This window comes from Lepidothrix coronata, unplaced genomic scaffold (genome assembly GCF_001604755.1).
Source record: "Lepidothrix coronata isolate B3197 unplaced genomic scaffold, Lepidothrix_coronata-1.0 Scaffold78, whole genome shotgun sequence".
In the NCBI taxonomy this organism is placed as follows: Eukaryota; Metazoa; Chordata; class Aves; order Passeriformes; family Pipridae; genus Lepidothrix; species Lepidothrix coronata.
The window spans coordinates 2902541-2965859 of NW_016690258.1; the positions used below are offsets into that span (position 1 = coordinate 2902541).

Below are 63319 nucleotides of genomic sequence, written 5' to 3' on the forward strand. Positions count from 1 at the left end.
GCAGAGCCCCAGGCTGGGCAGAATGTTGCTGATGCCTCCATGTCAGGAGGTCAAGTCCAAGGCCACCTGACCTCATGTCTTATCCAAAACAATACCAGACACTTCCCACACCCAGAGGTGTGAGAATCCCAGACTGCCTGCACAGGACTCAACCTGCCTTCTTATACCTCAGGACTGGTTTATGTCTGGACAGTAACACCCTTATTCCCTCAGGAAAGCATCACCATTCATTGCAATGCCAGGTTGCCTTGCTTCCCATTTAAGAACCTGAGCTGGACATTTCATCTTACTAAATTTATTACCTCACCAGCTTCTGAAGACAATGAGACACACATAAGTAAACTCAGTTAACCAGTCGTTAAAATTATTTTCTCACAGCCTAATCATCCATTACTTAAGTTCCACAATTTCATGACAAGTCACAGATAGGTCAGAGATGCTGGAAACAAGACGTTCTCCCCAGCTACCACACAATACATATAATTCCTGGGTAGCTACTTGTTGCCACCAGTCGTGCTGAGAACAGGACTGTGCCCTGTGACACAGTGGATTCAATTTATAACAAAACCAAAAAGAGAAAAAAATAGGTCAGCCCTGACAAGATCTGCTTGACTCATCCTTTCTGCTGTATTTAATATTGTTGGAGAATTGCTCCATGCAGGGAGCAATTTAGAAAAAGCTTGATGAGGAAAAGCTTGTGATGAGGAAAGCTCATCTGCTTTCCTTTAGAGCAGCTGCCTGCCTGCCCAGGACAGATGCACTTGTCACGTACGTGGAGATGGCTCATGCACACTGAAGGAGCAGCTCATTCGACAACCACACATTTATGAGACAGTTTCTAATCAAACCCTTCCTCCAAGCACAGATAACAGGCCATCCTCCACGCTCTCACCACAAGTACATGACAGCTCCAGCACTCTGCTGTCTCCAGCACACAGCAGCCTCATTGTGCAAGGACCCACCAAGCCAATGTGACAATCCCAGCCTCAGGGAACCATCCCCTGCTAACTCAGAAAATCTTGTGCTAGCAATGTACCCTAATCCTACATCTTGACTAAGACTTCCAAGCTGTGGCAGATCACATGGCAGTGCCTCCAGCTAAGACACATGCCTGCTTGCCTGCTTCCTTAATGGTCTGCTCCGTGTGAGTGCACAAAGCATGGGAGAAGTCCTTTTACTGTAGGTGAAAAAGTGTCATTCTGTTCAAAATTTCATTGCTGTGTTGCTTCCTGCATTGACTTCTCTCCAGACAACTGTGCTGTGATGAGACAAGGAATGCCTACCCTTGGGTTAGACAGCAGAACTGGGATCCACAGAGAGCTCTGCAGATATTAAATAGAAACCACCGAGATCAAGATGCTAAAGAGGAAGGACAGTTCAGTCACAGACAAATTTGCTTTATCTAGTCAGCACAGTACATGCTGGTATAAAGTGAGGAGCAAAGGCTGCAGGAGGCTGCATGTGAAATAGAGCAAGCAGCTCTACAAGAACCTGTGTTCTGGGAAAAGGTCAATGCACCTTCAAGCACAAGAGTCTGTGCCAAGAGCCTCCAGCAACTGGAGAGGCTTCAAGCACTCAGCTTTAGCCTGGGTGAATGGGCAGTGGACCCAGTAAACAGCAGAGGCAGGCAGAGCCCTCTGCTCACTGCACAACCCACCTCCCCATATGCCTTTTCATTGCCAAAAATCAGCATACTGAAACCTCATTTTCTAAGGTAACAATTATGAGATTGTGTTGCCTCATTTAGATACTAGTGAAGTTTGTGAGTGATTTTTTGTTTCTCCTGTCAAGACTGGCTGTCTCAAAATGAGCACTTCTACACATTTTGAAGGAAAAGAGAAATCCCTCAGTGAGTAGGCAGAGAGGGGAGCTACATTCCTGCTTCTGCCAAGGAAGGGCTGCAGCTCTCTACCTGCCTGCTGGCTGGGCAGCAGGCACACACACATACACACACTCTCCCAACTGGGAAGTAGCCAGGGCACAGGATATCTCCTGCCCAGCTGCTATTTATTAGAGGATTTGGGAGAGAAGTGAGGATACTAAGGGATATTAAGAGTCACTGCATCAGAGGCAAGTATGTGTGAAGCTGGACTTCACCAAACCTCTTGTGCACAGAGCAATTTGTCCCCTGCTTAGGTTACAGGAGTCAAGAGTTTATGCTAAGTGCTTTCTTTTTGCTCAGTGGGTATCACAAGGTGTCAGCTCTGCTACAAGCACAGTGAGGCAGCCCCAGGGTAATGGCACTGGCACGACACTGAGATGAATTTTGGTTCAGGTCCCAGTTTTACTTTTGGCATTCAGAGGCGTTTGCTTGTTCTGTGTCCCCTTTTCACCCTGGCAGGACAGCTGTCTCCCAGCAGGGACTGCTCCTCCAGCAACATGGCACTGGACTGGGCTGTGCAGACACAGGTAAAGACCAGCAGAAACCACTTCCTCTTTTACAAAACAAAGCTTACAGCTGCCCTGCCCAGGGTGGGTGGAAGAGGAACAGGCCATGCTACCTGCCACCTCCCCCAGGACAACTCTCCCTGCTTTTCCAGAAAGAACTGCTCAGTGGAGGAACCCTGCTATATTTCTCCTACTTTTGAAATTGTTTTTCTTTTCCAGTTGATGCTGACCTACATAATAAGCAGGTCACTGGAACAAAAGAGATGTTTTTCAAGGCAGAGGAGAAAAGCCGAGCAGTTCTCCCTCCACACGGGCTTCTGAGGACAAAGTGAAGTGCTGTTTCCCAGGGGTCCCACTGAACAGCCTCCTTTGTGCTCCTCCGTCCAAAATCAGCAGGAACTGCTGGGATCCCACTGAGGACGTGATCAGACCCTGAGCAGAGCATCAGGTTAGTTAAGGAACAGATCCATGGGGCACTGAGCTTCGGGAACATACCTTTCTCATGTGAACAGTAAATGTGCCATGTGCAGCCCTGGTGCACGAGGCTGTGAGCTCGTGCAATGGCCCAGCTGCACAGGACTCCATCCAGTGGGCAAGGCAAGCTCCCATTAAACCAGCAGCAAAGGGAGGGAAGGAGAGAGCAGGAAGATGCAGCGGGACAAGTCCCCACCATGATCCCTGTGGTGCATCCCATCCCCAGCTGAAGAAGGATTGGGTTGTAGCAGGTCTGCAGACCACAGGAATACAGGACTGAGACTGACACTGTTCTCAGCTAGAACAGTGCTCTGTCTGAAAATTTGGCAGGCAAGAAGCAGGGTTAGAAGAGCTTGAATCAATTTACTTCTTGAGCTCTAGTCACTTCTGCTCCTTTATGGGAAGCATCCCTAAAGGCTTACTACAATAAAGCACGAACTGGAAATGAGAAAGATTTGAGCAGCCAAAAGAAGAGAGACCCTGGGATAACCTTTCAGCATTCTTACGGTTTAAGGCATGGCAGTATGGAACTGAGCTATGAAGATGTTGTGTCCAGCATCATCATCCCTAATCTTGCAGCTGATCTTTCCCCTTGCTCCCAAAAGGGAGACAACCCTGTGACAGATGTGTGCCAGCATTTCTCATCCACACACCAAGTGGTGCACTGCAAGCAGGAAGCAGCCAGTTACCTACCCACAGGTAAAGCAGGGATCTATTAGAGAAATTAATGTAATGTGATCCTTCCTGGGGCTCAGAGTCAGTCCCAGGAGGATGTATGGAGCGAGTAACCAGAGCAGGCAAGGGTAAGAAGCGCTCTCAAACAGCAAAGAGCTCCAGTAACAATAGTGCAAGTCTGGTAACTAGGTCACAGTTATGATCCTTAATTAATCCTGAAGAGACCCCATCTGCCATGGGGACCATGACAGATAAGGTAGCTCATTAAGCACAGAAGCAGGCCATGGGTAATGCCAGACCCCAGTCCAGCAGCAGCTGCTTTGCCCAGCCTGCTCTCTGCCAAGCTTTTAGCCAGCAGACACATCAGGCTCTTCCCATCTCCCCCGAGGAAGCAACAGCAGCCTGGAGCCTGTTCACAAACCACTGCCCAAACCACACTGACATAATCCACGACACAGGAGAGAGATGAGATTGCAAACAGACCAGAGCAGGCAGATATGAGGCTCCAGCCAAGGAGCTGTACCAAATCCTGACAGACAGCTGAACCCTGGCTCCCCACGCTGTGCTTCACCTGCAGCCCTGCCCTTCTCCCCCACACCTCCCTGTGCTGGGCTGTGCTATTCCAAGTCACTTCTTCCCCTGACTCCTCTAGGAGAAGCTAAGGGGCATCAACTTCTACACTGGTGCTGCCTCAGCTTGCACAGAGGCAGCCACAGCCCTGAGACAAAGTGCTGCAAAGGCCAGTGGAAAAAAGGGCCTGACACTGCAGCTGAAGTTAGGAGTGGTCATGTGCTGGCAGAGCCAGGTTGTTCACTTGGCCCTGACCACGACAGCGCAGAGCCCATCTGCCAGCAGGGAGGCAGAGACTGACCGCAGGCAAGGCCACGGGCTGACACCTGGGAGGGCAGTGTAGGGGCATGTCATCTGCCCTGGCCTCTGCAGCTGGCTGTGTTTTGCACCTACACATGATGCCTATGAATGTCTTGATCTGCTTAAATCCACTGGTGACAGGGAGATAAGCTGAGATAATGTTGATTGAGTTTTCAAGCCCTGCTTCTGTTACATGAGCAATTAAAAAGCAGCCACTGTCAGCAAAGATGGCAAAACCTCACAGGGCTTCTGAGGACCCAGCACAGAGCATTAAAAATAGTTGTTTCAAAGGAGGGATGGGTGACTAATAAGCCCTAAACTGACAGCTGTTGGGAGATGGGGGCAGCTTAGTACTAAAACCATGTCTCTGGGGACCCTTATTGAGGTGTCACTTGTGCTCACTAACACCCTCAAGGGCATTGTATTCCACAACATGCACAACTGACAGCACACCAGGGAACAGACACAACTCCACACAATTAAACCAGGACAAGTAGAAAGGAGAAAAGCTGCCAAGTAAACATAAACCAGTATTTTTACCCAAGGAAACTCTAAGTAGCAGAGCAATCAAATTCACAGTACATGCACCATCACCATACACACACACACACACTGTTCTTCCTCACCCAAGTGCAACTGGGTGAGGGACTACTGTGAGATCACTCTATGAAAACTAGGTCACTGGCTATCAAACACAAGAGATAGTGCAAGGACTTCGGGAAGGACGTACTGGAATCACTTCTTCCAATTAAAACATGAGCTTAGGAAGCATCTCTAGTTTATTGGCTCTTGTAATTGGAGCTTTAAATCTCAATTACTCGCTCAAAATCTCATTGTCCTTCAGGGTAAATGAAGCTGAAGTAAACACAGGAAAGGTTACTACCTTTTCAAGACAGAAGTACAGAGAGCTCAGGCAGGACAGAGCAATCTGTGGTGCCAAAGGCTCACAAGGGAACCCAGAGCTTGCCCCCATCACTCACCCACCAAAGAACAGCTCAGTTGTCTGCTGTGCCGAGCACCAGCCTCCTCTCTCCCTCCTCCAACTTAAGTGCAAGACCAGGTGCCATGCAAGCCCTGAAGACCCTCCTGGATTTCACCACAAGGACCCAGAGGGTTTGCACACCTTCACACATTGGAGTTGTTGGCTCCTGTTTGTAGCTGAAATGGTGGCTGCTCCCTTCCCAGGCACCCCACCCTCCACTACAAGGTCTCATTCTTGCTGCAGGTTGGACAGGGTTAACATCTGCTCCATATCACAGGGCCTGGCCTAGTTAGTGTGTGTTGCCCAGCATGGCATCTCTCCCCAAAACTACTTCTTCCAATTGTTGCCTCAAAAAATTCAGCTTGGCAAAAAAAACCTCCTACCTCATATACACCTGGACACAGAGATTGCTCAGCACACTCCATCAGAGGCAGAAGAATTAACCTTTAAGTAGTGAAGGGGCTGGGGGAAAACATTGCAAGGCAACCCAGCCAGCCCTCTACTTATTAAACACAAATAACACGTCATCTCTGCTGTATTTGCAGGCTTCAAAGTGCCAAACAACAGAAACACAGAACTGTCATCAGGGCTTTTGAGGAAACAGCTCAGCCACTGCCAGTAATAGCCTTGTGCAATGGAGCTAATCTGAAAGTTTGCTGGTGATACTGATGGCTGGAGAGAATCAGCTACCCCTCACCCCAAATCACCTCTCCACACAGAGCCACCACACCTCACTCTCACAGGGCTTGGTACTTCCTCCCTACGTGGTCAATCATCCTTATCAATGCCTAGAGGGAGTGTCTCAATTCAATGGCCTAACACTGAATTATTTTTTATTAATTAATGCATTATCAAGTTTCACGGTGGAAACAAGATGCATCTCTTTGAGAACATGAATTCTGAATTGCTTTTTCAAGTTAAACTTTGAAGCAGAGACTTGTCAAGGCTAGAAGTCTTTAAAAATAAAGATAAGGAAGTACAAAACCAAATCATCACAACTACACTCTAGGTTTTCTAAAAGCGTGTGGGATGGCTGCAGGAATTTTTGGGCTGCAATTTGCAAGTCTGAAGAGACAAGATTTTCTAATATTTATAAAAGCTCCATAAGATGAGCAGACTTCTCTATAAAACCACAAACCACAGGTCAATCACATGATCCATCACTAGTGCTAAGCCAGCAACAACCCTCCACTCTCCCTTGGTTTGCTCTTACAGTCCATGTGACATGAGAAACTGGGCACAGAAGAAAATTACTTAACTCCAGGTTTGTGTTTTTGCCATTTCGGTCTTAATTTCTCAGCAGATCCCTTTCAACTTTTTAAATATGCAACATTTGCACTTCCATCTCCTTCTAGGACATTCCCTAGAATCAGTTTTTATCTTCTTTGCCCAGGGCTGGGACAATATGCATTTCCAAGAGAAAGCACTTGCATCTCTGCTGATTAAGCAGAGGGATTCCTGAAAAGAAGACTTTAGAGGCTCCAGGTTCTTTACCACATCTCCTGAATATACAAGAGCAAAACATTTTCCAACCATTACCTCTCCCCCAAGCCAACACAACATGACTAGGTTTGCTTGCACAGCTCCAGCTGGAATGGTGTTCAAAGCAGCTGCAAAACCATCACGTCAAATAAAGCACATGCAGACAAGGCTGCCAGCAGGGTCACAGTGCCCCAAATAACCTCCCACTCCAGCTGTCCTGGCATCCTCGCTCACACCCCTCCTGGTACTGCCTGTGCTGCTTGGCAGGCAGAGCGGCCCGGGAGCCTTGGAAGTAGAGCCCAGAGCTTTCCATGACTGAGGCTGTTTGTAAGACAGTGCACACAGAGCACTTGCCAGCTTTCTGAAGAGCTCAGTACAAAAGGCAAACAAGGAACGGAAACGTCATCTACTCCAACAATCTCAATACGTCACAAAGTTCCTCTGATCTGCAGCTCCCAAGTGCAGATTTGGAGATATGATTGCCCTCCCTTAATATTTCAGCACAGGCCCCTTCTTCCCTATTGCTGACGCTCTTCTCGTTTTCAGACCTTATCACCACCCTCTAACTTTATCTATAATCTTTGGAGCACAAGGAGGGATAGTATGTCTTGCACCCCAAAGGTTAAGCAATGAGAGCTATTGCAAAACAGCACAGCAAACCCCGTGGGGAGAATGCACCAACACTTGCATTGGGAGGTGGAAACATTTGGAGCTGGACCCCAAGAAGGCTGTATGCTCATCCTTCCAGTTTTCTGCTGTGCACACAGGCTGTGGTGTTACACAGACTCTCCCACTCACAGGAGTGGGTTGGGTCCCGTGATGTTTCATACCCTGTTACCACACACTTTCATGCTATTTTCATGTCTGGAACATCTCCACTTAAATGTCAGGCATCCTTCTGCTCCACTGCTTGGCCACTTCCATCCCTTTGGATTGCTTCTTTCGGAGAGCTAATTCTGATTATACAACTACAGCAACTAATACTAACTATAACAACTAATTCTAAATGTATAAAGTTTCCCTGACCATTGAGGGAAACAATGAAAGATCAAAACTGCTTTACACTTTCCTCTGTTTATTGCTTGCTTTCCCCAAGACAATTCTTAAAACTGTCTCAAGACCAGCAATATCTAATGCTATGGAATACCTGGACGAGAAGGGAAACCACTCAGGTAAGAGAGTTGTGTTGCCTCACTGGGTGCTCATTCACAGGATAATACCCACATGGGAACGCCCAGCTTGGGTCTAGTCAGGAAGGGGATTTTCCCCACCTTCTCACGTCACCAGCAGGTATTTCACTATGAAATGCTTCTCCTTCTCCTTACTTAACTGAATTATGGATCCTTGCTGAAGAAATTACATTACCAGATGAATAAAAGAAGAAGAAGCCTTTGCTGAAACAAACCACAGTAACCAGCCTTACCAGTAGGTGTACTGTGCCTACAATAGACATTTTAAGGTGACAGCCTTAAAATCACATCATTTCACTCACCTAAAAGAGATCAGAGACTATTAGGACTTCACTGGATGCTTTTATCCCTATCTCCAGGCTGAAAAGGCAATCTTACTTGTACTGCTACACTTGGGAACAGAAAGGCAGCATGTACAGCTGCAGGAAATAGCACTGATTAAAAACTGCCTAGTCAGAGAACCTCCATTTTGGCAAACAAAACTACATCAACTTATACAAAGGATTTAACTTACTGTGTCAAACTGAGTCTGGGGTAACTGGGGAGGAGTGAGGGCACTTTTAATATGCTACTGCCTCATCAGGTGTCCATGGTGGGCCCATGTAACAGGTAGACAAGTTAGAGAGATGATTTTCTAGTCACAGTTTAATTCCAGCAGGCAGCAAATCCCCACACAGCCCCTCACTCACTCCTCTGCTGTAGGATGGGAGAGATAATCACAGGAGTGAAAGTGTAAAAGTCTGTGGTTTGAGATAAAGATGATTTAATAACCAAAAAAGAGGACAAAAACAACAGGCAGAGAAGACTAAAAAAACAAACAAACAAACAAACAAAAAAACCCCAACCAAAACCAAACCAAACCCCAGAAAAACAAATGATGCAAAGAAAACAATTGCTCACCATGAACTGACCAACGCCCAGCCAGTCCCTGAGCTATGGAAGCCCCAGCCAACCTCCACCCTCACAGTTTTATTGCTGAGCTTGATGTCATATGGTGTGGAATATGCCTTTGCTCAGTTGGGGTCAGCCCCTTCCAACTTCTTGTGTACCCCCAGCCTACTTGCTGGCAGGGCAGTGTGAGAAACAGAAAAGCCCTTGACACTGCACAAGCACTGTTCAGCAATGATGAAAACATCCCTGTGCTCTCATCACTGTTTTCATCACAAATCCAAAGCACAGCCCCATACAAGCTGCTATGAAGGGAACTAACTCTATCCCAGCCAAAACCAGCAGAGAACAAGGTATGCCCTTGATTTCCAGCTGCTCAACAGAAAACTCCTAACACTGCCATTGCTCTAAGAGAGATGCACATGGGCTCTAGCACAGCATTTTTCACTGCTGTGAGTTGATTTCTTGTTCTCAAGGACTTTGACAATCCCACCTCTGCTTTAACTTCCACCTTCCTGCCAATGCCCACAGTAACACAGATATGAGCAGCAGTAGGGGCTCACTACAGATACCTGGTGTAGTAAAGATGCTTTACTATGCAAGCAAGACTTAAAGTGTCTCTCTGGGCCTTAAGTGTTCAAATTCAGACAAAGAGAAGACACCCACTTCTCTCCTCTGTTAGCTGTCCTTGCTATACAGAAAGGAGCAGGCTACCTACTTAAATACTTTCTGGAAACCTCAGTTACAGATACCTATAGAGCTCTCACTAAAAATCCAAGTCCTTTCCCCATCTCACACTGTAACAGAGGAAGCACTTGGATTCACGTTTTCTACGGTATTTTTTCTCTCCTAACTATATAGGCAGTTCAGGCTCCTAAACTGGACACAGAAGATGGTGTTTCTACCTGAGTATCTAATGGGGAGAAACGAGGGCTGAGATAAGCAAAAAAAATGACAGGCTGAATACCTGAAATAGCCATAACTAAAAATATACTGGTTGGGGTCTACTGGTTCTTTCTAAGAGGAGGAAAACTGTGTAAGAGAGGAGGAAATGAGGGTGTGAATGCAAGTCACAGCAAGTGCAGCAAAGCTCACAGTAGCTGGAAGGATTAGTGTATCATTTCCTGCCGTGTGCTGCACAAAGCAAGACAAACCCAAGGATGCAAGATTGAAAAAAAGGCTATTGTGTGATTTTCAACATCTGAAGCAACTGGAGAGATGTCAGGGAGGTACTCCAGGATTAAGATAAGCCACTGCTGGATGTGTTAATCAGCTGGGCTGTAGACTGCAGCAGCCCTGGTGTGGGGTGGTGCCCTTCAGGAGGAGGGCAGGGTACCTTGTATGAGGGTGGCAACAACTTCTGCTGTCCAGGCTGAGCCTGAGTCATGCCCCTGCAATGGGCCTTTGCTAAGAGACCAAACTCCTCTGCATCAATGGGCAGCTCCTGGGGCCTGGCAGACAGGAAAAGTGTCCTGACCCAACAGCCTTGTGAGGACCCACCAGCTGTTCATGGATTTTAAAAGACATCCATTACACTGGGGAACAAAACCACTTACACTTGTTTGTACGAGACAGGTACAAATCTTGCCTGGCCCATGGTGGTGACACAGGGGTGCTGCTCAGCCTCTCTGCAACATGAGCCTCAGCATCCAGCAGCTTCTCCAGCTTGGTCAAATTCTCTACTGAGTAGAGGGTCCTAGAAAGAAATGAGATTTCCTGTTCTGTCATGTGAAGAAGACACTGGCTTCAAGTCAGGAAAACGTGTTGCAGAAATTCAGTGTGGGAAGAATTGTCATTATGCAGCTACTACTTCAACCCTCGAATTTTGCCTTAAAAGGCAAATAAATGAAGTCCTCTCTAAGAACTAACTGCTGGTCTCGGGACCGGAGGTGGAAGTTCTCAGATCTAAGCCTGGAATTTGAGTCTGGATTAAATCCAGATGTCAGGATCACACCCACTCCCTTAGAAAATTCAGATCTCAATATAGACAGTGGCTTGTGCGTGGGGAGGGGAAATTGTTTTTCTGGCTCACCCTCTTTGACACTGACTGGATGGGAAAAAATTAGGAGTATGCACAGCTCTGACTTCAGAAGTGGGCAAAAGGGATTAGATGTTGCTAATTACAGTACAGTTATAGGTTTTCATTCAGACAGGCTGAGTGCAGAGGGGCAGAATCAGAACCAACAGTCAGCACTCTTGGTTTTCTGCTCAAGTATCTAAATGAATGCTTCAAAGCATAAAATTCATTAAAATCCTATGAAAGGACCTACCTGTGGACAGATGTAAGGCCAGATGAACACCACAAACCTGTGAATCAAGTTCTATTTCTAAGAATACGAGGCAAAACACGCTTGAGAGAAGAGGGATGGGAGGGAAGTATTTAAGGTAACTTACACCTGAGCCTACATGCTAAACCAGTAACATGGAAGGAGACCATCTTCACCAGCAATTCTTCACAGACATCTGCAGAAATCAACTTGACCCTGTGGCAGGGGATTTTTTTTTCCCCATTTCAATTTCTGTAGGGGAAGCACTTTCTATGGCTTCTCACTCCCCTCCCAAACTATTGGAAATTAACCTTTTTCTCCCCCCTCCTTGCAACTTATTTAGCAAAGAAATGGACAAATCAGAGCTGTAGAAAACCAAAATCACAGAGGCTCTCAGAGTAGCTGAGAATCTTCCCTTCCCTTCCCCTGCAGCACATGAGTCTTTCAGGCATTCGAGCTTCCTCTGCTGAATCCATCTGGTACATACCTCAGGAACCAGCTCCAAAACACAGGCATAGCAAGGAAGCACCCAACTTCTGACTGAAACTTTGTCATGGACAACGGAATAAATTTGTCCTCACACCAGTGTTCCCCCTCAGCTTAAACCATTTGCCTCCTTTATTCCATGCTACTCTGCCCTTCCCGTATTCCCAGGCAGCCACTGCCTCTCCCCCACACACTGCACCTGCCATCTCTCCAGACAGGCTGCCTAAGCCTGCTCTCTCCCTCAGGATGGGGTCCATGTCCCCCCTTGGCTGCCACTGGCCCTGTTGCTGTTTGCCAGGAGATCTTCAATCTGCAATTGCGTGGCACTTCATGCCAGTTCCCCCTGAGCCCTGTAGGATGGCAGTAACACATCGCCACAATTAACATCCTTAAACACCGTTTAATTAATCCACTGAAGCCCTAAGAAATTTTAATTAACGGCAGCTTTATTAGTATTTACTTCACCTTCAACACGTAAGCTCCAGCAGTATTTCCAAAGGGAGGGCACTGGCAGAGCAGTTGACAAGACACTCCCTTCCCCTGACTTTTCCCTGCTCTGTTGCTCCCAGAGCTCCCAGCCAGCTCTGCACTGACAAGGACACGTTCCTCCGGCAAACCTCCAAGATGAGGGTCAAGTAAATGTCATTCCTTGGCTCTGCGCAATTCCTGTCATGCACAAGGTTAAATAAATTCACCAAAATCAAGCTTTAAAGAGGTGCTATTGCAGCGTTTGATCAACAGCAGAGATTGTAGGGAAGTCTGACAGGAAAGCCGAGAGTTCTGCTCCATTTAGAGATCCCTGTGTCGCAGCCAAGGTCGCTGTGTCTCAGCTACCAACCTTGAGTGATGTTTGTGTAAAAAGCAGATGCTCTTTGGGTTTCAGGCTTCACACGCACTCCTGAACACAAACCCACAACTTCCTGGATTCCAGCAACACAGCAACTTCACCCCTCAGCCCTGCAAAATGGCAAGATGCTGCTGTTAAGACTACCTGGATAAAGAAGGATTATCAGATTTTTGTGGGATCACACCTGCTGTGGCAGGTGTCCAGGCGGATGAGCTCTGCAGCCTGTTGCAGCACTCTGCCAGCACATTTACCCAACACCTTTCTCTGGTGCCTCTTAGGACAAAACACACGTTCCCTCTGTCCCTCTGAGTTAAGTACCATGGACAAACAATAAGGGAAAAATGGGAGGAGAAGGAAAAATACTCTCAACATACTATAAATCAAGAATACAGGTCTTGATTTCTGTTGTTAAAACTGCAATTAATCCAAGGAGCACAGGAGTGATCCCTTAGGTCCAGACATATAATTAACTCTGTGCGCAAAGGAAGCTTGACAGCTACCTACATGGTAAATGTTTCCTCAATTTTAAAGTAACTGATATGATACAAAGCTTCAGGGTAGGGAGTCAAATATTGCTGTTTGAGGAAGCAGGGACAGCAGTAATCTGAAACACAGATCAGATGTCTTTAATCTTCAAGCGCTAATTAACTATTATTTTGCAAAATACTTGAGGCGTGTAACACTAACCAAAAGCCAGTTATGGGGAGGAAAACAAACCTCCTCATGAGCGACTGAACTAATAATTTGAAACACTATCCCGCTATTACTGAATGCCCCAGACTCCTGCTATCCTAACTGCTGTACAGGCTCAGGTCAAATGCCATAGCCTTACTTTAATAATTTATTTACATAACAAATAAAAACTAGCATGTATCTAATTTAATGCTGCCCACTGATGGGAGGCTGTTTCTGCATTACACTGACAAATAATGAGCTGCTTAAGATCCGAGCATCGACACTTGTTAAACAACACTGTCTTAAATTTCTAATAAGCAAGAGAACTGCGCTTAAAGCACACCTGCTAAAGCCTTACTAAAACCCAAATCCCGTGCCCTGCCTTGTAAAGTCCCAGCTACTTTTTTCAGGGCTCTGTGAGGAGTATGTGAGGGCAGAACTCTGTCCCACTTTCTACCTCAGAGCTTGGTAACATGCTGGAGCTCACAGCGAGTCTGACATTTGACTATGTTTGAGGATGCCTTCCTCCTGACCGGCTTGCTCAGATCCCAAAGTTAATGTACTGCAGCCAGCATCCTCTAAGTGAGTCAGTGATGAAGAGAGGATGCTCAGACAAATACCCTGCTGGTCATTCCCCTACCCTCTGACAGAGGGTAAAGACTAGTCTAAAGACTAGTTTGCAATATACTGACCAATATTTTCCAAGTGCCTTTTATATCCAAACTTGTGTTCAGCAGCCACAGTCCCACACAGACTTTGCATTTCTCTAATCACTTTATATGAGCACCTTCTAGTAACTACACAACATGATTACATGCAAGGCAAGAGTCAAGAAAGAGCAGGCTTTAAAAAAGCTCTCCTCCAAACCCCGTACCTGTTACAAAATCCACTCTTGCCTCAAAGTGCTTGAGACAGCCCTCAGCTCTTTACCCAAATCCTGTCTTCCGTGAAATTGTTTCACAAGATGAAGGAAAAAAAACGCATCATCATTTTTCTTCCTCTGTTTTTTCCACACTTCAGCAGTCAGTATGTGCTGTGGTTTGAATGACCAGACACATAAGGAGAGCTCCTTTTACCATTACCTACCTGTAAATAATTCTTTTAAGCAACTAAACTTTAATGCCCATTGCAAATCAGAGGATGAAGGGTTCAATTTTACTTCTTGCTGTTCTTTTTCCTTCGAAACACGGCAAAAACACAGTGATGGAAGTCTAAGCACCCCTGTCAGAGATGCTGTTATTCACACTGGCTGCAGGCAAAGTGAGAGGGGCTCGGGATCCCACCACCACCAGCGAGACCAAGCGCTGCATCCCGAGCCTCCGAGCACGGACTCCACGGGGAGTCAGAGGCACATTTAGGAAGAAAACACCGGGATGGTCTGAGCAGCGCTGGATTTCCCCACGCAGCTGACTCAGAGCTCGCGTTTTCCAGTGAACAGGCGCACCCCTCAACCCACCGACTGTGGGGCGAGGGACTCCAAAACTTCTGGGAAAGCAGCATTTGCATAGCCTGAGGCTGACAGGAAAACCCAGAGCAGCGTTACCCCCGTGGACCATGCACTCACAGCCCTCACAGACCCCTGGCAGCTACTCAAGCCCCCTCCGTGCCCTTATGACTCCGAGGGAGCGGCTCAGTCTCCTCTATACCCTCACAGCTCTTCTACCCCCTCATGGCGCCCACCCCAGCCGCTTACGACCTCCGGGGGACCCTCCATGTCCTCAGGACGACTCCACTTCCTCACAACCCCCGAGAGCCCCTCCATGTCCTCAGGACGCCCCCAGCCCTTCACAAAGCCCCGGGTTCCCTCCATGTCCTCAGGGCGCCTCCAGCCCCTCCGACCCCCGAGAGCCCCTCCATGTCCTCAGGACGCCCCCAGCCCCTCACAAAGCCCCGGGTTCCCTCCATGTCCTCAGGGCGCCTCCAGCCCCTCCGACCCCCGAGAGCCCCTCCATGTCCTCAGGACGCCCCCAGCCCTTCACAAAGCCCCGGGTTCCCTCCATGTCCTCAGGACGCCCCCAGCCCCTCCGACCCCCGAGTGCCCCTCCATGTCCTCAGGACGCCTCCAGCCCCTCACGACCCCCGGGGTTCCCTCCACGTCCCCAGGACACCTCCAGCCCCCCCATGGAACCAAGAGACTCCCCAAAGCCTCCCGCGAGCACCCCGCAACCTCCGCGCAGCCGCCCCCGCTCCCTCCCCGCGCCTGCGCCGGCAAAGCCCCAGCGCGCCTGCGCCGCGCCGCCGGGGCTATAAAAGGCGGCGTTGCGGGAGCACCGCCCGGTGTCACCTCCCTGTCCCTGTCGCCGTCACCTCCGGCGTGTCCCGGCCGGCAGCAGCGAGCATGGAGGCGGTGGTGCGGCGCTGCCCGTTCCTGGCCCGCGTCTCGCAGGCGTTCCTGCAGAAGGCCGGGCCGTCGCTGCTGCTGTACGCCCAGCACTGCCCGCGCATGATGGAGGCGGCCCCGCCGGCCGCCCGCGCCCTCGCCACGTCCTCCGCCCGCGGGCAGCAGGCGGAGGAGGAGACCCCCGCGGGCCGCCGCGGTGAGTACTGGCCCGAGGGGCCCCCCACGAGGGGAAAAAAAATAACCCAGACGTGGTGTGTCACAGGGGGAAACTTCTGGAATAGGCAGCGCCGAGGCAGGGGTTGCTTAATCCTTTAAATGCCCGCCGTTAATTGAATTTAGGGCATAAATCAGACCTGTTCGGGCGTCCCGGTTGGGGATCTGGGATCCTCGACCTCGGAGCGGTGTTTCTCGCGCTTCAGTGGTGCTTCATCCCACCCGGGAACATTCCTTGGGGGATTCTTTCCCTGGCGCTCAGGGGGAGGAATTGGGGCTTGCGGCAGAGGAAGCTGCATGGATCTGAACTCCTCGAAAGTAAAATCACAATCAGTTAGGCTGGAAAAGCCCTCTGAGATCGAATCTAACCTACGACTGAATGCTACCAGGGCACTAGGTGCCATGTCCAGTCTTCCCTTAAGTCTTTTCCTTAAATCTTCCCACTGGGAGTGAAAGAGATTTATTTTTTTTCTCTCAAAGGGTACAGGGCTAAATCTAGTGTCTTAAAGCAGATGTCCCTTGGGTGTTACTAGGAATTTGTGCTTGTATAAATAAAATGTGACTGCTCGGTTAAATAGTTGTGAACGGGTCGTGCCAAATTAATTGCAAAGGTGATGGATAGAAAAGCTTAAGTTGGGGTGTATTAAAATGATGAAGCTGAAGTGTTTTCCCTTCTCTGCCCCCACCTCAGAGGCCAAAAATACCAAAGAAGTGGCCCAGCAGAATAGAGATGGAGCCCAGCCTCCTACTGGCCACCCCCCTGCTGGTGCTAGCCAAAGCTCTGCTACCAAATGCCCGTTCCTGGCAGCTCAGATGAATCACAAGAACAGCAACGTTTTCTGCAAAGCCAGCCTGGAACTCCAGGAGGATGTGCAGGAAATGCAGGCAGACAGGAAAGGTACGTACTCCGTGTGCTGAAGCGGCGATTCCTTCTGAGAGCTTCTGGTACCTGACTTGGCCAGGTCTGACAGTCACCACTGGCATGATGCAGGCGGGATCATGGGAGACTGAAGGAAAAAGAGCTTGTGTGCAGGGTTTCCCTGGGTGATTTTGGTGTGGGAATACTGTGTGACGTATTTTGATGTGCTGGCTGGCTCTGGATGTGTGAATCAAGCTGATGCACTCACACCCAAAGCAGATGCTTAGATCTGAAGAGAACTGGTATAGACAAAGATTTTATATCCAAAGAGGGAAGAAGCTGTGTCGAGACATCAGGCAGGTACCAGCACAAATCCAAGCAGATGGTTTTGGGGTGGGTTTTTTGTGTTTGTGGAACTAAAGGGTGTTGACTGGCTTGCAGTCTTGATGCGGAAGGGCTGTCCTTCAAAGGAAGGAACTTTTCAGCAGTATCAGTAAAGCCTTGCTGCCTGTCTCAGGAAGCTTATTTTACTTTTCTTTTTGCTTTCTATGGCACAGTTAAAAAAAAAAAATCTGTGCTAACAGAAAGGAAGGAGCTGACTAGAACTCTTCCTTCAGTTAGGTGTGTACCAACCCTTTCAGATAAATGTTATAGCTGTATACAGCATTCTTCTGAGTCATGATGAACCAAATGTGTTGTAAGGAAGTTACATGTTGTATTTTGATTGGTTAGCAAGGCTCGTCCTTTTTTCTCGTCCAATGCAAATTTGTAAGCAAATAAAGTAGTTGATCATAACAGGGGCCTGAGTTTTGGGCATGTACTTCCTAAAGATTGAAGAGTTAGGCTTACCTAAAATGTTTGCTTTGCTGAACTCAACTTATTTCATTTTGATTCAAAACAATTAAGCTCACTGGAATTTATTACAATGCCTGTAGGTACAGAATTTGCCAAAATACCAACTACTTCCGCAGTAAGGAGCATTGAGACTGAGGGAGAAGAGCAGAGTGGCTTGCTCAAGAAGTTTAAGGATATTATGCTGAAGCAAAGACCAGAAAGTGTCTCTCACCTGCTTCAGGATAACTTGCCAAAATGTAAGAATGTCGGGCAAAACCCCCACGGGGCCTGGTCTGCTGTGATTATTTCCTGTGTGCTTAAGAAGTCTCTGTCTCGTTTCAGCTGTATCCACCTTCCAGTACGATCAGTTCTTTGAGAAGAAGATAGATGAGAAGAAGAAGGATCACACCTACCGAGTGTTCAAAACCGTGAACCGGAAGGCGCAGGTCTTCCCCATGGCAGATGACTACACTGACTCCCTGATCACCAAGAAAGAGGTGTCTGTCTGGTGCAGCAATGATTACCTGGGCATGAGCCGCCACCCTCGTGTCTGTGGAGCAGTTATGTGAGTAGTGCTGTGTTCTTAAGAGGCAGTTTCAAGCTATGTGGCCCTGCAGAAGCTTTTGTGGGAAGGCTTCTGAGGAATTGATTTCTGTACTGTGCTACATAAGTTGCTTCTGATATGATTCTTGCTATGCAGTTAAGCGTGCACTCTTCCCTTGAGCTGGGGTAGGTAACTCAGTGTTTGGTCCAGGGCTGCACTGTACCTCTTGGTCACTGATTCTGCTCCTTGGATTTTCCTTAGAAGCCCCCAAATGTTACCAGATAAACTGGATGGTATATTGCAGCTGTACTTGGGCACTGATTTCTTACCTTACTGGGTTCCTGAGTTGTGCAAGTTGCTCAAAGACCTAACAGTTCCTTTTTAGTATAATCCTGATTATGTACTAGAATGTTTTCAGCAATGATCCTTCATTCCTCTCTGTGTCACAGAGCAATGCTAATGCCTCTCTTTGGGCCCTCTTTAGGGATACACTGAAACAACATGGTGCTGGAGCAGGAGGCACAAGAAACATTTCAGGAACAAGTAAATTTCACGTGGACTTGGAAAAAGAACTAGCTGACCTTCATGGAAAAGATGCAGCACTGTTGTTCTCATCTTGCTTTGTAGCCAATGACTCCACTCTCTTCACTCTGGCTAAAATGCTGCCAGGTGAGATCTCAAACTGCACCCCTGTTACCACAAAAAACACAGCCTTACCCTAAGCTGTTGGGAGTACGTTTTACAAATAGCTGTCCAAAGTGAGGATTCATCCTAGTCCATCAGCAAAGTATGGTTGGGTGCCACTTCTAATGCCATGTTCAGGTTATGTTCAACACAAATCATAGTATCAGCCTACTGAGACCGAGATCTAGGAGCTGGGAACTGCTGGAGGAATTAGACAAGCAGAGAATCTTCTGCTCTTGCAGTTAAATTCTACCTGAAAATGAGACAGCGGGAATTTAGAAGTTGTAAGAGTTACATAAAAGTACTGAGGACTTTAAAATCTTCTGTATTTCCTTAAGCTCCAATTTGCCTTAGTTTGAACACCTAAAATAAACCTTAAATATTATTCTTGCTTCATGATCTGTAACTTGCTCTTTTGATCAAGAGCATTACTTCCAAGAACATGGCTACCCTTGTTTCCTGAACACTTCACATACATAAAACAATGCTGGGAATTGGTTAATGTTTTCTGTATACTGAAAAGTGTAACTGGGCTGTTTCCTCAGGTTGCGAGATCTACTCTGATTCTGGAAACCATGCCTCCATGATCCAGGGGATCCGTAACAGCAGGGTGCCAAAACATATATTTCGCCATAACGACGTCAACCATCTTCGAGAACTATTGAAGAAGTCTGATCCATCCACCCCTAAAATTGTTGCATTTGAAACTGTTCACTCAATGGATGGTAAGCTGACATGAAAGCCTCCTCTCTCCTTCCATTTAGTCCTCCAGTCATCTGTATTTTAGGTCTAAAAGCGCACAGTGCTGTAAGGGCTGTTTAGGGGTAGTTCTGGTGTTTATCCAAGCTGCATACAGGGAATCCTGAACTGCCAGTTGCTGGTTTGGTTCCTAGGTGCAGTCTGTCCTCTGGAAGAGCTGTGTGACGTGGCCCACGAGCACGGGGCCATCACTTTTGTGGATGAAGTGCACGCTGTGGGGCTGTACGGAGCTCGAGGTGGTGGCATAGGAGACCGGGATGGAGTCATGCACAAGATGGACATCATCTCTGGAACGCTTGGTATGCATGGCCTGGCACTTCCACAGGAGCTAAGGCACCAAAGCTTCTGAGCAGCCAAATTAAGTGGGTTAACTCAAAATCTGTCTACTGAAATAAACTTGTTGAGGGCTCTTGGGGGTAGGATTTTTTCAAAAAGCCCAAAGGATTTAAGTTTTCCCCACAGTTTGAAAAGCTTCTGTTAAGCTACTTAGACTGTCTTACAAATCAGTCAAAGAAAAACCCCAAACAACGGTACCTTAAGCAAGCTAGCAAAAAGTCCTCCAGTGCCATGTTATACAACTCAAGAATAAATTCAGGTGAGAATGCTAGTAGAGTAGTTTCTCTATATTTAGTAGTACTTAGTTCCTTTATGTGAAATGGAGTACTCCTAATCTAGAAATCTGAGATGGGGAGTTATGTAAAGAGGTTTGGCAAGAAAAGAAGCAACTGCTATTATCTAAGTAGAATACAGGCTCAGGAGTTAGTTTACTGCTGCAAATTGGAAGGTTGTTTAAACAGCTTTCAAAACATAAATAAAATTTACTAGGAAAGTTCATGGTTTTGGAACTTAAACTTGGGTTACAGCCTAAAAGGAACAGAAGCATTCACCAGACACCCTAGTTCTGTCTGTGGCTGTGTTCTGCTCTCTGAACATTTGGAAAGGGGGCCTGGTATCAACTACACAATCACAGTAACAGCCTTCTGTGCTCCTTAGGAGGATGGGCTATTTGTAGCATCCCTGGAACAGATTATTTTAAATCTGCTGAGAGACTTAGTGTTGATCACTTGGGGTCACTATTGAAGTATCTGCTTGATGATTGGACTTATAAAGTCTTTCCCAAAATCAAAATTTGAGTATTTGAGAGAGTCTTGAACTGTCCTTGCTGTGTAGTAACTAGATCCAGGTTATCAAGATTGGCTTAAAAACAAAGCTGTACCATGTGCTGAGTAAATACAAGATTAGCAGAGGGGGCTGGAATTGTTGCCTGCCATCACTGTGTGACTGCGTCCGGTCAAAATAACTCATTCTTTCAAGTGAAAGGCTGTAATCTTGTAAACTTCAAGCCATTCTAATGGATGGAAGGAATAAGTTTGGTTGCCCTTTTTTTTTTTTGTTTAATCTTCAGGCAAAGCATTTGGATGTGTAGGAGGATACATCTCCAGTACAAGTTCTCTGATAGACACTGTTCGTTCATACGCTGCTGGCTTCATTTTCACGACATCCCTGCCACCCATGCTCTTGGCTGGTGCCCTGGAGTCTGTCCGGACCCTGAAGAGCCCAGAAGGGCAAGTTCTGAGGCGCCAGCACCAACGGAACGTGAAGCTCATGAGACAGATGCTGATGGATGCAGGGCTCCCCGTGGTGCACTGCCCCAGTCACATCATTCCCATAAGGGTGAGTACTTAGGACACCGTTGACACAGGACTGTGGCACCCATTTTGCCCTCCATGATCACACTGCATGTTCAGGTATTAGTTACTACCTTCACAAAGCTCAAACTCAGCTTAGTACTCAAAGTGAAGTGCCAGCAGTCTGGCTTAAGCTGAGCTCAGCCTGCTGTAAATGTTGTAAAGCAGAGTGAGAAAGTGTGTGAAACCCACAAACTAACAGTATACAGAAAACAGGGAAATTGATAACAAGCTAGTTAAAACAAGCTATGGGGTATAAACAGCTAAGTGCCTGGGCTGCAGTGATGTGCTTATGCCCAGAGAGCTCTACAGCACAGGCTTTAGCCCTTCTCTCTCTTTCATACATGTTATTTACAGTAGCAAAGGGGAGACCGGTCCTACTGGATTCTTGTAGCTACCTAAGTTGGTCTGACGGCTCTGCCACCTTGCATCTGTTGGTTGATCTTGTAACTTAAGATCTTGAACTTCAGGTTGCAGATGCTGCTAAAAATACAGAGATCTGTGACAAGCTGATGAGCCAGCACAGCATCTACGTCCAAGCCATCAACTACCCGACGGTGCCTCGTGGGGAGGAGCTGCTCCGTATCGCCCCTACACCTCACCACACCCCTCAGATGATGAGTTACTTTATCGGTGAGTGGGCTCTTGCATCAGTGCAGGGAAGATACTGGCCTGTCTGTGCAGTCTTTGTACTGTAGGTGAGACTGGAAAGCACCAAAGTTTTAGATGTCACCACCTGAACAACTAAATCTGGACATCTTTCCACTGCAGCATAGGAGCAGGTACTTCTGAACTTAAACTGCTTTGAGCATGACATGTGAAGGGTAGTGCACTGTGCCCTAGAACAGAATGTGCAAGGCCAGTGCAGACCTATACCCAGCTGGTTCTGTCACAGCCACTCCTGCCAGGGCTCTGCTCAGGCATTGTCCAAACCAATCTTCACACATTATGTGGAGCCCAGAGAAGTCTACTGTTCTCAGCTGAGCTGTTAGCTTGTCTTAAACATGGATCTGTCCAGGGAAAGTAGCTCCTCCTTGATCCTGTCAGGCGAGGTGGTGTGAGGATAGCTGAGACTTAGTTGCAGCCCATTTGTCTCAAGAGGTAAATTGTGTCAAAGTGAAATCCTATTATCTCTCCTCACTTGCTAGGAGAATAAGTATGCTGACACTTCTCTTCTGCTGCTTCTCTAAAGCGAATCCACTCTTTTAAGCTTTGATTCTGGTGAACTTTTCTTAACAGAAAAACTGCTGGCTACGTGGAAGGATGTTGGTCTGGAGCTGAAACCACACTCATCAGCTGAATGCAACTTCTGTAGAAGACCCCTACACTTTGAAGTGATGAGTGAACGGGAAAGGGCCTACTTCAGTGGCATGAGCAAACTAGTATCTGTCAGTGCATGAAAGTAACAGTGTTAGCTGTATTCTTGTTCTAGTATCAAGTCAGTAGCATTTTTTAATTGCTCAATTATTTTAATTGTAGTTGAAGCACTAAGCTCTGAAAATAAATTTCTAGAGCCCCGATGCCCAGTTGTGTTTTTGTTTGCTTCTCTATGTACCTTCCGTAATGGAACTGAAGTGCCAGTGGGTGGGAGGGCATTTGATGGAATAAAACAATGCTCTACAGCTTAATGCCCCTCAGCTGAACTTACTGCCTTTTCACTGGCTGTGCCCAAAGAACTTCACTAGTGCTCCCTGGGATGGGTTTATTTATTATGAAAAGAGAAAATAGCTCCTCGTGAGCTTCTCCCTGAAGGCTTTTGAAAACGTGCAGATATAGTAGTACATACACACTAAAACTGAGAGTGTATCACTTCAGAAATGCTGTATAAGCAGCTTGCCCCTATTTTTTGGGAAACAGGCAGGCATTTAGAATGGGTTCTGCTAGATGCTGTCTCCCTTTACTGCCATATTCTTCCTCTGAAGTTTTGTGCACAAGCATTCCCCCTCTGATGTCCACTACTAAGAAGAAAAAGGTGCTGGTAGGATTTAATAAGTGATATTTTCTGACACCCTGACAGTTACAAAACCAAGGTGGTGGGGTGGTAGATACAGATTGTTTCTGGCCTCCTGTGTCTGCAAGTCTGCATGGGCTGCTCTCCAGGGCACTCAGAGGTAGACTTTGGTGTAAAAACTGCCAGCAAATACTTAATAATTCAGGTCTCTTGACAGAAGTAATTTTAAGAAAACATCAGTCCTGCCTTTGCAACCTCTCTGAAAACTTAGGCCTGTTATGCCTAATTGCCACCCTATTTCATGCTTCCATGAATAGCAAGGGCAGGCTTTGAACAGGAGGAAGTATTTCTGTGTGTGTACACATGTACTCGGGGTCAATATTGGCATGAAGTCAGAGCAGAGCATTAAACTGCTTCCTTCATGTACAGGCATGTCCAGTAACTGCTACAGTGACTGTCACAAGTCCCTGACCAGTTACTCCAACCAGGTATTCTTGTTTTCTGGATGTAACAAGCCAACCTGGCACTGCCTGCTGCTGGCACGCTCACAGGTGTGCTGTGAAGCTCCCTCCCTTTAGGGATCCATTATAATATCACAAACAGCCAAGTGGTGGAGAGATAGAAGCCCAAATTACAGCAGATCATCAGTTCTATGAACTGGAAGTCACCAGTTGTTTAAGCATGTACTGAAGCACACTGCTGTTCTCAGAAGAGTTCTTATAAAATATTTGACTTCCCAAACAGACAAGCTACATTCAAAAAGCCCTTTGCCAGCCAGCCAGCCAAGGGATTACTGCCTCTGCCACGTGCAGGTTCTGGAGGAAGGAGGATGTGACCCACCTGACCTTGCCTTGTCATGAGCATTTTGTGGTCTAAGACTCAATGAACATGCACCTCCCTTACAGATCTCATTATCTATTAGGTTATATTACTAGACTAACTTGAGATATGAGTTAAAAAGCCACAGATCCTACATCAATCTCTCTAGGACAGTGTCTCCAGCACCATAACATGCCTACAATGTCATTCCAAACTCTGGCAACAATCAGTGAACAGCTGTAAGCAATCAATGTGTGTGCGGGGAGATAACACGACATGTTGACTCACATAAAGCCCTACTCTGACAGTACCAAATGACTTGCATTTCTAGTTTCTTCACTGCAAGCTTTCAAGATTGGCCCAGTGCATTTTACAAACCACTTAATAAGCCCAGTTTTAACTCCTAGTTTTTACAACCGCTACTCAACACTTCATACCACCAAGGAGAAGAAATAAGACACAGAAAGGTACCAACTACTAGAAATCTCAGAAGTTACTCCAAATTAATCACAGGAGAGAATCCCAAGAATTCAAAGCTGGCAACCTTTGAAACGACAGGAGCACGACTAACCTCGGCACATGGCAGCTGGTACCTCCACCTTAACATCAGCTGTGACAAGTTACCTTTGGCACTGGTGCTGGCAAGCAGGAGAATGAAAGCAGAACCAGGGCTCAGCAAGAGGCCAGCTGAAGTCCATCACTGAACTGCAAAAGAAGGACAAACCTAATGACACGCAGAAAGGATAAATTTTCCCCCCGTGAAAAGGACAAAGAATGAAAAAATAAACACATATTGTTTCCCAGCAAATAAAACTTGAATTGTGGGTTGTAGAAGTAGGGATAAGTTATGTAAGCTTTAGTTTAGTTCCTGGAAAAATAATAGAGGAAGTAATCGCTAAAACATGTTTAAAGTCAGACAATGGCAGTGGCAGAGTGAGGAAGCAAGAATGCAGCCATAAAGCATGGCTAATATTTGTCTGGGGCATAAATAATCCATCTAGTTGAACATTGCATAGCCCTAAACTCGAACACTCCTCCATTTCTCAGCCCGTTTACACAAAGGAGAAACCCCAGGTGGTACAGGGGCAGCAAAAACATCCCAAGTGCACACAGGAGCACGTGTTCCCCATTGCTGGGAGGAGGCAGCAGGGGGGTGCTCTTCCTACCACAGCCCAGAGCATTATTAACACCACCAAATCAGCAGCTCCACTATCCCTGGTGCCTTGCACCCATTTGTTCTGGAGCACATCACCCCTCAACCCCTGCTCGGTCTGGCAGCCCTCACATTTACCAGGGTTTTTCTCCCAGCCTATCTCTGCCCCCCCACACCAGGGCTTTAAAAGCCCCATGGGCTCCATGATCCCTGCAGTTCCTACCTGGTAATGGGTATTTTAGAGCCCATCCCGGTGGCTGGACCCTGCCTTGGCTGCCTGGTTTGGTCACTTCAGCACACAGAAAATCCCACCTCTTGGCAGGCACAGGGGGAGGTGTGCAGAGGAAAGAGAGGGGCAATACTCCCCCACACTTGTGGTTCCCCAGGGAAGAGCAGCAGGGAGCTCCTTACAGAGGGAATTCCAAATGGGTCCCATGCCCTGCTGTTGGTGGCTGGGATAGGGGATGCATGTGAGGACTTGCTGCCAACCACTGTAGTCTGGGCAGACACTGGCACAAGGCACCAAAAGCCTAATCCAAGGTAGCCCCTGCCCCAGAACTGCTAGCCCACCACCACCATGGCTGGGCTTCCAGTTATTTAGGATGCTCTGTGCCTCAGCCACCCTCCAGACTGATCCCAAACTCTCAGCATTCCCAGGTTAGGTTAAGCAAGACCCCCAGTCTTGCACAGCCCTGGGGTGGTTGATACCAGATATACTTACCTCCTCATATAAACAGCCTTTCACTCCCTGCTGCTCCCACTCCCTGCCCCCTGCCACTCCCCGAGGAATGGGAAGGACTTCGGGCAGGACATGGAGCTCTTGAGAGGGCAAGGGCTTATCTCCCTTTCCCTTGGGCACCTGTGGTTTCATGGCCCAGGTGCCAGTCAGCTCTTTCAGTTCACACATTCAGCTTCCAACCAGGTGTAACTCCTTTGCAGCTCCTCTGCTTCCTCTCTCAGGGGAGCAGAAGACAAAGGAGTTATTTCCTCTGAGATTTTGTTCTTTTCCATCTGGGAATCCCATACAGAAAAGCATCGTGGTCCTATCATTTACCCTGCAGCTCATTTGCTGTGGAGCCCATTTATTTAGGTCTGTGATCCCTAAAAACCCTGAGCCCTGTGGGGGTGCTCAGCCACAGCCCCCTGCAGCTCCCCCCTCTTTTTGAAGCTGACTGTGCCCTGCTGCTCCTGCCCAGACAGGCAAATTCCACCATGGGGTGGCCTTGTCCCCTGGCACAAGTCACTGCTGACCAAATGAGGATTTCCCTCACCTCAAACCCCAGAGCTTTTGCTATGCAACAAACCTTTAAACTCAAACCTTAAGACAAGAGAGGCTGATGCTCATGTGAACCCCTGTGTGTGTGCTGGGTGTAGGGACACGTGGGCAGGAGGCAGCAGCCAGGTTTGTGAGTGCTTTAATTGCCCTCAGGAATTGCTTGGTGTGGAGCTGGCACTGGCTTTGTAACCCACGTTCCAGAGGGAACCCAGCACACGTGATGTTGATGCTCTGCCTGCAAGTTGTTCAGCTCCTCTTCTCCTGCACTGCTTCGGCCCCCTCCTGTCCCACTTTGTCTATTCTATCCTACTAATTTTTAACCAAAATTATCAGAGGGTGAGCTGTGAATTGGTCTGAACCCTGGCAAGCCTTGCAAAAGCTAACAGGAAAGTGTGGGACAGGCAAGCAGGAGGATGAAGGGGCTCAAGCCCTCCTGGCACGAGGGGGAGGAGGGCTGCAGAGCCAGGCTGTATGTGGGCAGCACAGTGCTGCCTGCCTGCCTGTGCCTGGCTTGATGCCACCTGTGCCAGGTGTGATTGGATATGGTTGGGGGGGCAGCAGGAAGGGAGGGGATATGAGGAAAGGGCTGGGGTGACATGATGAAATAGGATGTGAGGGGACAGGAGAGGACAGGATGGGATGGAAGATGGAGAATGGGCTGCTGGATAGGATAGGGGACAGGATGGGATGTGAGGAGATAGGATGGGAAGGAAAGGGTGCTCAGATGGATATCTGCAGCCCTTGGACTGCTCCTGGCCACCTCTCCCTGGCCATGCACCATCATCCTTTAGCACAGGGAGGCTGTCACCTGGGATGGCTGCACTGGCAGGGGGACGGGGCCAGCAAGAGGGCCAGGTGGGAAATGGGGGACAGCCCTCACTCCCCCTCAGTATTTGGGCAAGTTTAAAAATTACCAAGCACAGAAGAGGAGCAGGATCCAAAGGAGAAGGGTGAATCAGCTTGTCAAACGACTCTGGTGGCGTCAGCTCAGGATTATTAGTGTTTATATGCAGAGGGAGCTCTCCTGCACCAAGGCTGCTCCCTGCATAGAAGCATCTTCCCTCCTCCTCCTCCTCCTCCTTCTCCTTCTGCTCCTCCATGCCAAAAGGGAAAATGATGTAAGGTTGTTTTTTTTTTTTTTTGCATGAAACATTTATTTATTTATTTATTTATTTATTTATTATGTTTTCTAGCCAGCTTCTCAAATCATCCATCTCATCCTGGGCACAGAGAGTAAAGCTGAGACACAGCACAGCCCTGGCCTGGTGCAAACTCCACTAGGCTGGTTGAAGAGCACATTCAGGGCCAGGGCTGTGCCAGTGCAGCACACAGGGAATCTTTCCCCTGGGAGAACTGCTCAGGACACCATAATAAATAAAAAAAAAACAAACACCAGGTATCTAAATTGCAGCCAAGATCCTCTGGGCAAGGAGAGGGGAGGTTGTGTCACAAGCCAGGGCATGCTTCCTTGCTTCTCCATCAGGACCCACTGTTCAGAAATTTAGGACATGCAGCCCAGCTGGAGGTCCAAGATTTGGGCTGTTGGGTTTTTTTCAGATGCTGAAGATCTCTGGCAGGGTGGCTGCTTGCTACTAAGGAAGATGTGGGGTCCAACTCCTCTCCCAGGAGCCTGGGAACTTCTGCCTTGCCCTGGCTGAAGAGTGGGAGAGCTGGGAGCCTGGGATGTGGGCAGACCCCATTGCCCTCCCAACTCTTCTCTTGGCTCTGCATCCTCCTGCTTTCTCTCCCTATGGCCAGGCAGGTGTTTATCCCAGGCAAGAAAACAGCCTTGCAAAATCCTCACCGTCCATGAAAAACGGAAAGCTGGGCTGAGCAGGGATGCTGCCTCCTGCAGCCAGCTCTGGCTCTGGGCATTACTGGAGTGGTCGAGCATCAAAACCCCTGCCAGATATTGAAGGGTTGTCTCAGACCCCTGGATTTGTGTCAATGTCCTTGGGGGTGGTGAGGGCTGGATAAAGCCATGGAAGGCAGGCTGTGAGAGCTGCTGGTTCCCAACATCCAAGGAGTTTTCTTTGCAGCTCCAGAGCCCACTGCTACTAAATGCCCAAAGCTGGGGAACCCAAGGGACTTCCAAAGACCATCAGACTGTTTTAAAAATACTTTATTCTTTAGAAAATACAGCGTTCAGTACAGTGTGCTCTGCTCCCCCCAGCTTCAACCCCCTGACTCCGCCGAGGTCAAGGCAACATCGGCACGTTCACCCCACAGCTGGAAAGCAGAGGGCAGGTTTCACCGACCCCCTTTCCATCCTCCCAGGGAGGAAGGCGGCTCTCAAGCCCTCACTGGAACCCAGCAGCAAGGTGCTCTCCCCCAGGCCCCCAGCACAGCCCAAATCACAGTGCCAAGCTCGGCCTGTGGAGCCCTTGGTGGCTGGGGACGTCTGTGGGGGGCACACAGGGGCTGTCATGCTTCCCCACATAAGGATTTGGGGTAGCCCATGTGATTATTAAGACATGGGGCTGCCCCAGCCCAGAGAGCCAGCTGAAAACCCGGGGGGTAACAGTGGGGGCTGGGGAACAGGGGGACCAGGGCTCAGGAGCCCCTCAGCTCCCATCCTAAACAGAGATGGGGCTGAGTCAGGGCTGTAACAGATCCTTCTGAGGGGAAAAGCCTTACTGGGGCGGTTCAAAAAGGGGATGCAAACATCACCCAAAGGCAGAGTGACCTTTCTACAGATCCAGGCTGAGCTTGGGACTCAGTGGGGAACTTCCACCTCCCGCTGCCTGGCTCTGTGCAGGGAGAAACTCCCACCCCGCCGGAAGCAAAGCCCACCCTACAGGAAGGGGTCCTGCCCACACCCCGAGGGGGTGCAGGATCACTCCAGGCCTGGGGCAGGGGGGCTGTACACACCAAGAGCAGGACAGGGGAACAAAGTCTGGGGGAGCAGGGAAATAAGCCTTTTCTCTCTTCAAACAGGAATCCCCAACGCCACCTCCTTCCCTTTGCATAGAGCAGCTTTCAGGTGAGCGTGCCCTTCAGTCCCCCAGGGACTGAAGTCCCCAAGGAGAGCAGCGGCTGTGACCCCGCGGGGACAGAGGCAAGGCTGGGGACGTGGCCCTGCTGCTCCCGCCCTCCCCGGGCAGCCCCAGGGCTCGCACGAGGACGCGGGGAAAGGAAACACCGACAGCCCTGAACCCTCCCCATCGCTCTGCCCCCAGGTGCAACAAGCCATCCTGATGTTTAAAAAAGGAATGAAATAGGAAAAAAAAAAAAAAAGGAAAGGAAAAAAAAAAGGCTGAGATGGAGGGAAAGCTCCCCAGGTCAGCCCCAGGGCTCGCACGAGGACGCGGGGAAAGGAAACACCGACAGCCCTGAACCCTCCCCATCGCTCTGCCCCCAGGTGCAACAAGCCATCCTGATGTTTAAAAAAGGAATGAAATAGGAAAAAAAAAAAAAGGGAGGGAAAAAAAAAAAAGGCTGAGATGGAGGGAAAGCTCCCCAGGTCAGCGCAGAGGAAGGTGGGCAGCGCCGCGGGGATGCTGTCCGTTCACCGCCCGGCCCTGCGGGATCTAACTGTCCTCGCCGTTCTCGCCCGGCCCCTTGATCAGCCGCTTCTGTCCCCGCTTGCCCACGGGCCCCTTGGGCTTGGCGAAGGCCTGCTTGAAGGCGTGCTGCTTGGGGTGCACCTCCTCGTACAGGAACTCCGCCGTCAGCTCCGCTCCGTCGTCGATCTCGATCTGCACCCGCAGTGGCAAAGGGAATTAGCAGCTCCCTCGGGTTTTGAGACGCGCCTTTGGGGCACACGACTCGCCCCCAAGCCCTCCAGAGGGGCTGGAGAAACGCTGCAGCACAGTCCCTTGCTGATGCCCAGCACGGGTCTCTGCTCCCTCATCTCTGGGTGGGCTCGCACTTACCTTCTTGGCTATCTCCAGGCAAAATTCCTGCTCCACAGTGTCCAGCAACCGGCTCTTGCAGCTGGAGTAGAGCATGCGCTCCTTGATGCTGCACTTGTACCCAGGCATGGAGTAGATAAAGACTGCGAGAAGAGAGCAGGGCTTGGGGTGCTGCCCAGGCCTATGGCCAGGGTACACCAGCTGCATCCTACCCTGGTCACATCTTTTCCAGCCCTGAGAATCCCAGTTTATTCAGTGACAGAAGGTGAGCCATCCCATCCATCACCCCTCCCAAATCTCCCCCGTTATGCCTGTCATGCACTGGCCACCAAACCGCCCCCACAAATCCTCTGTGGCAGCACTCAAGGTCCCCTGCTGCACCATCCCTATCCCCATCCTTGCTTGCTCCGCATGTGAGCAATGGTCCAGGGAAAACAGGGACCCTCCCAGCCATCCCCAGTGCCAAGGCTCTCACCGACAGACTCCAGGTAGTCTCCCTCATGTGAGTGCTTGTACAGGAAGAAATGGTAGCGAGCTGAGTCCTGGGGGATCCTCTTGGGCAGGTCAGAAATCTCTGTGGGGCTTGTGTGCACCAGGTCGATGGTCTCCCGCTCCAGATCCAGCTTCTGATGGACAGAGGGACGGGGGAGCAAACAGGAGTGAGAGATGGTAGCAAGAGCGAGGGGAGTGGGGCACAGAGGAGCCATGTGAGGGACCTACCAGCTGGATGTAGTTGATTTTCTTCTGCTTGAGTGCCTGGATGGCTTGCTGGGCATCCAGCTGCAGGGGGAAGGCCAGGCCCTGCAGTGTCTGGTGCTTGCTTTCCACACTGATCTCTGTCTTCACCTGGGGATGGAAACCACCTCGAGTGTCAGGGCACAGTGGCAAAGGGTGGGGAAGGGAGAGAAAGGAAAACCAGCCAGTGCTGCAGCTAAAAGCTTCTCATCCAAGGAGCTTCCTGACACCCAGCTCACAGGGACTACAGCATTAAACTGCCAAAAGTCAGCCAGGCTGAGGATGGTGATGCTTGTCACTGTAGCACTGCTCTGGGAGATCACCTGGGCCCAGCCATGCACCCCTGCACCCCACACTGCACTCTCAGCAAAGACCAGCTCAAAACCAACGTTTCCCAGCGAGTCCCTGACAGGGATACTGCGACCAGTGCTGGCACATTTCCATCTCCAATCATCTCCAACTGCTACCCGTGTGACAGGGGGAGCCCTGAAATGACAGCGCTGAAATGACCAGTTGCACAGGTCCCCACCAGCAGGGAGGACAACCCACCCTCCTCAGTGAGTTTAACTGCAGCACACAGGAATTCCCTACAACACTGGAGCTGGGGAACTGGAGATCCACAGTTGGGAAAGATCCCAGACGCTGTTTTCCCCACAACCCCTGAGGCTGCTGCCTGTAACCCCTAGTCCAGGAGATCAAACCCCACTTCAAAGAGGGAAGAGAAAGAGATTGCAGAGACATGGCATCGCCCCGGGTGCCTCCATCCAGTCACAACGGGGGTCCCTCACGGGGACTGGAGGGGAAGGGGGGTCAGGGCGCGGCGGGCACACCATACCTCCTCGGGGTCGGGGTACTCTACCAGCGATGGGCAGCAGCAACAGCCCCCCACCATCTGCCACAGAATACAGGGAGATGGCGTCACCCCGATGGCGGAGGAGCCCTTCCCACCTCAAGACCCCCTCCCAGGGAAACAGCCCAGCAGCTCTAACCCAGGTGCTCTGCAGCGAGCGTGGGTCCCTTTCCTTTGGGATCTGTTTCAGAGATTATGGATAGAGAGTCCAACCTTTAAGGCTTTTTCTTTCTTCATTGCCCTCCCCCTGACAGAGAGAAGGAAGAAAAGTCAAGGCATGCCAAGAGAAATGCAGGAGTTTGAGCTGACATCTCAAAACCACTCGGCAGCACCGAAGTGGGTCTCTTTACAGGGCTGCCCTTTGTTACAGGAGCCTCACATGGCACCCACACCCCTGGGGAACGACAGGCTCGGGTGCCCAGAGCAGAGCATGCAGAAAAACAATGCCAGGAGAAGGAAAACCGGGCATCAAGCAGGCAGAGCAGCCTACCATCTCGGTGCTCGAGTCTTGGGAACAGGAATCCTGCGAGCGTGGGGAGAGGAGACACACTGTCAACAGCACCCTGCGCAGGGATGGGGGGGTGTCTCGTGTGAAACAAGAAGGGGTGGGGGACACACGGACATCCCGGGAGGATGAAGCTGTACCACGTCCCTGCTGGAGGCCAGGGAAGGCCAGTCCTGGCAATGTGGGCAGGGAAAGCAGCAAAATATGACACAGGAGATGTCAGAGCTGGGGAGGAGTGGGAGGGAGACCCCCAGCTCCGAGCCCTGCATGCAGTGTCTCTGCCAATGTCTCTGTGCAGAGCCTGTCCCTGCCCCATATCCTGCTGGCTCCCCAGCAAGGGTGGCCCCAGCCCAGGGTTTGGAGGAGTTCCAGCATTTTCAGCAATAGATTTTGGGCTACGCCAAAGGTTTAGGAGGAAAAAAACGCCCAAAGCTCTATCAACACCAAGCACCCCGGAGGATGAGCAGGGTGTGAATGTGCAGCTCTCAGGAAAGGGAAATAATTGCTTAGATGGGCACAAAGTCCAGCTGACCTCCAGCTCTGCTGTCCTACCATTCCCTGGGATGCCATGGCACCAGCAAGGGTGAAAGGGAAAGCACACAGGGATTCAGGATGCACACAAGCTTGCCTGGTCCCACCCTGTGGAGAGGTGCAGCGCAAGGACATCACCACTGCCAACACCCCCAGACCCTCAGCTTTCTCTCCTGTAAACGTAAGGAGACTGGGAGGATTATAGCAGGACTGGAGAGAACTCAAGCTCCAACACAAAGCACACTGAGGTCCAAAAACACCACGAGATGGAACCTTGTCCTAGCAACATCAATTTCCCCATACCCCTCTGTATTTTCTACTCCTTCCCTTTTCAAAAACACAAAAAACTGGCTCCCTGAAACACTCCCCAGGGCACAGCCCAAGAGCCAAGCATGGGACTGCTGAGCATATGCCACGTCCTGGCTGCCCAGCCTTGCTGGCAGCAGGCTTGCCTGCGGGGTCATTTTATATCCTTTAGGTTAGATTTTCCCCACCTCCTTCCTCACTCCTAGCATGGTGCTGACCTTGGTTAATGAGCACTTCTCTGTCTTATGGTGAAATCCTCATGGGAGGTCTCTGGCGAAGCCTCTGCTCTACCCACCCTCCAACACAGCCAATAATGACACCCCCTTCCACACTGTGATGGCCCCCCCACCTTTAGTTCCTTTTAATTCTCCTGCCCCCTCCCCCAGCCCCATCAGTGGGATATGCCTGGCTCCCCGCTGTGTTTCTGAACCTGCTACACCTCTAGAAAGACTCCCCACTCGTGGGTGTTAAGCTCAATGCAAAATTCAAAGCTGTTTCTTAGCCCACGGTCTGCTGACAACTCTCAGCTCAGCAAAGCTCGCATTTTCCAGCTATTTAAAAATATATATAGATATAAAGCAAATGGCAAATTTCCCTAAGCTCCCAAGCAGCTGTCAAGAAAGAGAGTATTTCACGATATCACCTCTGTCTATGCAGCCCTCAAACCACAGGGAAAGCTTGGCTCATCCAGCCTAAAACCTGCTTTCCCAAAGGCTGGGCACCTCCCTGGGGGACATGCAGCCCTGAGTCCTTCCTTGCTCAGGGTCAAAGGCCGCTGTGCCTGTCCTGAAGCTGCTGCCCTGCAGCCATGGCCTGCCCCTTCCTGCTTTGCTGCTGAACTTCCCCTCCCACCCCCTCTCTGCACTTTCCCAGTGGCTGAGGAGGATCCCAGAGAGTTCCTGCCTGACAAGAAGCACAGCCATGTTCAGGGTGAAGACTGCCAACCTGTCCAGGGTCTCAGAAGGTTGTGAATCAACAATGCAAAAGAAGAGGGGAGCAGAGCCTCCAGCAGCAGCTCCAGGCAAGGGGCACAGCAAAGCACTTGTGAGCTGGTGGCTTTTAAAGAAACCATGTCCCTTGTGTCGCTTCCAAAATCCTGACAGACAGGTTGAACACAGGGGGATGTGCAGGGTCCTGGACTGCTAGTGGGGCTTGGGCAGACACACAGTGTGAGGTCAGAGCTGAGGTCTGGGATTGCCCTGGGCCCAAGTCCCAGGTCACTGCTGGCCCTGAACACTCGCTCCCACACGCTGGATCTGCTCCCCCAAAGGCAACTGCAACATGTAAGCACGTGGAAGGACCCTGTGCACAAGGTGCACACGTGTGCAGGGACCCTGCACGCTGCAGGCAAGGCTGGAGGCATCGCTGTACCGAGCGGGGGCTGCAGGTTGTGAGCTGCTCCCATACAACCCCCTCGATCACAGCCCTCTGCTTTGCAGGGCTCCAGAAACTCGCTCCAAGCTGCATTTACTGAGAGTCCCGGGTTTCCCAATCCGGGGACATCAGTGTGGCACCGAGCACCCAAACCACAGCTCGCACCACCTCCTGCTCCATGTGCAGGGCCGAGCGGGCGCAACACCAACACGGCGACCCTTCACCCGGCATCGGCCACTTCCCACCTTTAAATCCACAGGCAAAAACACATCCATCTTCATCTCTTTCTAAATGTTGGTGATTGCTCCCCATGGTCCAGTCTGACACCGGAGACCATGTACCTTTAAAATAACCCCAAACAAACTAAATGGCAGCAGCATCTCCACCCAAGAGCTGTGTCTCACAAAGGCGAGGGAGGGAAGGAGAACATGGCAGGTCACCCAGAAAATGAGCACCACAAGCACTACTTACCTGGGCCACATGACTGTAAGACACAGCCCAACACCCCCCCAAAACTACTTAATCCTGCAGCACTGGCCAGACAAGGTGATGGCACAGACATCCCGAGGTGCCAAATGAGCTGCAGAACCACCATCAGCACTTCTCTCTTCTCCAAGCATGGGAATCACCTTGGATCCCCCAGCACAAATCCTGCCCAACCCCTCCAGGCTGGGAGCTGGGATAACTCCACTGAGACCCATGGTGGGGACCACCCCTTAGTGGCATCTCCCAGACATCCCTCAACTTCACCACCCCCAGACCTGCTTTGGCAGGTGGAAACCTCCTGCCTCATCGTTGCCATTAATTAGTACTATCAGGCTGATTGGCTTCGTGTCTCCCAGGCATTTCCTGATCCACCCGTGAGCCTCAAAGCCTCAGTGCAGGTGGAAGAGATGGATACTACTCTAGAGAGGAAGGCTTTCCATCAAAGGGAAATCCCCTCGTCCCCCAAAAAATACTGCTTCCAGGTGGTCTTCCACCCAGTGATCCAACCCCCCTCCCTGCCTCGGTGTTTCACTCAGAGGTTGGCATGAATGCCGTGAATGTCAGCAGGGAGATGACGGTGTTACAGCCTTTTCTGCCCCCAGCCCCACCCCGTGACACTTCCACATCCTCTCCAGCATGTAAGCCCCCAAATTTTGGCTAAGATCTGTATTTCTTGGGACAGTATCCCTCATATTTATAGACAAAGAGGAAGAGCATGGGAGAGGATGCTGCTGCAGCCCTAAGATAAGCCTGAATTCTTACTGCTTCCCCCACGACTTCAAACTCAGCGCTGGCTTTTGCCCCAACACTCAAAGGTTAGAGACTGCTGCCTGTTTTCAGCCCTAAACCATCTTCTGACTGCCAGCAAAATGCAGTCCTGAGCTCATGTTCAAGGAAAAAAAAAAGTGTAAATTCCTCTTTATGCCACCACAGTTTGACTGTGAGGAGGCTTGGTCACCTCGGCAAGGGCGAGAACGGGTTAAACTGCAGAGGTACAAGGGAGCAAAGTAAAAATGAGCCATCCCTTCTAGCTGAATGCTCATTCCCTGCATCCCACATCCCTTCGTGCTCAGAGGGTCTCAAGTTCCTCTCCTGGGGCTGCTGGACACCCACCTCGTTGATGCGGATCTGCTGGAGCTCCTGCTCGGCTGCGGTCAGCGGGGCCGGGGCAGAGCTGGAGGACACGTGCTTTTGGTAACCACTCAGGGACACGTCCTCCTGCAGACACAGGGACAGGGAGACACATCAGGGGTGGTTATCAGGATGCACCCCTAGCCTTGAGCTAAGTCTGAGCAACCCAGTGGGTCTTGGGCTCCCTCCTTACCAGGAGGATCAACCTGAGTAGTGCTCTTGGATGGCTCCAAGCAAATCCCACATTTGATTTTAAACAGTGTCCATGACTGCTTGTGCCTGTTCAGACCACCCTGCTCTTCTCCAGGCACCTGTGGCTGTGGCAGTGTGACTCTTCCAGCTGATTAACGGAGCTCATGAGCATGGAAGTAAGAAGAAAAGGCAGAACCCACAGCCCGGGAGCAGCAGAGCGGGGCCCCAGAGCAGAGGGGGAATCTTCTGGAGCAGAGTAGGGATCTCCCTGGATCCCACCAGCACCAGAAGCCCCAGCAGGACTGATGCCCAGGAGGCCCTAGCTGTGCAGCTCCTTCTGCCCATAGAAGAGAAGGAGAAACCTCCATCCAAGGAGGAGGGATAACCCTGGCACACAGGCAGCTGCTGGAGTGACACTGCCACCACCTGGTGCTTCTCCCACTCAGTGTAAAGCTCCACATCTTGGAGTCTTCCTCCCACCTCTTCCACGGTCTCTATTACAGACCACAGCCATGTAGGCAGGAGAAGGTGGCAGTGGCCACCCAGGAGACTAAAGCAGCGTGAGGAACCAACCTCTGTGCTGTTCCAGCATCCCACATCCCACCACCCAGGCACTGAGCCCGGGGTAGGCTGCTGACACTCAAAAGTTTCAAAAGGACCCAAAAGGCTGCACCAGGAACCACCACCATACCTTCACTGTGCCAAACATCTCGTCCTTTATGTGCCCCCCTCCAAACTCCTTCTTCACCGTGGCTCTGGTGGCAGCGTAGAGCATCTTCAGCCGGACCTGCCGGGGAGAGGGGCAGCAGCGCCGTCACAGAGGGGCACAGGGCACCAGGGAGGTGCCCAGCGCTCACAGACACCATCCCACCACCAGCTCCACAAACATCAGCCCTCCTGGGAGCAACCACCCAGTTTCCAGCTCAGTCTGATTTCTAATGGCAGCATCCCTGAGTGGGGAGCAGGCGGGAAAACCCATCAGCACTATTTCCAGGGCTGCCAGCGCCTGGCGCAGCCTTGCCAAGCACAGCCCACAATCCCACAGTTTATTCCATGCTTTGCTTTCCAATCCCCGAGCTCCAGTGTGCCATTTCTCACCCACACCTGGGTTGGAGGAGGTGCAAATACCACTGGAGCCACTTAAAAGTGACTTTTGCCTTTGGCACTTCTATTGCCTCGTTCTGCAACACGCAGGGAAGAGCTTTGGCAGGTGCTCCTGGGCACAGTGTGCTTTTGCAATGAGACCCTCTGTGGTTTGTTGAAAGATATATATTTAAAATATATATTATTATATAGACACATGTATATATACATATACACATATACACACATAAAATTAGATATATCATTTTATCATAATTGTATATACATGTGTGTATACATATACGTGTGCATATATAATAATACTTAATTGTTAGATATATATCAAGGAACTGCAGTGGGTATTTTTATATATGCATGTTATAATATATAAAATAATATATATTACATATATTTGTGTCTGTATATATATTTATATATATATGACTAGTGCATGTATTAACATGGCAGTAAATCTATATAGCATAAAGATTATATAAAATATAAAATAAGTATACATATAAGTATATATGTGTGTATATATATATATGCACATATGTGTGTGTATATACATATATATACATGCACACATATATATGTATACAGATGGCAAGCACACATGTTAACACAGCAGTAAATGTCAGGCCCACCAAAAGCCCGTTCTGGAGACGTGCTCAACAGGATGACGTTTTCCAAGCCATATTGCTGACATTCTCTAAACCTGCCTCTCATCCAGCAGCCCTTTTTTGCCCAATCTCCAACACCAGATTTTGGAGCCAGGCCTGGAGAAGGGCTGGCAGCCACTCCTTCAGCAGAGCAGGGCCAGGCTGGAGGCAACTCAGTGCCAGTGCCGGCTCTTCCCAGCAATGCCTTTGCCCAGAGCCATGGTGGGATGTCTCCATCCTGGCCCTGTGGTCCATACCGCTCCCCCCTCTACATCCCAGCCCTGTCACCTCCTCAGGCAAAGAGGACAGAGACACAGTCCCAGTGCATCTCATTGTGTCTTAAAAAATTCCCCCATCCTCAAAGCAGACTCCACTTCTTAACCCAGGCACAGTGATGGAGGGTGTGAATGCTCCTCCTCACCCCCAGAGCAAAAGTCACCTTGGCCACCATCTCCTCCCCCCTGCACCTCCCAGAGCATGTCTGTGTATTCTCCCTGCTGGGATGTCACAGCCCAGCACGGAGCTCACCGGGGAGCTGTCGGGGGACCAGGAGATGAAGAGCCATTCGTATCCCTGGGCGTTCTGGCTGTCCAGGCGGTACAGCACATAGCACGGCTGCTGCTCGTCCAGCAGGGGCAGCACGAAGGGATCGTAGTCAGCGTCCCAGCGCCGGGACAGCTCTTTGTGGGCTCCCAGCACAAGCTGTTCTGGAAGGAAAAGACAGAGAAGGGGGTGTTAGATGAAGACAAGGCTCACTCTGCAGGACCAGACGGTGGCTCACCCAAGGGTTCACTGCAGCTCCAGCACCAACGATGCCATCCTGCAGAAAAACACTGTGACCTGGAGCCACATGCAGCAGTGTACACCCCCAGGTGTGACCCCCCAGGAGATGCCATTGGGGCTGTGGCTGCTTTGGAGGGGCTGGTTTTCTGCCAGCATCCCACTGCCTCCTCTCAACCATCTCCTCCCCTCCAGTGCTCCTCATTGCCGAGGTCTCCTCTCTGGTGATCACCTGTGGCCTCCTTCCCCTCTGCTCCCTCCAGTTGTGTAGTTCTCAACCATCCCTTCTTGCTCACAGGGGAACATGAGACTTCTCCAATCCCACCTGGGAAGCTCTAGGGGCACTATAATATCTCACCAGGGACACACCAGTATTTGGGGTGCTGAGAAAAATAAAGGTCTCATTGCAAAATCCACTACCATGAGCCAAAGCTGCTCACATCAGATTCCCTTAACCACAGAGGGGACAAAATGAGAGCTGACACCCAAAGCTTATGTCTGTGGAAATCAGGGGTGTCCCAGAGACCCCATCCTGGGGTCTCTGCCAGGAGAGACCCAACCTCTGGAAGTAACCTAAGTATTTCACACACGTAGCAGCATCTCAAGTACCTGGAGGGTATTTTTTCAGCTGCTACACAAGTGGCAGTAGGGCTGGGAGCCCTGTGAGCTGGGCACTGCTCAGCTGAGATTTAAACACTGGAGCAGGCATCCTACAGACATAAAACCCACCCCCTGGTGAGGGTCAAATCAAGCTTTGGGATGGCTGAATGGAAAAGCGTTGGCACTGGAGACGATTAGTGTAGGTTGCTGGAAAACAGACTGTATTTTTATTCCATTTGTAGATGTAGAAAGGTCTGGAGGAAGATTATGGGACTCAGAACAAGATCTAGGAAAATCTGGAGGTGCCAAAGCAAATGAACTAGGGCCTTGAACAACTGGCACTTGAGGGGATGCTTGGCCTGGCACATGCCCTGCCTGGACCTCTGCCCACAGCCCTGCTGCCCACTGGGAGCCAGGGAGCCCCTTGGCTGGGGCACAGCCCTCTCCCAACCCATTCAGGCCAGCAGCTCTAAATCCCATGGCAGGGAAATTTTTAAAGAAAATAGTTGAGGAATAAAGGATTTGGAAGGAATTACTCTCATCCCTCCTTCCCACCCAAGCAGGACATTCCTGAAGACAGCAGTGCAGCCCTTCCCTGCCCAGTGCCACCCCGGCATCTGCCATCACACACTGAATCCAGTTATTTGAGCATGGGTAGCACAAGTTACCAGTTCAGTAACAAGGACAGCAGAGAACAAGGTGCTGGAAATACTTTACCTTCAACAAAACTACCTGTTCAGAGAAAGAAGCATAAAAACTTCCATGTACCCCTAAAATAAGCACAAAGCTCTGCAAATAGATTTGTGCATCACAAAGGCCTGGGATCCCAAAGAGACTGCAGGAATTTCACCTGGCCAAACCCACTGGCAGCTCGTGGGTATCTCTGTCTGCAACACATACCAACACCTCACGCACGAAGCAATCGGTGCTGAGTCACTCCAGGCTATTCCCGGGATGTGACTAAGCCGGACCCTGGCTGTGCTGCCGTGAGCTGGCAGCCTCCAACTTTCCCTTAGGCTCTTTGCAGTTCTGCTCAATCCACTCAGGGCCAAATTTTTCTCCTTGGGAAGAGTCAGGAAACTCGAAGCAACCGCCCTTCAAGCAAAGCATCATCGTCGGCACTGGCTCTTTCAGGCACCGTTTCTGCTGGGAGCTGCTGCTAGAAAAGCAGAGCTGGGAGTGTTTCTGGCCCTCAAGGTGCCCCCAGCACTCACTGCACACAGGCTGCCTCACTCTGAAATGCCTAACAAGGAAGCTCTGCCTTCAGCTCTGGTGGGTGCCATGGGGGGACAGCACAAGAGCTCCAATCTGCAAATCTCAGTGCACAACAGCACTCAAGTGTAAAGATTGGCACCCAACAGGGAAGTCCACAAAGTCAACCTTGTCCAGAATCCTGCTGACAGTGAGAAGCAGAGCATCATCTAAAAACATGTTGAACCACAAGCTGTTCTCATGCCAGCAAACTGCTGCTGAGCCTTGGTGCACATCCTGCTCTCCCAGTCCTCCTCCATCCAGCCATAGCTTTTCCCAGTAGGTCTCCAAAGGCAGCATCAGCTCAAATCACTCCAAAGGGCTGCTCAGCCATAGATGTGGCTTTGGGAATGCCTAGACACAGAGCATCAGCCATAAGGCTCCTTGCACCATCTTCCTCTCCTTCTACCCGCTGTTGCCTGCTCTGAAATGCACTGAGACAAATGCCCAGCAGGGCACAAGGTGTCTGCAAGCCACCAAACAAAGATGGAGGCTCCTCTTCCTCATCCCCTGTTCAGGCAGGGCAGCTGGTACATCCTTCCCAGCCAGCTTGGGACACATCCCTTCCAGGACCAGCATGCTGGAGTCCCTCTATCTGGCTGTGACATCTGCCTGGACGCTCATTACCGCCCAAAGGTCCATCTCCAGTGGGTACCAGTGGGCTGATCTTCCCTGTGTTACAAAGAGTGGTGGCCCAGAGAGGCCAAGCGCCTTGTCCCTGAGTCAGGTTGGTGGGACCACCACCACCTTGTCCACAACAGTTCAAGCCCTTTGGCAGAGAGGTGCTCCCACCAATTCTCCTTCCTCCTGCCTACCCACAGGAGCCTCAGGCTCTGCTGCACCTCAGAAGCTTCTGCAGGCACCCAAGTGCCTCCAGAGCTGCCCATGGCTCGTCCAGGCCAGGGAAAAGTAGCTGGCAGAGTGGGAGAGCTGGACTGTGAAGCACAAAACACTGCCAGGTGAGGATGGTCCATGAAGCTGCCGCTGCCACATCGGACATATAAATATACCCTATTTATTCTTAGCAGAGATGGTAGGACATGTTTTCCATTGATGATAAAACGTCTCACTTGCTGGTGTCACCAGCCACAACCCAAAGCCTAAGACCAGGCTTATGGACATCCATGAGTTGCGTTATCCTAACACAAACCTGACTCCCACTTTTTAAAAGCAAAAGAAGGTGAGAGTGCAAAATTGTTGTCAAAGATGCTCCCAAGAAACAATGTGGATGTCTCATCCCACCACACAGGGACCTGGCCGAGGACAAAGCCAAAACAGCTGAACCTGCTGTAGCCCCAGTGCTGTGTCCCTTCAAGTGGCATTTTAAGTCTTGCTGCTCTTCCAAACAGGGTTTTGCAGCCACTCCAAAGGTCACTGTGGGCTCCTTACGACCACATCCACCTCAGTATTTGTGGCATGGTCCTGGTGGCCCACCAAGGGAGGTGGTGACAGCAGCTTGGCAGGGCATTAATGTCCCTGCTGCTGGAGAAACAAGTCATTCATATGCAATTGTATGAGGCCGAGGTGATGGAAAACCTACACCACAGTGGCTCCCCGCTGGGATGTTCAATCACTGCTTTGCTCCACTCACTAGACAGATGTAGAGGCCACCCAAAGGCACCTTCCCATGGGACAAACACAGGCAGGTTGGTGCCACCTGCATCCTGGGCTAGGGGCAGTTGCATGAGATGGGATGGCTTTCTGAGTGTAGCATCCCTTGTGGGAGGAAACTGGGGCCCTGTGCTGGGCCCTGTGCCACAGAACACCCCCTTGCCCACCCCTGCCCCAAACACCTCCTTACCTGGTGTGGGATGCCAAATCTGAGGAGGAAGATGCCTGTGCATCACCCCCAACAAAGGTCCCATGGTCCCTGCAGCAGTTTGTCACAGGGTTCCCATCACAATTCCACACAAGAGCAGCAAAAGCCCCCCAGAGCCCAGCACAGATCCCGGACACCAGTGCTGCTCTGCTGGCAAAGTCACTGCTCCCCGCAGGAGCTGCCCTAGGGCTCCAATAGCTGCTCATCAGCACAGCCAGATTTTGGGCTTGTATTTCAGGTCTGGGCTGCCACGTGCCAGGAAACCCCAGGAGCATTTTCCTTGAGGTTTCCAAAAACAGGAGCTGGCACCACAGTGGTGAATAGGAGAGGAGGAGAGGAAACAGAGAACAGACATGGTGTAAATCAAAGCACTTATAAACAGGACTTACCATCCTCGATGATGACCTTGATGAGCCGAACTGAACCGTTCCGGGCTTTGGCAAAAAAGTCCCTTAATTCTGTGGTGGCTGAAAGAACCAGAAACATCGTGATCAGATTTAGCAATCAAAGGAGGTGCTGGGCTCTCGGTGACTGACCAGGGAGAGGATCAACTTGGCAGGATAGAAATTTAAAAATGTTTTGTAAAAAAATCAAATCTCTGGTGCCAAAAAATAATTATAATAAAAAAAATAATAGTAAAAAGCCCAAAAAGCTGGGAGTAAAGTGCTGCGTCTCCCTGAGGTGTCGCAGTTAAATAGCAGCTGGGAGCACATGTGATCCAGAGAACCTGATACTTGGCCTGGGTGAACATAATCACCCAAATTTAGACGATGGCTTGGCCAATGCAGGCAGGGAGAGCTCAAGTGACAAGTTGATTCGCTTTTCAGAGCGGCGGGGTTTGCATACTAGGGGTGGTTGGAAGATGTCCCGACAGGCTGTGACATCCCGGGCTTGTGACACGCGGCAGGATGCTGCTCCCGAGCGGCTGGGAACCAGCACGGCTCCAAACTGGAGACACTGGTTTGAAGCTGAGCCCTGGGGAAGGGAAAGGCAATAGCCCCAGGGCTTTGCTCCAGAGCCAGCAGGGCTTTGATTGCACAAGGCTTTTGGGAAGCGTTTAGGGGAGCCACCTTCCTGCTCATCCCCCATCCCTGAGACCGGGCAATGGCAACCAACCTTCAGCATCCTTCCAGGAGGCAATTGGAGGCAGTGGATATTGAAGGAGCAGCCCACAGTCAGCATGGGAGGCTTCATCTCCCCACCCTGAAAGCATTACTGGCACAGAGCTCCCCATCCCACCCAGGACATGCTGCGTGTGAAGGCGATGCTCAGGCCGCAGGCCTGGAGGGGCCGACCCCCCGATAAGGAACATCTCCCAGGCCAGCTCCCCCTGAAATCCCTTCAGTTACACACCCAAGCCCTTTGCTGGATGCAGCCATGCAGCCAAGGGGGTCCTGTGAATTCAAAGCTGCTGCACTTGTTAGAAATACTAAAGTGGCACTGCAAAGATTAGAGAGCTGGGCAGACGCCCCTCAGTCCACGTCAGGATCCGTGCTCAGTTCCCATCAGCAGCGCCCTGCTCCTGGTGCCTTGCTGTGCCACCTGCCCATTACTGACGGCTGCGCCAAAGCAGCCAGCAGCAGGAGGGAACCCTGCTTGGGTCCCTGGAGCCTGAGAGCATCCTTGGTCAAGGCACTTTGCAAAGGAAGCCATCCCTACATCAGATGGAAAGGTGCAGTGGTGGGATGTGCCACAGCAAGGGCTGTATCCATTCTGGTTCAGTCCCTCCAGCAGTGAGTTGGCACAGCCCCAGCATCACCACAGGAGGAGCCTCAACATTATCCAGCACCCACCCAAGGGACATGGTGGCCAAGGACTGTCACACAGCACTGCCCTCTGTCCCCTGGAGCCACACCCTGGGCTGAGGCACTGCCCGCAGCTCTCCCAGCCACGAGGGAGAAGGAATCCCTGGGGTGCCCCCAGGAAACTCCTGCCTGTCCCCCACAAGTGACACTTCTGCGATGCATTTGCCCCACCAGCTCAAAGCCTGCCATGGTCAGAGGCCCAAGTGGCTTCCCCTCCCATGGAGAGAAGAGGCACACCTGAGGGAGAGTTTCCAGGCTGGTTCCCTGCAGGCAGCAGTGCTCCCATACAAACCCAGAGAAGCCATTCCAACAGGACCCTGTGGGAACAGGCACACAGACACCCCAGTGAAGGCACATCACTCCCTAATGGCATTTCAGGGGCCACTCAGGTGGTTTGCTGGTGTTATCCCACCACAAGCAAACCATCCTTCTCCCTCCATCAGCATCAAGGCATGTAGCCCTCCCAGTTCCCAGAGCAGACCTTCACACTCTCCCAGTGCCAGCTGGGAGCTCTGCCTGCTCCTGCTGTGCCCAACCAAGGATACTCCGATATTTTTAGCCCCTTTCTCTGTTGAGAGTGGCTGTTTCCTTCTGGCAGCATCTGTGGTTACAGCAAACACATGGGGCGGAAGAGGAAGAGAAAGAGAGACATTTATACACCCAGGAAACCTCGGGCAGGAGACAAAAGCTCCTAACAAGCATTAAGTTTCACCAATTCCTGTTAAACTGCCAAAATGGGAGAGAATAACAACCGTCTTGGATGTTTCTGTAGCATCAACTTTGGGGAAGAAACAGGAAAGCTCTGCAGCACTAACCAGCTTGCAAATCTCTCCAGCCTGACCTCATCCTTCCCAGAACCCGAGGGCATGTGGGGGGTGTGGAAAATCAGGAGTCTGGGCAAATGCAACCTGCTAGCCCACTTGGAAATGCTAGGAGTGCCCTGAAGTGTAGGATAAACAGCTGGGATGATTGACAATTGTGATTGACAAGTGATGACCAAGAGCTGGGACCTGTGTAGGTACAGAAGGGTTGAAGGGGATGAGGAAAAGCTTGGATGCTGCCAGACAAGCCCAGGAAAATACCACAAGGTCTGCCAAGGAGGAATACTATTTCCAGAGGAGACAGCAGCAAAAAAAAAAAAAAGAAATCTCAGAGGGGGCTTCCAAGCTTTAAATCTGCTGAAATAAAAAGAAAAAAAAAAAGCAACTTTCATTTAAATAAAAAAAATCACCAGGGTGTCTTCAACATTCCCTTCTGCCTCTCATGACGCAGATCCAAGAGACAGTGAGGAGGGAGAGGAATAAACCAGCGAAGGTTTGAGCATGAGCTTGGCAAGTGTTTCATTACGGCGAGATTACGATTTAATTGGCACAGCAGACTTGACGAGATGGCTCACGTGCCTGAAATATCAATACAGAAGTCCACAGCTGGCTCTGGAAGAAAGGCAGGGAGGAGACTTCACCCTGGAGATGGTACCTCTGCCACATGGCATCTCCTGCCCAGAAGTGTCCAGGACACAAGTCAAGGGCTGAAAAACCCACATGTGGGGAAACCATAAAAACCAGGGAAAGGAAGGTGCAATAGGGCAGAGGACTGGAGGGGACCCACACATCCAACTCACCCTCTAGACATGGGTTCCTGGAAAATACTGGAACAAATAATCCAGAAACAAATCCAAGCTGGGCTACAGCCTGTGTTGATCTACTGTGACCAAATCGCATGAGATCCCTCACACTTCTTCCAGCAGAGCCACAGACCTGTGGGCTTCAGGGGTCTCAGCTCTGGTTCTAAATGTCTCAAGCCAGCTTAGAAAACATGGGGGTGGTGAACCTCTATGGCATGGACACAAAACCGCATGGATAACTCACTCAGGGAGGTATCAGAGGTTGGATCCAGCAAGGTCTCCTGGGGACCTGTGGTGGGTCCAGGTTTGTCCACATTTCCATGAACACTTCTGGCAGCTGCAGTAGTGCTTCCTGCAGCTGTAAGGTGGGAAGCTAGAGGAGATGCAAGCACACGCTGGAGAAAAATTCACCGTTCTTTCAGGAGACTGGAGAAATGGGCTGGGAAAAAAAGAAATAGGATAAAACTCAATAGGAAGCCAAGAACCGTAACTAGGGGAAGGCCCAGCTACGATGATGCAGGGCAGGGTCCAGCAGCTCCAGAGAAGAGAGGTGGGTCACAAGCCAAGTTCAGGTTAGTTGCTTCACGTTGTGGCAGGCAAAGTCATTCGTGAAGGCACGAACAAGAGCATGACCGTGTTATTTGGTGCTGACAAGGCTGCAGGCACAGCAGGAACAGCACATCCAGGCTCAGCATCGTGCAAGGAGCAAGGCACAGCACAGACAGCACCTGTGCCAGAAGGCACAGCGTGTGGGAGAAACCAAAGGAACTGGGGCTGGTCAGCCCAGAGCAGAGAAGAAAAATCATGAACAGTTTGTACTGGTTTTCCAGCCAGAAACATCAGGTCCCACCTTGGCATTTGGGAAATCTCATGATGAGGGTGATCAAACCCCGGGAAAGACAGACACCAAGTATCCATTCCTGCCCTGAAAAACTGCCAGAAATGCTCCTGGGATGTTGCTGCTTTGAGGCAAGGTGAGCTTGGTGGCATCTGAGGAACCTTCTGGCCTTTCTACAAGGCAGCCCTGCTGTCCACCCTCCTGGCAGACATGATGGGCACAAGCACCTCTGCCTCCTCAGCCACCCACCCAGCCCAAAATCTCCTCCAGCCACCGAGTCGTGCAGCACCTCCCTCTCCCACTTGTTCGTAGGCTGCAGATGAGTTGTCCCCTACTCATGAGCCACCTGCACTTAGCAGCCTGCTAACAGCGTGTCCCAGGTCCCCTTGCACCACACAACCTCCCTGCCCAGTGACATCTGCCACCCATTTGGGATGGAGGGCTGAGCAGAGCCCTCAGCACCAGAGCACCCAGGCTGGGCAGCTCATGGCATGGCAGGGAGGTGATGGTTTGGGCAGTGCTGGCCTTCAGGTGTCCCTGATCCTGCAGGCAAGCTGCCAGAGGACAATTGGAGCTTGTGGTGGGAAGGCACAGCGGTGCCTTCCCTCTGGCAGCACCGAGCAGGCACAGCCCAAAGCCTGAATCCCTTGAGCTGGGGAAGCAGCAGGGCAGCCAGATCCTTGCACCTACTGCTCAGACGTGCTGCTGGCAGCCAGAGCAGACACTGCCCTGCCCTGGGATGTGCCCCTTTGGATCAGTCCCCAGGAGATTTCAACGCTGGGCTTGAGGCATCATGCTTGCCTAAACTGCTGAAAGATGGTGCTTGCAGGTACCAGCCCATCAAACGCCATTCCCAAATGGAGCTTTTTTCCAATGTTTACAGCCTCAATTAGCTTATCTGAGCAGAGCCGGGCTGTGAGGAGGCCGGAGGGGGAGAGAGGCACCCGGCAGTGATGACAGCCGTAGCCACAGCAACGGCCACTCTGTCCCTGGGGATGCCAGGGTGCCAGCGGAGCCGCCCATGCAATCCCCAGGGAAGCACCGCGGGGATGGGGATGGAGGCGACAGCCAGGCCGCCTCCCCCGCGCCTCCCCCTCCTCCATCCTGTTCGCTCGTCTGGGCAGCAACAGGTTTTTGCTTATCTGACCCTTCCCAATCCCCCCTCATCCCGGTGCCAGCACCCAGCTCCCAGATCAATAATACATGTTCCCTGAAACAGATGCCTCTCTCAATAACATCGAGTCACCTTCTCCTCCCCGATGGGAAACCCGAGCCCCCAGCCATCAATCTTTCATTCCCTGGACATAATCTTCAAGACGATGCCGCTCTAAGTGGCTGCTTCCCTTTCACCGTCCAGGGCACAAGCATGCCTGGGATGCAACAGGGAAACTCTGCCAAAAAAACCAGCCGCAAACCCGGGCAAAACTTGTCCAAGCTCCAGGGAGGCTTGGCCAGACAGAAGTCGAGATGCTGATGAATAAAACATTCATTATACCTGCACTACCCACGCCTTCCCTGCCCAGTCGCCTCTGCCCAGCTCCTGTCTGGGCGTCCAGGAAAGGACACAACTGCAACAGGCACAAAACAGCTTCTGCTGCTGCTAAAATTCCTTCTTTTCAGTCTATCCCGGTGTAACTCCGTCACGCAGCGCCTGCTCAACCCGCTTGCTTGCAGGGAGCTTTGCTGCTGACGGACACGCATGGCCAGTTTAAGTGCTAAGAGGATTTTATTCCTCACCGTGGAAAAAAATAAATATGTCCTTGCATGGAATCTTTTCTGTGGGGAAAAAGCTACAGATGTCAGAAGAAAATAGAAAGAAGGAAGGGAGGGAAAAAGAGGGCAAGAGAGGAAGGAGACAAGCAGAGCTTTTCTCCCGATTTTCTGTGGGGCTAGGCTGTATTCCTGCAGGATTTCACACGGATGGCTCCTGGTCTGTAGTGCAAATCCTGCCCAGAGACTTTGAGCCAACACCAGCCATTTGCTTCTCAACACCCGATTTTCCACATGGGTGCCCATGACCTGTCCTGTCTCCATTTTGCCACCTCAGATCGGAGTTATTTGGCCCTTCCCTTGCTCCAGGGTGGGCAGCACCCACCCTGCAGGCAGCATTAATCGGATCCCAGAGCAAAGCAGTGGTGCCTGCAGAAGTGGCTGGTTGCTGTTGCTTTTCTCTGCCCAAGTAAAGCCACCAGTGGCTTTACTGGTTTGGGTACTGAAGGGAACAGAGGGCCAGGGACAGACCCTGGCAGTGATCTCATTGCATTTACAGTCTCTCACTGTACACTTTCTGAAGGATTTCCTCTCCCCCACCATTTTAGGTGTTTAAATTTAAGGGATTTGACATCTCAGGGCATTTGTCTGGTCTTCCACCCACACTTGCCCTCCTGGTCATCCTGTCGTGCCATCCACTTGGATATGGGCCATTCCCCAAAGTGGGCATCAACCTCTGAGTTGGGTGTTGGCCCAAGGAAGGAGCTCACAAGCAGAGACTGGCTCCTCAAAACCATCCTTGCAGCAGTCTGGTGCCCTCTGTCCCCCATGGGTAACAGGGGCCAGGAACCAGCCATCCCTTCTCCTCCTCCGCTGATGGCGTGGTGTGACATATCCCTGGTTAGGGGGTTATCCCAGCATTCCAGCCACAAAGCTGCCCTGGATTCAGGTGTCCAGGTGCCTCAGGAGCCAATGCTGCCTCCCAGGACAGGAAGAAGAGAGGGGCTGAGGATGTGGTGGATGGGGAGTGAAGGTCCTTCTTTCCTCCCACTGTAGAGCCAAGAAGCCAGCTGTTTTCCAAGGAGACCTTTGCAGACCCAGCAGCTCCTGTGTCCCTCCTTTTTTCCCATCTGACAGTATTCCTGCCTGTGTGCTTATGCTTCTCCATTCCTACCAGATGTTTTCCCAATGCAAGACCCAGACCTGGGGCAAAGTGACAGCTCAGCTGTGGATGGGAGTGAAAATCCTCCCCCATCCCCAGGTCTTGCCACCTCCCCCAGAAAGAGCAGCCACCAAACTCTATTTTTGGGTTGAAGAAACAACATGCATTTGATTTCTTTACCTTCTAGATGAAAAAAAAAATACCCTCTAAGAGACTTTTTCTCTCTACCCAGAGGTCTTGAAAGAGATCCCAGAAGCAACTGAAAGCAGATGACCTCCCACCAGCATCAAAGCCCTGGTTCAGCATCACCTTCCTAAGGTTTTAAACTCAAGCAGTGAATGCTTGTCCCCATCTAACGCTGCTGAGGGCAGAACATGGACTGCAAAAATACTCAATGAACCCTCCCAGCTGCAGCTAAAAAGTAGGTTTCCAGCCCCAAAAAGCCCACAGCACCCCTTGATAGCTTCCAACCGCCTCCCCAGCCTGGCAGTCTCCATGGCAGCCTGGTTTTCTTGCTGGCACCTTCAAGGGAGCTGCCAGGGATACACAAAAAAAATCATAATTAGCCTCTTGCCCCTGTATGAAAGGCTCAGCCCTGATTACACACCCTGAACCTGCAGCTCTCACTGCCACTGCTTCTCCTCCCTGGGGGCCACCTACGTCTCCCCAAAAGCTGGGATGACACGGTAGCCTTGTAGCAGGGGGCTGCTCCAGGTGTTCCCTATGACCACATCACCCTGCTCTCTCACGGATCTAGCCCAGTGAGGAGCAAAATCCCTCACCAGCTTGTCCACAACCTCCCCTAAGCCAGCCATCGGATCTGATCGTAATTCCCCTGGGAGCAGATGCCTTCCTGCAAACAAGGAAGAAATGGCAATGAAAAAATACAAAGCAATGGGTGCACACAAAGATAACAAGGCCCCAGGAACCAGGAAGATGCAGAAAATCCCTCCTCCTCAGCAAACAACAGACCTCAGCGCCTCAGCAGAGGGGATGAAAGCAGCAGTGGGATTGCTGTTCCTCATTCGATATGGAATCTGCTCCTTGCTGAGCAAACGGATTAATTTGATCACTGTGCCGGGGTGGGGAGGACTGAAAGACCCCAAATCCCCCTTGGGGGATTCCTTTAGAGCCTGGAGTGCCCCATTTGAGCACTGCAGGTGTTGGAGGGGCAGATTTGCACTCAGAGAGGAAACAGCGGCTTCCCGGAAGAGGGACCACACAGGAGGGGATGGAGAGAGGACCCAGAGACGTCCAAGATGCTGTGACAGCAAGGCCACCCAACACAAGTTATTTTCCATAACCACAGGGAGGTTTTTATGCCACTGCCAGCTCGAGGATCTGCTGCTGGGCCAGAGCAGTTGGGTCAATCCCCACCCTGCACTGCTGCAGCTCCTCAGGGGAAGTCTGAGTCCCTTCCCCTTTCCCTCAGAGCACTGCTGACGGGCACGTCACATCCTACGGGCAACAGTGCCTCAGGGTGACTCCCATCACTAGTCAAAGAGGGTTTGCCAAGCGGTGGGCAATCAAGGTCAGGGAAGGTCAGTGCTCTCAGAGGGAGCCAACCTGGCACATCTCTCTCCCCAATAGCCACAGGGAGCCAGGGAAGATGGCACCGGTGGCATAGGAGCAGCTGGGTGCAGCTGGTGAGCAACAGGCAGCAGCCTCTTGGGGCACACAGCACAAGAGGCCCTGCCTGCCCAAACCCCACAGGGAGCTCTGCAGAGCGGGACCGGCACACTCAGAGTTCAGGTGGGCGCTGGGATCCATCCTGCCGATTTTTTCTTTTTCCTTTTTTAATTATTATTACATTTTTACAACACAGGGATCATTTAATTAGAGCCTGAACTTTAGGATCTAAGTTTAAACTAGAAACAAAGAAATCTGAACCCAAACGCTGTCAACCACCTGCTCTCCTGGGCAAAGCAGGGGAAACATCCAAGCACCATCGCTGGCCACTTCTGAGCTACAGCCCCCGCTGGAGCATCTGGAGGGGAAGGATGCTCTTGGGCATGCTCAAGGAACAAGGATGGTCATGGCACGAAGGAAGAGCAGGCACGAACTCACACCCTGGTGCACAGGTGCTAGCCGTGAGGAAGGGAGCTGTGACAATGTCCCTGCTCTCCTCCCGGGACATGCTGCGGGGCTGGATTCACATCCGACCACGCGGAGCAGGGCTCCAGGGGTGGCTGCTCTCACATCCCTGCTCGCATATTGATTCGGTTACATAAATTATGCAGCACCTCTACTCCTGATTAATATTGCTAATTGAGTTGGGAGGTGGGGGGCAGGAGGGAAATACCGTGAGGACACACAGTCAGTCATGCACCAAGCGCACCCAGAAATGCAAAAGCCGTCGTCTCGGGGCGCTGGCTGAGTCCTGGGGGGAGCGGGCGGAGAAGCAGGGGAGCAGGAAAACACTCGGGCTCTCCGCACCTCCCCTGGGCTGGGGGCAGCCGGGGACAAGCATCCGCGCCGGGAGGGGCGCGGTGGCCGGGGCTGCGGCCAGGCAGATGTGCGTGACACTTCTGCCCGAGCGTGTTACAGCGGCTGTTGAGCATCAGCCCAGACAAAGGATGCGGGAGAGCCCCGCACCCGCGGCACCCCGGAGCCAGACCCCCCTCCCGCAGCTCCTCCCGGCACCCAAACGCTCCGAGCCTGACTCAGTGTCCCCCTCCCCCGCTACTCGCAGGAAACCTGCCGGCTCCTTCGGGAACCTTCATCTTATCGCCCCCATCACCCCCGCTGTCGCGACACCGCCCGCATCCCGCCCGCGGCGGGGCCGGGGATGTGCGGGGCGCGGCCCCGGCGGTGCCTCCCGCGGGGGGCGCAGCCCGGCCCGGGGGGGTCCGGGGGCTGCGGGGGTCCCGCGGGAAGGGCCGGGGGGGGACCCGCGCTCGGCGGGCGCCGCTCACCGTGGATGCCGGTCTGGTGAGTCATGGCTCCGCTCGGCTCCGCTCCGCTCGGCTCCGCTCCGCCGCGTCCCGGGCAGGAAACGGCTGGGCAAGGCAGCACCGCCCGTTCCGGAGCGCGGGGCCGCTCCGCTCCGCACCGCCCCGGGGCGGGACCGGGGCCGGCCCCGGGAGGAGCCGCCGGAGGAGCCGCCGCTGCCCGGCCATGTCGGCAGAGTGGCTGCGGCGCTGGCGGCGGGGCGGCCCCGCGGAGCGCCCCGGCCCAGACCCGGCAGCGGGGCCGGGGCCGCCGCCCCCCGCCCTCTGCTACCGCCGGCCCAAGTTCGTGCCCGGCGGGGCCGAGGAGAGCCCGCGGGGCGGGCGGGCCGTGCGGGGCGCCGGCAGCGAGCGGCGCCTGCCCTGGGGCGCGGGATACGCCGAGTGAGTGCGGCGGGAGAGCCCCGGGGCGGCGGGGTTAGGGGGTCTGTCCCGGGCTGCTGAGAGGGTTTGGGGAGGGGGAGTAGCGCAGGTTTGGGGGCTCTTGGGGGTGTAGAGGATGCTTGGGGGGCGAAGGGCACTCCTGGGGAGGTGTCGGGGGGTGGTCGCACCCCGCCCCGCGCCCCTCGGGTGCAGCCCCCCACTGCCCGGAGCCGCCTGCCCAGGGGCAGAGCTCGGCCTCCCACCCCGTTTGCGGGCGAGGAGGGAGCGGCTTCCTGCTCCAGAAGAGGATTGACGTGGCAGCGTGTCCCCCAACCCCTCTCTATCCCTGCTGGGGACACCCCTGCCCACCCCCTGCCAGCGGCAGGACAGGTACCAGTGCAGTGAGAAGTGGCCGGGGCAGCCCCGAGAGCACCACCGGGTGTCTGTCCCCTTGCTCCTAACTAAGTGTCTTTAAAACGAAGGGGAAGATCACATTTTTCGAAATCTCTTGTTTTGCTTTTTTAAAGGGCAGAGGGGATGGATCAGGCAGAACAACTCCAGCCAGGAGCTGTCCCCACATCCTGGCCAGACCACCTCACCACCCTGTGGCTGTGGGATGGCACAGTGTGAAATGCAAGGAGAGCAAACTCCCATCCAGGGACAAACCATTAGCAAGGCTGGAGGGAAAAGCAGTGGTGGTGGTTTTGCAATTCACTGTGTTGACAAGGAAATAGCACAGTGTGGGCTGCTGACAAGGGCTTACTGAGGCCAGGGTGCTCCAAAACTACTCACTTGTCCCTGTGTCCCTGGCCAGGCTTTTCCCTGCTGTACATAAAGGGCTTATTGTTTCGGTCACCAGCAAAGAGATCCTCGAGTTTGAAAAGGGAGCAGGGAGCATGGGGCTGGAAGGAAGTGGCAAGGTGCAGCTGTTCACTGTGGTGGCACAGCTCGCTGAGCAGGAGAGGTGCAATGCATGACCACACCTTACCTGGAGTGTTTGCACCCCCAGGGTTATCAATGCCGAGAAGTCAGAGTTCAATGAGGACCAGGCAGCCTGCTGTCAGATCTCTGTCCGGAGGAGAGAGCCAGGCCTGGAGGAGGATGAGGAATGGCTGATCCTGTGCTCCATGCAGGTATGCCCCAGGCAGGCTGTGCTCACCCTGCTGCCAGCCTTTTGCTGCCACTCAAGGGCCCAGGGTCAGGAAATACAATTACTCCATCAGTCCTACATACCACTCACTGAAACCCTTCCTTGGACTTGTTAGGGGGACCTGTGTACCTTATGGGCAGCAAACACCCAGCTCTGCCTGTAAATGCCATTTCTACTTCCATGGGACTTGGAGCATTTGAAGTCACCCTTTACTTGGTGCCATCAACTTTCCTTTACTGTCCTCGCTCTGCTTCCAAGGGCCAGTGTGTGTGGTCATCACCTGGGGACAGCAGCATGAAGCAGGCACCAAGATGCCTTCACCTGGGAGCAGACCCTGCCTTACCTCTTGTGAAATGGCCCCATCTCCCCTAAAACACAGAGGAACAGCACGTGAGGTCGGGTGGTGCAAATCCAGACGCTGAGATGATGGGTCTGCCAGAGCAGCACGTGGGCATCATGAGTTTGAGCTGCACAGGAGATTAACTGGTGGCAGGGAAGGGTAGTTGGGGTGGAAAAGCCAGGCAAAACACACTCTGTGATGTTCTGGCTGTGAGCCTGCCACCTGTACAACCTCTTCAGCCCTTGTCTTCTCCCTCCCTTGCTGTCTTTTCCCTCTTCCTCACGGCAGTTTCTAACTGGTTACTACTGGGCGCTGTTTGATGGCCACGGTGGCCCCGACGCTGCCATCATTGCCTCCAACTACCTGCACTACTGCATCAAGCAGAAGCTGGAGGAGGTGGTGGGAGGCATCACAGAGGCCCAGCCCCCCATGCACCTCAGCGGGCGCTGCGTTTGCGACAGTGACCCCCAGTTCGTGGAGGAGAAGCACATCCATGCAGCAGACCTGGTGGTGGGAGCGCTGGAGAATGCCTTCCAGGAATGTGTGAGTACCCCCCTGTGCAGGGCACCAGTCCTGCTGTCCCAGACAGTCAGTCTGTCCCCCCTCACCACCCTGAAGGGCAGGGTCTGCAGTTCTGCAGCTCATGGAGCAGGCAGGAATATTCATCCAAACATGTAAGGGTGCTGAGATCAGGCTAGTTCAGACCCCAACACCTGCCTCAGATTTATTGCACGTCGGCAGTGCTGACCCAGAGGAAAGCTACAGCATCTCTTTACTATTTTTAGGGCTATTGTGACACTCATACAGTGAGTACAAGTTAGATCTCCCCCTCACCCTCCTAAAGCACTCTGTAGTCCAGTGGCAACAGCTGTGTTGGCTGTACCAAAGTAACATCATCGGTCACCTTGCTGGTTTCCTGTGACCTATCCACAGGCAGTTTTGGTTCTGGATTTCTGCTGGGAGCCACGTCAGTCTTTAAACTTTAAACCAACAGGATGAAGTCATCGGCCAGGAGATGGAAGCTATGAACCAGACGGGAGGCTGCACTGCTCTGGCTGCCCTTTATTTCCAAGGAAAGCTGTATGTGGCTAATGCTGGGGACAGCAGGTGAGTCATAATAAAAGGGGGAAGTTGCTGCAGGGCGGGACCTGGGACTTGAGCAAGGTTTCCAGCATCTTACTGTCCTGGTTTCAGCTGGGATAGAGTTAATTTCCTTCCTAGTGGCTGGCACAGTGCTGTGTTTTGTATTTAGGATGAGAACAGTGTTGATAAGCCACTGATGTTTTAGTTGTTGCTGAGCAGGCCCTGCACAGAGTCAGGGACTTTTCAGCTCCTCACCCCAGCAGTGAGGAGGTTTGAGGGCACAAGAAGCTGGGAGGGGTTACAGCCAGGACAGCTGATCCCAAATGGCTCAAGGGATATTCCAGCCCATGTGGCACCATGCTCAGTGTATGAACTGTGGGAAAGCTGGATGGGGCCACTGCTTGGGAAGTGGCTGGGCATCAGTCAGTGGGTAGTAAGCAACTGCACTGGGCATCAATTGTTTTGTATATTCTAATTCTTTTATTATTACTTTCCCTTTCATTTCTGTTCTATTAAACCACCTTTATCTTAACCCACAGATTTTACTTTTTTTTTTTCCTCTCAAATTGTCTCCCCTATCCCACTGTGGGGGGAGTGAGCGAGCAGCTGTGTAGTGTTTAGCTGCCTGCTGGGTTAAACCATGACACTTATTTAATCCAGCAGACAGTAAATGTGGCAGCCCAGCCATTTCCCTCCTGCCTGGCACAGGACCTGTTGGAAGAAAAGAGATTTCATGCCTTCTGGAATGGTTTCAGGATTTTAAGAGACTGAGTCTGCCCAGCCACAGGGCAGCACTGGGGTGGTGGTGCAGCAGTACACTAAGTCTGTTAGGTGTTTAAAAGTGTAAGGTCATTTCAGGGTATCCCCAAGAGCTTCCTCACCTGGCCTTGGCCCCCTGTTCCTCTAGCAGTGAGCTCGACCACTGTCAAACCAGGCAAGCGCCGTTCTCTGCTGCAACAGTGCAATTGCAATGGAGTTATTTAAAATAGTGGCATTTTTAAAATGAGTTTTGGGTGCAGAGCTATTCTCTGGTACAGCTCAGCTTTGCCTTTTCTCCCCTCGTAGGGCCATTCTTGTCCTGAAAGACAACGTTGTGCCCATGAGCAGCGAGTTCACACCTGAGACAGAGAGGCAGCGAATCCAGCACTTGGTGAGTGACCCCTTCCATGCATCACACAATCCAGCAAGCAACCCACTGGGTCACAGGGGGTGCTTGTGGCAAGAGGACCACCAGCTTTCCTTGAAGGCCACTGTGTGGCCAGAATGTCAGCTGGCACTAGCCAGAGGGCTGGGGGTGAGATTCAGCCAACAGTCTTCAGTATGGGAGATGCTTATGCCCTCATTGGAATGTGCTTTCCCAATTCTGTTCTCCATTCTGCTGCTGCGAGTGCCAGCCCTGAGGCAGAAGCAGCTTTGGTGCCCTACTGTGCTGAAGCAGAATCAGTCCATCCTCACACCTTCTTTCCCTCCTCCAGGCTTTTCTTTTCCCAAAGCTCCTGGATGGAGAGTTCACACGCTTTGAGTTTCCACGGAGGTTGAAGGGAGATGACGTGGGCCAGAAAGTCCTGTACCGGGATTACTTCATGGAGGGCTGGTGAGTCCTTTCTGCCTGAGGATAAGGCTGTGCCTCAGGGCACCTTTACCTGCTCGTAGGAGTGGGGAGGTGAAGGGAGAAGTGGCGTCTCCTCCTGCTGAGAGCTGGGCTTGATGGTGGTGAAGGACACTGTGAGCAGCTCCCTCCGACTGAAGGACCGGGGCCTTGGCAGGGTGGTGAGAAAACAGTTGAGATGGTCCTTCTGGGATCCACTGAGGTGGGGCTGGTGCAGGTTGGGGAGATAGGACAGAGTGAAAAACACCTGGGCATTCAGCAAGAGGTCACCTTCACTGCATCTGCTGCAGCAAGTCACACTGCCCCTTCCTCAGTGAGCTGCCTGTGCGTGGGGACTCCAAAAGGGTTGAATCACAGTTGAAATGCTCTGGCTGGGTTGTACCATCAAGTCAAACAAATTAACAGTGAATTCTCTGTTCTAGGGGATACAAGACGGTGGAGAAAGCTGACCTCAAGTATCCTCTTGTCCATGGCCATGGGAAGCAGGTAGCTTAATGCTTTACACACTGGGAAGGCAGAGGCAAGTCTGCTGGGGACCCTCAGTGTCCCTGTCACTCACGGTCACACTCCAGGGCACTATGGCAGATGGACTGCAAAGCACCCAGTGCTCTGGGGCTCTCCAGCATGGTACAGCCCCGATACAGCAGCTCCCTTTGGTGCCTGGTTGGTGTAAACCAGAGCCCTCTGGAACAGAGTCTGCACCCTCCTCCAGAGTACAGCAAAGCAGACAGCAGCCCTGAGCCAGCCTGCCCTTTCCTCTTCTTCCTTTGCACACAAGAACATATTTCAGATGAGAACTTACTTCATCAGCTCCCACTTGGGATTGTCTCCTCTAGCTCTAACTAGTGCATTTCCCACAAACTGTCTTCCTCGAGGAGAGGCTGAGAAAAGGAGCCTGGAGAGGGAAGGAGGAGGCAGGAGAAGCAATGACTGCACACATCCCAGTGTCTGCCTGCTGGGGATGAGCAGAAAGCCCCACCACCTCCCCAGCAATGCAACCCACATGCCACCCCCTATGCAGAGTCAGTGCAGAACCTCCTTTGCCAGCAGAAAGGGACACCCCTCCCCTGCTCCAAACCAACCCAGTTTTTTTCCTTGCCACCTCAGATCAAGAGAAGATGCCACTATGGGCTTCGTGAGGTCTGTAGCATTGCCCAGAGCACATGTACTAACTCCAGAGCACCATGGGCCAGCAGGAGCCATCCACATATGCAGGCTGTCTCCACACTCACATCATGCCATTGGTTCTGGTCACTGCTCCATCTCCAAAGTCTCCAGAGGCTGTTCTGGGTGATGCTTGGAAAAAGGTCTTAAAGGCAGCACATAGATCAATCAGGACAAACCACACATCAGCCTTTAAAGGTGTCACATCCTTATGATTCAATCCTGTTTTGCTTTGTTTGGGGCCAGGCTCGCTTGCTGGGGACTCTGGCTGTCTCTCGAGGCCTGGGGGATCATCAGCTCAAAGTCATCGACACCAACATTGAAGTCAAACCTTTCCTCTCCTGCATTCCCAAGGTCAGTTGCAGCACATGGGAATCGTAGGATGGAATTAAAAATGGTGCTCCTCCTCTGTAGCACCTTTTACAGACTTGGCAGGTCTTAGCTGTGTCCTTTCTCCGTTCCGCTTCTCTCTGGCCATGCTGCCCAGAGAATCCCCAAGACAGAGGAATCTAGAAGCATAGCAGCAAGGGGACATAAAAGATTCAAAGCACCCTGATCCCACTGTGTCATCTCTCAGGGGAAGTCTCATCTCCCTGACCCCTGTGTTACATTGCAGGAATTGTCACAGATTCACTCCTGTGTTTTCCAGGTAAATGTGTTTGACTTTGCTCTGCATGACATTAAGGAAGATGATGTCCTCATCATGGCAACTGATGGCCTTTGGGATGTTCTGTGCAACAGCGAGGTGGCCCAAATGGTCAGGAGCTTCCTTGCAGAAAACAGGACAGATCCTCAAAGGTAACACCAGCTTTGTCATTGTTTTCCCTTCCAAAGAGCTTGGTCAGACCTAAAGCAGGCTGAGGTCACTCTGCTTCCCAGTCAGCTCTGGCACGACCAAGCACTCTTTTCTGTGACTCTGAAAACTGCCTCCTAATCTTTCCCCATCCTAAAGAAACAATGATAAAGGTGGTGTCTTAAAAAACCCTGCTATTTTGACAACATAAAGCCACATCTCAACATTGTTCTTAAGGGGAATAGCACCATGTTAACCCAAACCCTGCATTTTTCCACCCTCAGATTTTCAGAACTGGCGAAATGTTTGGTGTGCAGAGCAAGGGGAATGAAGAGAGGCCACCAGTGGATGCTGGATGACAGCCATGAGGCATCCTATGATGACATCTCTGTATTTGTCATTCCACTACACAACAAGGAGGAGGACTGACTGTTAGGATGACACACAGAACCTCTGTGTGTCAGCATCAAACCGAGACTGAGGGATTTCTGCTGTGTGTGTACACTCTGTTCCAGCAAAACCATTTGCAGTGGAACCTGAAAATGCACAGCCAGCACTTAGCAGAGGATGAACAAGAAGATTAGCTCCTTAAAAACCTGCAAGAGAGCAACACTGGGCAACAAATCATTCCCCTTTCTTGTTGTTAGGCCAAGGATAAATTGCAAAGGGGGCCATGCAAGCTGAAGGGGACTATTTCCAATATCTCTGCGGTACAGCAACACTCAAATCCATATTTCTACTGAACCCTCTCCCTTTTTAATACTGAACAGTAAGGATCAATTGAGATCCACCCAGTGTGAAAAGCTGGCTTTTAATCAGACTTGAACTGGATGCATAAGCTAAAGCATCTCTCATATGCATTTGCTGTAATGTGAGATGTGCTAAAAACCTGGGAGCTGCTGCCAAGCCAGCACTGGGCACAGCCGTGCCTGCGGCATGGGAACACTGGAGCAGGAGCCCAGACCTCGAGACAGTTGCCATTTGTAAGGCAGCACCACCTCAAACCAGCCGACGTTGGCTGGTGAAGCTACACACTGGTGTACGGGAGCCTCCTGTGCAAAGAGACGCACATGCCTTACTGTTATTGAGGAACGCTGTAACACCATGTACAGATTTCTAACAAATCTTAGTCCACATTGCTGACACTTTTTCTATTCAGGTCATTTCTGACAGCAAAGCTGGTTTTGTAGCAGGAGCACTGATGAGAACTGAGGCGTCTGCGTATATCGGGTGATTTAGTAAAAGAGCTCCGAGTAAAATAAAACCGGTTTGTTGCAATTTGTCTGCAGTGCTCAATCTCAAGCACTTACACTCATTATAAAAGGAGCTGCAGCACAGCAGACATGCCAGAGTTGTGCCTTAAACTCAGAGGATCTGCTTCTCAACCCGTTCATTAGCCAGGCAAATTCAGGTCTGGACAAGCTTCCCCATCTCCCCGAGTCCCCACTTTAGTTTCCATTATTCATTACACAGGTTCCAAGATTCCCTGGAGCACCAGCCAAACCCCAGCGTGTGTTTAAGTCCCACAGTGATTAAAGTCCAAATAAAAGTACTTTGTTTTTTTTTTTCCCACGCATCTTAACTGTGGTGTTATTCCTGTTGGGGGTTTTACACAGACCTGGGCTGGAGAAACACAGCCTTAGAAAATCACAGGGGAGTTTTTGCTTTGTATTTCTCTTTGCCAAGAAGCAGTTTGTCACTAGAGGCGTTCCCTTACCAGTACTGACCCAAGGGCTTGGTGCCAAAAGATGATTTCCTGCAGTGGGAGGAAATTCCCCCCAGGAAAGGGACAGCCTTCTCAGCTCCCTGCTCATGGCTTAAGCAAGGACAAAAAACGTTTCTGTCCAGCTTCACTTTCCCCTCACCCTCTTAAGTTTAACCTGACAATAATGCACATGGGGGTTTGCCCATGTTAATGACATTGGCTGCTGTCCTCCCTTCAGCAGCTGTAACACTACATTTACATGCACTGACTGTAACGATCCAAGACTCTTGTTACTCAAATCCAACAAGTTATTTTTTCACCATGCTGAGAAAGGCTCAGCTCTTCCATCCAGACCACAGGGTGCTGCAAACACCCCTCTCCCTAGGGCACCATACCTCCAGAAGTAGCTGTCACAAGGCTGCTTACCTATCCTGATACATTCCTAGGCTCTTTAAACGAGCAATTTATGTAAGGATAACTTCAGAGAATCAGAGTTTTTGACTTTACAAAACAAAGGGGCTTTTCAAACAATGGATGATTTTCCCAATCCCCCTCTAAGAAACCAGCAAGCTGTATCACACTGGACAAATGCAGAATTTATAGCACTCAAGTGATGTCTCTACAAAATATTTATTGGTCACAGCCACAACACCGAATTCTCCATGTATGTAGTATTTTGTGACAAAGCATAATTTGACTTTATGTATTTACACTCATCTGGGAGATACCACTGAGGAGTCCAACTCCCCATAGCAGCTCACGACCACAGAGACCAAGTTTCCAAAAGGCTCACCAGGTTCCCAGCCCCTGACCCAAAACCAAGGTGAAGTCTCTTAAAGTGCTAATACAGTCAAGAGGCATTGGAAAAGATATGCTGCTGTTTCCAAATTTGTCACTGAATCACTCCTGTGTTCCCCAGAGCAGGTGTTGGGACATTAACCAAGGACCTGGGCACTTCAATAAAAATCATAAAAATCTCTCAAGACTGACTTGGAGAATTACATGTGAAATCTCCCACAGGCAGATGTGCTCAGCCACCACCACTGCTTATTCAGAGGTGGGCTGTTGAGTCTCACTTCCCCCTTTTTTTGAAGAAAGGTCTTTATTTCATCCCAAAGAATAAGGAGGCATTCACCTTTTAAATGTCAAACTGGGAGGGGGAATGCTGTTTCCTGCTTGTCTTAGTTGGCCACTCCGTTAGACCTGGAAGGGCTGTTTTTCTTGAGGTCTATTTCTCATTAGCTGGTAGCCCTGAGGGACACAGGAATTGCAGCCCTGAGACTCCTAGAGAAGCACATAGAAGCTGGAAGCTAAAAGCTTTATTCACCTTTCCTGTCTAACCGTCTAGAAACACATTATCCTGAAGTTCCTTGACAATACTTGGCACATTTGCTATTTGTAAAGGCAGATGGAAAACACTCGGTGCTACATCAACAGAAACATCTCTGCCTGTGTGGGTGGAAATGGGTCCTGGGAAGGCTCAGCTGTAATCCTGAACTGAGCACTAGTGCTGTTGTCCACAAGCCTGTACATCCCTCTCTTAACTCCAGAAAGCCACTGATGTGCTTGTATGTTCTCCTAAACCACTCCTCTGGTCCCCTTTTCCTTAAACATTTCATGCCACCACTCACTATCTTTCACAACATTGCAAGCAGAAGAGAGCTGAACAACAGGCTTTAGACAAGTGCTCAAAACACCTCAGCAAAGAACATTTGTAAAATAAAAGACTTTCAAAAGCTTCCCTGTGAAAAGGAACAAGGGATATGGCCGGAGGCTATCTGTTCACTTCCTCAGGCAACACACTTGATAAAATTCTCCAAGATCATTTACTACTGAACGCTGAAGTTTAACTGTTAAGATGCACTACAAACCCCAAATAGCTGCATATTACAAACCACTGCAAAATACCAAAGGTAAAACAGCACCACGCAGCCTGAAATGCATTACTACTGAGTTGGAGTGGCTGAAGCCTGAGACAACCACCTCCCTTTGCACTGGGCAGTTGCATTTATAGGCAGCGGAGGGACAGTATGGGAAGAGGGACAGCATGGGAAGAGGGACAGCATGGGAAGAGGGACAGCATGGGAAGAGGGACAGCATGGGAAGAGGGACAGCATGGGAAGAGGGACAGCATGAACTTCTTGTCTGCACCTCCAGCAGCAGGCCTGTGTGGCAAGAGGGAAAGCATCCATCAGTTTGCCAGAAGACATCAAACCCACATCACAGATCTGTGGTTAGAAATGCCTCCTGTGGCAGCATCAGCAGGGACAAGCCACAGCGCCACAGAGAAGGTTTGGCCACAGCAGGGATCCAAGCCTCACGTTCTGAGCCTCCTGAGGGGCTGCTCCTGCCTCTGTCACAGGCTCTGCACACACTGCTGCTCTGTGAACAGAACCAGCAGTGCAGAAATGCTCAGTGCCCATCACCAGCTCTTAGCACAGCATGGTTCCACTGACAAGGACAAAAGGCAAGAAAATGCAAAACACAAGCAGATTTACTTTTCCAGGGAGACATGATATGA

The 63319-nt window shown here is 51.1% G+C and overlaps 3 protein-coding genes across 4 annotated transcripts; 2 read left to right on the forward strand and 1 right to left on the reverse strand.

Annotated features, from left to right (window-relative positions):
• The first annotated feature begins 15547 nt into the window (after positions 1-15547).
• ALAS1 (5'-aminolevulinate synthase 1) lies at positions 15548-22663 on the forward strand. The gene is made up of 10 exons (XM_017819982.1): positions 15548-15761; positions 16470-16676; positions 17573-17728; positions 17814-18036; positions 18500-18684; positions 19245-19424; positions 19593-19757; positions 20864-21132; positions 21617-21779; positions 22386-22663. Exons 1-10 carry the CDS (start codon positions 15563-15565, stop codon positions 22544-22546), a joined length of 1908 nt encoding a protein of 635 aa, XP_017675471.1. The 5' UTR covers positions 15548-15562; the 3' UTR covers positions 22547-22663.
• A 6974-nt stretch (positions 22664-29637) lies between these two features.
• On the reverse strand, positions 29638-52651 carry TWF2 (twinfilin actin binding protein 2). Its single transcript, XM_017819983.1, has 9 exons — positions 52559-52651; positions 42894-42971; positions 38583-38761; positions 37001-37096; positions 36100-36204; positions 30920-31045; positions 30675-30825; positions 30221-30342; positions 29638-30043 (listed from the first exon to the last, which is right to left on the reverse strand). Exons 1-9 carry the CDS (start codon positions 52581-52583, stop codon positions 29876-29878), a joined length of 1050 nt encoding a protein of 349 aa, XP_017675472.1. The 5' UTR covers positions 52584-52651; the 3' UTR covers positions 29638-29875.
• A 109-nt stretch (positions 52652-52760) lies between these two features.
• PPM1M (protein phosphatase, Mg2+/Mn2+ dependent 1M) lies at positions 52761-60371 on the forward strand. Of its 2 annotated transcripts, XM_017819952.1 has the most exons (10): positions 52761-52975; positions 53964-54087; positions 54733-54987; positions 55439-55551; positions 56593-56677; positions 57003-57121; positions 57559-57622; positions 58547-58654; positions 58950-59098; positions 59378-60371. In XM_017819952.1, exons 1-10 carry the CDS (start codon positions 52761-52763, stop codon positions 59520-59522), a joined length of 1377 nt encoding a protein of 458 aa, XP_017675441.1. In that variant the 3' UTR covers positions 59523-60371. The 2 variants fall into 2 exon arrangements, with proteins under 2 accessions (XP_017675441.1, XP_017675442.1); XM_017819953.1 differs by lacking the exons at positions 52761-52975; positions 53964-54087 and having other exon boundaries at positions 54897-54987; positions 55378-55551.
• The last annotated feature ends 2948 nt before the right edge of the window (positions 60372-63319 follow it).

What these genes read in the sequence shown, in the direction of transcription:
- PPM1M (XM_017819952.1), top strand. Translation starts at nt 52,761, where the DNA reads ATGTCGGCAGAGTGGCTGCGGCGCTGGCGGCGGGGCGGCCCCGCGGAG. An exon ending in GATTACTTCATGGAGGGCTG is followed by an intron (nt 57,122 to 57,558) that starts GTGAGTCCTTTC and finishes TCTCTGTTCTAG; the next exon opens with GGGATACAAGACGGTGGAGA. An exon ending in AACAGGACAGATCCTCAAAG is followed by an intron (nt 59,099 to 59,377) that starts GTAACACCAGCT and finishes TTCCACCCTCAG; the next exon opens with ATTTTCAGAACTGGCGAAAT.
- TWF2 (XM_017819983.1), bottom strand. Translation starts at nt 52,583, where the DNA reads ATGACTCACCAGACCGGCATCCACG. An exon ending in CAAGGTCATCATCGAGGATG is followed by an intron (nt 38,762 to 42,893) that starts GTAAGTCCTGTT and finishes TTTTCCTTCCAG; the next exon opens with AACAGCTTGTGCTGGGAGCC. An exon ending in AGCAGATCCGCATCAACGAG is followed by an intron (nt 31,046 to 36,099) that starts GTGGGTGTCCAG and finishes TTCCATCCCCAG; the next exon opens with GTGAAGACAGAGATCAGTGT.
- ALAS1 (XM_017819982.1), top strand. Translation starts at nt 15,563, where the DNA reads ATGGAGGCGGTGGTGCGGCGCTGCCCGTTCCTGGCCCGCGTCTCGCAG. An exon ending in AATGCAGGCAGACAGGAAAG is followed by an intron (nt 16,677 to 17,572) that starts GTACGTACTCCG and finishes CAATGCCTGTAG; the next exon opens with GTACAGAATTTGCCAAAATA. An exon ending in GTCACATCATTCCCATAAGG is followed by an intron (nt 21,133 to 21,616) that starts GTGAGTACTTAG and finishes CTTGAACTTCAG; the next exon opens with GTTGCAGATGCTGCTAAAAA.